Consider the following 72,089-nt stretch of genomic DNA (forward strand, 5'->3'; position numbering starts at 1 on the left):
TGTGGGTATGACAGCTGGAGGAGATGGTGCTGAGAACAGTTGCAGATCTTCTTTTAGATATACTTTGAATTGGTTGCGATGAACAACTTGTGGCTCATACCCAGGCTTTTGTACACGTCAGAGTCTGGATAGGGTATGGCTGTCACCGTGTATGGTTCCATCTCCCAGACAAACTTCTGAGCAGCTGTCTTGGCTGTGAGATCTTTAACAGGTACAACGACAACCCATTTGGAATAGTGATCCCCCATGGTGAGAGCATAAGTGTACCCGGACCGGGTAGGAGACAACTTGACATGGTCTAGCGTGACCAACTGGTTAGGCCTTTCACTCTGGATAGAATGGAGGGGTGCTCTAGTGTTCTTGGTGACGTTACAGATTGCACATTCACTGCACCATTTCTCAATGTCGCTCCGAATTCCGATCCAATAGAATCTACTCCTGACAGTAGATTTGGTCTTGTGGACTCCAAAGTGTCCCGACTGATCATGGCATGCATTGAGGACCATCGCCGCGTCTCTTCGGGGAACCAGAATTTGATGAAGTTGATCACCAGAGACCAGATCCAAAAGAATTTCGGTACAACAGTCCCTTGTGTACAAACAGTCACTTCCTCTGTTGCCACAGACGTTTCAGCTCATAATCACACTGGGCCCAACATTGTTCGATGGCACCCAACTTGGCAGTGTTCAGGTGGGCCAACGCGTTATTATCTGTGCAGACAGCAAATGGCGTGGCAGCCAAGTAGCCCTTGAACTTTTCAGTCAAGGCCCATACCAAAGCAAGAAATTCTAATTTGAATGAGCTGTAGTTTACCTCGTTCTTCTCGGCTCCTTGCAGGTTACAACTGGCAACTACCCGCCTTCTTGGACTTGGGACAGGATGGCTCCCAGACCTTCGAAACTAGCATCGGTATATTGCCGGAAAGGCTGACTGTAGTCTGGATATGCCAGGATGGGTGGTTCTGTCAGTAGACGTTTAAGAGCTCGGAACGCTGTCTCTTGCTCTTTGGCCCATTTAAAAGGTATTCTTCCATTGTAGTTCTTCGCTGTACCCCGTAAGACAGCTATGAGGGGGTTCTTCAATCTGGGTGAAGTGGGGGATGAAGCGGCGGTAGTAGCCGGCAAATCCCAGGAAGCTCCTGACATCTTTCACCGTGCGCGCTAGTTCTTGACAACTTCCACATTTTCAGGATTGGGCTGGACTCCCTCGATGCTGACAACATGACCCAGGTAGTGTACCTGAGGTTTAAGCAAGTGACACTTTGACAGCTTGATCTTTAGCCCATGCTTGATCAGGACGTGGAAGACAGATGACTGAGGTGCTCCTGGTAGGACTTGGAATACAAAATAACATTGTCTAGGTACAATAGGAAACTGAAAATTCAGATAGCCCAGGCACCTTTCCATCAGACGGTGGAACGTAGCAGGGTCATTGCACAGGACAAGTGGCACCGCCCAGGGGCTCTGACTTTCTTGGATGAGGTCTGCCTATTTCATGTCGGCCAACATCTTCTTGACAGTCTGATACATGCCTGCCGCGACTGGGTGGTGTCTTTCTTTGATAGGTGGGCTGTCGCCTGTGAGGATTCGGTGTTGGATCATGAAAGAATGCCCGAAGTCTGTGCGGTGTTTGCTGAAAGCTTCATGGTATCTTTTGGCGACATTGATGACTCCCTTGACCTGGTCCCTTGGGGTAGTGTCATCTCCAATTTGGAGTTGTGCCACCAGGGTTCGGGAGGACTCGTACTGGATCCTTCAGCCACTTTGGCTGCACGCTGTCGGGCCACCATACGTTCTGTTAAGATGTCCTTTGACTCTACGAGATACAACTGGGCAAATATTTGTATTTGCAGCTCGGAAAAGAAGGTGGTCTTCTAGTTGCAGAGGCTCCAGCAGGGCTTGATAGTCTCTATTCTTGACTCCGGGACATGCAAAACACCAGATGATAGTCTCTGTGTTGGGGTGCAAGGTAACTGACCTGATGTCTTGTACTCAAACTCTGCAGATTTCCCCTTGCTTGTTGCCAAACTTCCGCTCCGCTTGTAGAACCTTCAAGTGGTTCTGCGCATCTCGCTGGCCTGAAGGGGAAATAAGGGGAAGAGAGGCATGCAAAGCATCTACTATTTCAACAAAACAGTTTTTCATAATGTTCATCCCCAATATAAACTCAGCAGACCCCTTATCTGTCACATTAGTTAAAATCACTCCATGCTCTCCCAACTGAATGGTTAGCTCCCAGTAACCATGTCTTGTCCATTACCCGCAACTATTCTGAAGTTAACATCTTCCAGTTCACACAATAAACTAGCATTCCAATGCCGATAGAAAACACTTTTAGGTATAGTAGACACTTGTGACCCGGTATCTATCAACACCTCCAATGGTACACCTTGTACAATAATTTTTACATAGACGCAGGAGGCGACATAAAGTGAGAGTCCTGACTTTGGCTGTTCTGGGGTTGGACCTGATGACTGTTTTCCTGAGGGCTGGTCCACGACCTCAGGGGAAATCCGTTTAAATCCCAACACTGCGTTTTCCAATGTCTTTGTTTATTACAATGGGTACAAAAGGATCTTTGTGTCCCTGGGGGTCTACTAGGTGGAGGGTTGTGGGAGTTGAAATTGAGGGGAGCAGGAGAAAGGTTAGGTTTTCTATGCAGGGGTGGGAGGAGTGGACCGGGTGGCAAGCTTCTTTACAGCCTTGGTCAGTTGTTCAGTGTCCTGCCTAACACTGCGGAGGCTGCGGTGAGTGGCAAAGCAGGTGACACTGGGGCGGGGGCTGGTGGTGGTATAGGTCTGGCTACTGCCCCTTGTGGTTCTTGGACAGGTGGACAAGCTCCCTCTAACTCAGTCCCGAACTCAATCATTTTGATAGCCAGTCTCTTCAAAGCGGGGAATGACATGTTGGGGTTTTGGACTGCTAACATTCTCAGCTGGGCTTTGTCCAACTTATTGTGAGCCCCATCAACAAATCTGTCCAGTAACACCTTATTGCCTTGCTCGAGAGTTATACCATCTAGTTTTTGGACAGTCTCTAGGGCATTCTGTAGGGCTACGGCATATGCTCATAAGGTCTCACCTGGCATCTGTCACCTTTCCTACAGCCGGAGACATACCTCTGATGGAGAATGTGACTCAAATACCTGGTGCAGTCCTTCAAAGATCTGCTCTACAGTTGCCTTCTCGTAGGCTGGCCAGGTGCAGGCTTCCTCGAACGCTGGTCCTTGTAGTTGTCCTGTGAAAAATTGCCCCTGTTAATTGGGAGGGAAAGAGTAAAAGACAAAAACTCTGGATCCTTTCTTTGAAATCCCTCAGGGTGAAGGGGTCTCCACTGTAGGTAGGGAGGACAGGGTTCCCCATGAATACCGGTGCAGACGCAGGAACACCAGGGTTGTTGATGTGGACTGCAGGCAAAAGTGGCAACATTCCGGCCGCTGGGGCAGGTGATGATGCCGCTGCTGGAGGGGCACTGTCGCCCGGTTGATCTGGAGAGCTGGGTTCTGACATCTGGTTGGATTTTGAGTGCACTGTCATTTAAGAAAATTGCTGATGTGCTGTAGCGGCTTGGATTTGGCTGGTGAGGGTACTGTAATGGATGCTCCCCCTCTATTTTGCAGGCACCCGGTAATTTGTCTTGCGACCAGACTTATGAACACTAGTAGGTTAATGCTGAAAGCTACCAGCACCGGAGACTTGATGCTGATAATCGTTGGTGTTTTCAGAGTCTGCGCTGCAGCGGGTGCTTGATAAAAGACAGCGGAGCCGGGTGCAGCCCTGGAACCTCCAATATGGCTGCGCCCAGGGAACTTCCTGTTTTGGTCTGTTCGGCAAAGTCTTCCCCTGTGCAATACAGGGCGGCTCTTTGGTTCCTCCTCGTTGGGGACTAACAGGGTGGAGCTGTGACCGCTCGTGCGGGAAACACCAGCTCAAATTAACCCTTTCAGGTACCGACTCTTTATACTCCACAGTGACAAACAGTCTTGTCTTCACCTCCCCCTCTATTTCACAAGCGCCTCGGGTAACACACTTTCCACTGACAAAGTCCCGTACACTTTCTGGCCCAAACTTTACTTGCATCGACATGCGATTTTTTTCAGACAATACTGGACAAAGTTCAGACTAGGGGGGAAGGACTGTTCGTGATGCCAAAGGCGTGATATAGCCTTAACCACCAAAAGGTATACCGCTGGATCTTGGGCTAGGCACGGGGGCAATGAAGACACTGATGTCAAGTTACGGACAACGGTAGCTTTACTGAGGGTAGACAGTTGGGACAGTCTATTGTCACGCCGAGCACTCCGGGTCCCGCTCCTCCCCCGGAGCGCTCACGGCGTTCGGCTCCTGTTTGCAGCGCCCCGGTCATACTCGCTGACCAGGAGCGCTGCTCTGTGTCCCCCGGCGGGGATGCGATCCGCGCGGCGGGACGTGCCTGCCCGCGGGTCGCATCCCGTTCCGTTCACCTGCCACGTCCTCCTGCTCAGTCCCGGTGCGCGCGGTCCCGCTCTCTAGGGCGCGTGCGTGCCGGGTCTCTCAGATTTAAAGGGCCAGTGCACCATTAATTGGTGCCTGGTCCAATCAGTTCCCAATCACTCCCTACACATATAAACCCACTTCCCCTTCCTGTCCTTGCCGGATATTGTTGCCTTTGTGCCAGTGAAAGCGTTCCCGTGTGCCTTTTGCCTGTGTATCCAGACCCTTGCCGTTGCCCCTGACTACGAACCGTTGCCGCCTGCTCTGACCTTCTGCTACGTCCGACCTTGCCTGTGCCTTGTCCTTGTGTCCCGCGCCTGTCTCAGCTGTCAGTGAGTTTGAGTTGCTATCGGGTGGAACGACCTGGGGGTTACCTGCCGCAGCAAGTCCATCCCGCTTTGTGGCGGGCTCTGGTGAAAACCAGTAACCCCTTAGATTTCATTCCCCTGGTATGGCCCACGCCATCACCCCACTGACACAGAGGATCCACTATCCATGTCCTCCCCGCATACCAGTCCGGATCCTGACATCTATGCAGTACAGCCACGGCCCAAGGGGGTGACCAGTGATACAGAGGCCTCGCAGGCTTGCTGGGACCTGTAGTTGGACGGGAGAATTTAGTGCAGGCCACGCTGGGTAGACAGATGACTTGACTTGACTGACTTGTGACTGACAGGACGGTGACTTTATCTTACTTGCACTTGACTTGAGGCCTCCACTACTCTGGACATACACACTAGGCACAACTTTACTGGAAATAGTAAAGAGAGTCCAGCTCACCTCCCATGTCGTGCTATGCACGGACCGGTGCCCGGCCAGGCGCCCCGGATACTGAAGAAGAAAGGAGGTCCAACACTGCAGTGAAGGCAGCTTTATTCAGTGAGAAGCACACAATAAAACACACTGAATAAAGCTGCCTTCACTGCAGTGCTGGACCTCCTTTCTTCTTCATGACTTTACTGGACCTCAGCAGGAAGCAAGAGAGAAGCTATCTTCACCCAGGGTTTATATGTGGGAGACTAGCAGGAAGCCCATAGGTCACCTTTGGGGTCAGCTGGTCACTGGTACCTCCTGGGTAACAATCACATGGTACATTTTATTAAAGGCATAAACACCTTTTAATATACAACATATATACAAATGGGGAAACAACTACAGGGGGCCCTGGGACACTGCCTGAAAGGGCAGGAAAGGTACGGTGCAACACCATCCCGTACTGGGCCACCACAGAAGAAGAGAAGGAAAGAAAACCACTCAAAATATTGAAAAAGTATTTGGGTGAAAAACACACAGACTGTCAGCGGCAATAGGCCATAATGCAGCAGCCAGTCAGCAAACTATTGCACTGAAATAATACATACTTTTCTAGAAGCCACACCTTCCCTGATACAGGACATAAGCTTGCACCAATCTGGCCTTCTCCACTGAAAACTTACCTAATACTGAGCCATTCAGGGTTTACCATGTTTATGTTTAAGCCTAATTTTGCAACCCATGTTGCTGCTTGTTTGGTCAGGTTATTCTGGTCATTCTGTATGAATATAAATATTCTGTGCAGTATTTACAACACTAAAGAACTTCATGTCATTAGCATAAAGTCCAACTTCTGTATTATTGTGCAGTATATATCAAGTGAATAATTATATATATAATCTATAGACTATCAGGACTAGGTTGTCAGCTGCACAAAGATATGCTGGCAAATAAGATAGCCCCAAAGGGGGCATGTTGGCCCAAAGGAACCTGCTACCAGACCATGTACAAAAGGATTGGCAGAGCCCTGGGAAAGGCAGGGGCCCAGAGAGAGGCACACGGGTGCAGGGGCAGTAGACAGAGGCGAATGGCGGGAGGCAATCAACACGGGGAGTAAAGGAGCAGTAGGAAATATCAGGAGAAGACAAGTTTGCTAAATATGTTTTTGCAAAAACAACCTTTGTAATATATCTTATTGCTTCTTTTTCCTGTTATTGTGTTTACTGTTTCTGTTGTTATGTTCTCCAACTCCTTCAGGTATCAAATTACAATCAATAAAAAAAACTATAGAAGAGAGAACCGTATGGGAAGACGCACAAAATGCAGAGAGACAGCTCTGTAACTAAGAGATCTCACAGTTTACACAGCTTAGACTTCTCACTGCTGCTTTATCACGCCTTCCATGTTACTATTGCTGTTTAGGCTGTGCACATCTTGGGTCCCAGATCAGGTACACTTTACGCTACTTGAACTTTGTTTGGGAGGTTAATGTCCCTCAGGGTGCCTGTCTCTGATGTACCTGACAGGTCCCATAAAAAAAAAAATAATAATAATATAATAATAATATAATAATAATAATAAATGTTACTCAGTACCTAATCCTGACCAAGTACATCAAATATTTGCACCTATATTTATTATAAAAAATACCTCTTTTCATTAGCTCACAGTGTTAGAAATCCTCTCAGGGGGAATGGGGCATGGTGGTGGGAGGGGATTGGTGTGTCTGCTCATACAGCCTTGTCCATGAGTCATCTCTTGTCTATGACTCATGGACAAGCCTGATGCTGCTGCAGGACTGGTTAGTGTCCCAGTTGGGTTTTCAAGAGCTGTTTTATTTATTAAATATTCAAAAAATGTTAAACAACCACATGGCCATTCTAATGAAATTACAACAGGCAGATTTCTGATTACACATTTCCTTTAAAGCAAAAAAAAAAAAAGAAAGTCGCTACTTTATTCTATAGCGAGACCCTATACTTCTAAATAAAAGGGTTATTATACCTGTGAGGGGTCAAAGTCTCTGGATCAGAAGCTTATGGTATTACAGAAGATTACAAAATCAATCCATTATGTGAGTTAGGCTGTTTCCAAGCAGAAAATAGCAGGGAGCTACAGACCAGCGACAAATAAGACTCTCTCTGGCATCCTTCCGTTGGTCTTATGACAGGTCAGCTGTTAGTGACATCAACTCTGTAAGATCACATGTCAAAACCTTTGCTATATGACTTATGTCTTTGTTCCAGCCAAAGCTCTTCAGTGACAATCAACCCAGGCTTAAGCCTGCAAAGAGCTCACAGTGCAAAATGAATCCCATTTGGAATCCATGGGTAGCCATCACTTGTACTAATCAAAGTAACAAGTAAGACACTTATGCTCTTTCAGACCCTCTTTTTTTATAGCATCCTTCTGATAGAGACAGGCTGGCCAAACAGCAACAGCTGGAGAAGAAGGCTCTTGACAAAGGCTAAGTGGTGTATTTTTTTTTTCCCTTTTCAAACTTTTTTGGATGGAATAGGGGATAAGATAGTATGCACCGGAGTTCCCCTTTAACCTCAGCATTGATACACTTTTCTGTGATTTTCTGTTAAACTAATTATTAATGCACTTATTGTGCTTTTCAAATTAAAGGCTCATACACACACTGCCATATTATGACTCCATTTTGTACAGAGCCAAAATAAAGGCTAAGAAAAGTGAACTATTCTATACCTCTGATTTCATACAATGGGTAGTCATGCTTCATCACATGCCATACGTATGAAAGGCACTGGAAAGAACCTGAACTATAGCTGTATATTCCAAACATGGCAGGTTACAGAAATGCAGAAACAACCCCATTCATATCAATCAAACTCATTTTCTGTCAACAACATTTCTACAAACAAACCTTGTGCATATAAATATACTCTAAGGTTTTGTTTTATCCTTCACATCTCTGATAAATCTCCCCCTTGGGTTTTATATATAAAACATGTCTAGAGGAAGAGTGGTGCAGTTGCCCATAGCAACCAGATTGCTACTTTCATTTTTCACAGGCCTCTTTAAAAATGAAAGTCTCAATCTGATTGGTTGCTATGGGCAACTGCACCACTCTTCCTCTGCACAAGGAGATACATCTCCTTTAATGTTGCAGCATCACTTCCAAATGGCTGAAGATTTTTCAATAAAACTTGGTACACGTGTTACCAATATATCAACTACAAACATAGAATAGATAAATTAACCCTAACCCACCCCCATTTGCGAAGATCAGGGTTTTTTTTTTTGTTTAAAGTCCCATGCAAGTCTATGGGAAATGTATGTTCCAGCATAACTTACAAGTGGCTGGAGATATTTTGATGAAACTTAGTACACATGTTACTTTGATGTCAAATAAAAATATACTTGAAGGATAGGTTTTTTTTTTCTTAAAGGGGTACTCTGGTGAAAAACAACATTTTCTTTTTTTAAATCAACTGGTGCCAGAAAGTTAAAAACAGATTTGTCAATGACTTCTATTAACCCCTTAAGGACCAAGGACGTACCGGTACGTCCTTGGTCCTGCTCTTCTGATATAACGCGGGGTTACACAGTAACCCCGCGTCATATCACGGCGGGCCCGGCGTCATAGTGAAGCCGGGACCCACCTCTAATAGCGCGCAGCGCCGATCGCGGCGCTGCGCGCTATTAACCCTTTAGCCGCGCGCTCAGAGCTGAGCCGCGCGGCTAAAAGTGAAAGTGAAAGTTCCCGACTAGCTCAGTCGGGCTGTTCGGGATAGCCGCGGCTAATCGCGGCATCCCGAACAGCTGACAGGACAGCGGGAGGGCCCCTTCCTGCCTCCTCGCTGTCCGATCGCCGAATGACTGCTCAGTGCCTGAGATCCAGGCATGAGCAGTCATGCGGCAGAATCATTGATCACTGGTTTCTTATGAGAAACCAGTGATCAACATAGAAGATCAGTGTGTGCAGTGTTATAGGTCCCTATGGAACCTATAACACTGCAAAAAAAAGTGAAAAAAAAAAAGTGAATAAAGATCATTTAACTCCTCCCCTATTAAAAGTTTGAATCACCCCCCTTTTCCAATAAAAAAAAAAAAACAGTGTAAATAAAAATAAACATATGTGGTATCACCGCGTGCGGAAATATCCGAATTATAAAAATATATCATTAATTAAACCGCTCGGTCAATGGCGTGCGCGCAAAAAAATTCCAAAGTCCAAAATAGTGCATTTTTGGTCACTTTTTATATCATTTAAAAATGAATAAAAAGTGATCAATAAGTCCTATCAATGCAAAAATGGTACCGTTAAAAACTTCAGATCACGGCGCAAAAAATTAGCCCTCATACCGCCCCATACACGGAAAAATAAAAAAGTTATAGGGGTCAGAAGATGACAATATTAAACATATTAATTTTCCTGCATGTAGTTATGATTTTTTCCAGAAGTCCGACAAAATCAAACCTATATAAGTAGGGTATCATTTTAATCGTATGGACCTACAGAATACATATCAGGTGTCATTTTTACTGAAAAATGTACTACGTAGAAACGGAAGCCCCCAAAAGTTACAAAACAGCTTTTTTTTTTAAATTTTGTCGCACAATGATTTTTTTTCCCGCTTCACCATAGATTTTTGGGCAAAATGAATGACGTCATTACAAAGTAGAATTGGTGGCGCAAAAAATAAGCCATCATATGGATTTTTAGGTGTAAATTTGAAAGAGTTATGATTTTTTAAAGGCAAGGAGCAAAAAACGAAAATGCAAAAACGGAAAACCCCCCGGTCCTTAAGGGGTTAAAAAAAATATTTACCTTTCCAGTACTTTTTAGCAGCTGTATACTACAGAGAAAAGTCTTTTCTTTTTGAATTTCTTTTTTGTCTTGTCCACAGTGCTTTCTGCTGACACCTGATGCCTGTATCAGGAACTGTCCAGAGCAGGAGAAAGTTACTGACACAGACAGAGGTGTCAGCAGAGAGCACTGTGGACAAGACAAAAAAGAAATTCAAAAAGAAGAGAATTCCCTCTGTAGCATACAGCTGCTAAAAAGTACAGGAAGTGTAAAGTTTTTTTAATAGAAGTCATTTACAAATCTGTTTAACTTTCAGGCACCAGTTGATTTAAAATAAAATGTTTTCCACCGGAGTACCCCTTTAAGTCCCATGGAAGTATATAGAACTTCCAGTACCTTACTCCAAGCTCTGCACCTCCTGGTGAGTGCGTCAATCCGTCCACATCCCTCCCGCATGCCACACCCATAATTTACACAACGCCTTTTTATTTTCTACCCTTTTTGTGCATTGGTCTGGCTTGCAAGTCATGCCCACTTCCACAAAGTCACACGTCCCTCTATTTTCGGCCTACAATCTCTTCATCACAACTCAGCCCCACCTGAGGACGGGATGAGAGAATGAGATATAAGGGCGGAACATAAGGTCTGCATACGAGGACCAGATACGAGGTTGGGATGAGGACAAGTACTTCCTCCTTTGTTGCTTTTCCTCCCCCACAAGGATTAGATAGGAAAAACTGGGCAACGCTAGTAGGATATAACTATTAGATCAATGGGGGGGGGGGGGGGGGGGGGGGGTCCTACTGCTATCCTGTTTGAAGAGGCCACTTTAATGAGCACATAACAGTACATCATTGTTGTCCAATAAACAATGACATTTTTAATGCTTCGAGTTGAGCCATTCCATTGTAATTTCTAAACGGAGTAACAGCACAATACAGAGTTTACAAGAGAAGAGGATTAAAGGTTGTTTTATGGGCAATGAATGTATTTTTACTAAAACAGACATGTCAAGTGAGCTGATTGGTCGGACCACCATCAATGTACCGCATCGGGTGACACCGACTGGCCTGCCTGGCACTAAATAGCTGCACTCCAACTATCCCGCAACAACCCATCCACCTTCCTCAGAAATAAAAAAAACTAACATATTATGCCACACCATGAATAGCCGTACTCTGGAGGCTTTTTAGTTTAATTTTGAGCCAGCATTTTGTGATGTTGGTGGGCGGAGTCTTGCGCACTGCACTGAGGCCGGAGTTTACGTCAGAAGGGAAGACAGCGCAGCACCAAACAGGCACATAAGCAATAGTGAAGCCACACACAAAAAAAAAAAAAAAAAAAAAAAATTTATAAAAACACTCGGTACGTTACCCACCCCAAAATGTGCATGAAGTTGTACTACTATGGATTTTTTTTTTTTTTTTTTTTAAGGAAAAATTTTTGTGCCAAATATGGGTTATTTATGTAGTCTGTAAAAATTCTTAAACACAATTATTTTGTGCCTTATTCTATTTTAACACAACATTAATTTAAAAATGTTGTGGGTACACCAGCATGTACGTGTGCAGTGTGTATTTTAAACCTTAAAATTAATAGCGTTATTAGTTATATAATACATTTTTTCTATAATTAACATTAATGTAGTAGCTTTGTTTCATGGTGCAGAATGATAAATCTCCTTCAATATGTTTAATCACTAAGAGTTGATTAAATCAATAGGTCATTTTCTGACCTGTGCCTGCTACAAGACTTTAAAGCACACTTAGAAGCTGAGCACACTTCATACACAGTTGGTCCAGGCTGCTGGCCCGTAGAGGATGTTGAAAATCACCAATTAGGGTGGTGTCCGGCATTAACCCTTGATCAAAAGGTGATTGCGGTATCTAAAAAGGGCCAAAATTCATCGTTTGGATTGGCTGGGCAGGGTGTCCGGCCGCTGAGACCCCCCCCAATCTCTGAGCTGGCACCACAGTGTTCTGAACATTTATGTTCAGAATGCCAGCTTCTGGCAGCCGTGACATCACACTACGCCCCCTCCATTCATGTCTATGGGAGGGGGCGTGACTGCTGCGGTCGGACATCTTATCCCTTATCCAAAGGGATATGGAATAAGATGTCTAGGAGTGGAGTACCCCTTTCAGTTTTAATTTCTTCATATCAATATACATCAGAAAATGTTTCTTCAATAAATGAGTAGATTTAAAATGTTTATTATAACAACAGTCAACATTTTCAAGCGAGTTCTGTTACAAACATATTAAACTATATACAAATGAATCAATATAAAAAAAGTCTTTAAATCATGGCTCAGGATTCAAGTACCAAGACCCATGGACAAGAGCAGCTTGGTCTAAGGGCAAAGACATTGGGGGAGATTTATCAAAACCTGTCCAGAGAAAAAGTTGCTGAGTTGCCCATAGCAACCAATCAGATCGCTTCTTTCATTTTTGAAAAGGCCTGTGAAAAATGAATCTGATTGGTTGCTATGGGCAACTCAGCAACTTTTTCTCTGGACAGGTCTTGATAAACAATGGGGGGGGGGGGGGGGGGGGATTTATCAAGACCTGTCCAGAGAAAAAGTTGCTGAGTTGCCCATAGCAACCAGATTCATTTTTCACAGGCCTTTTCAAAAATGAAAGAAGCGATCTGATTGGTTGCTATGGGCAACTCAGCAACTTTTTCTCTGGACAAGTCTTGATAAATCCCCCCCCCCCCCATTGTTTATTACCAAGCTTAATTAAATACAAGAGCTACACATCATCGGTGCAAAATGGGAATGAAGTACAAAAGGACAGAGTGAATCTCAGCCATTGTCAAACATTTTGTACCCGTTTACCGCGGATCCACCTTACTAGATAAATCAGTCACAGAAACCACTGATGACTCCATACTTACTGTACGCTATCAAAGCAATTCTGGTTGTAAAGAATTCGCTAAGTGGTTACAAACATATATAAGAATGAACTATGAAAATAGTTGCACAAAAAAGAAATAATAGTTTATAATAACCTAACAACAAGGCAACAGATAACAATAGTTTAGCTAAATAACTATTTCTTCAAAATACTGGAAAATTAGAAATTTCTTTCTGCAAAATCTCCAAATCTAAGCCGTTCTTGAATGATTTTAATTGGCTACAAAGCCAGGAAAGTAAATGAAAGCCGCTTCACCAGTAAAGCTCTTAACTGCCCTATCCTGTCGTAATGACTTTCAGCCCTACTTAGCATGAATGTGCTCAAAAAGCCACTGATTACGGAATCAAAGCTGTCATTCTGGGACTTGGCAGATGTAAACCCGCTTTTATTAGCATAAATGAAAGATTGCTTTGAACAGCTCTCAATCATATGATTCATCAAATCAAGGTAATACGGCCAGAGTCGGCATGGTAAGCAGCAGCTTGGCTAATCCAGGGGCGCTGAAATTGGAGCACTGTGGATGTCAACAAAATAACTCCATCCTCTACAATGATCTTACTGCCTTGTCATAGAAGCACAAATAGAATGCTGTTACCACCTTTGCAGTATAGAATTGTACACGGGAATGATACACTAAGCCTCACAAGAGGAAACTGCCGACAAAAGGATCTTAACACTGATCATAGCTAAGTGGGCACTCTCAAGATTACCACCTTGTTTTCTCTTGGAAAAACAAGCAATTTAACAGGATAAACTACTATCTCCTACTGATCCTTGTCTCCTCTCATAGCACAATTCGGAAGACAGGCTGTAGCAATACAGGTAATGTTATTGGCATGTTCCAACAAAAATAGCTAGCACTAGGCGTTATTTCTCGTCATAGTCACATGTAATGTAACATTTACATCACATCAATCTGTATGTAAATTTGACTGAAAAATGAAATGTAACAACTATATCCAACTTCATTGTAATAAAAATAAAAAAAAATAAAACTTTATAAATAATTTGAAGGTTTGAAGAAAAAAAACTAATTCTAGAAGAGCCAAAGTCACTCTTTTTCATTCAGCAGTGAAAGGACCCTTTGTGTTTGGGACAGTTATGAAAAAAAGATCTTCATGTGGTCCAGCATAGAATGCATCAGCTTGCGAGAAAAACCAAACCAATCAAAAAACAGTGTAGGTATTGTCCAGTGCAAATACTTATTTTCTTCTTTGTAGGGCACTTCAGTTACGTTTGTCCTGTATGTTCGCTACGTTGGCACCGGACTTAAATCTTTTGGCTGAAACATAAAGACATTTTATTTTAGAATTTGCTAAAACATCAGAGCACACCTATATTTTAAGTTAGGTTAACATCACTTTTGTACCCTTTATGGCACGGATACATTAGCAAAATGACTCGTTTAGAGCCTCAGGTACAGTGCTGGAGGCTTGTGACGTCATGGCCACGCCCCCTCAAAGAAAGTCAATGGGAGGGGGCATGACTGCGATCATTTAGATAATTAATTCTTTGTGCTGTTCAGTATGTGTGTGTAATATACAATACTGTTATGACCATTAAAGCCCATAGTGAATGATACTAGTTACAGTGAGGCAAAAAAGTATTTAGTCAGCCACCAATTGTGCAAGTTCTCCTACTTAAAAAGATGAGAGGCCTGTAATTTTCATCATAGGTATACCTCAACTATGAGAGACATAATGAGAAAGAAAAAAAAAAAATCCATAAAAATCACATTGTCTGATTTTTAAAAGTATTTATTTGAAAATTATGATAGAATATAAGTATTTGGTCACCTACAAACAAGCAAGATTTCTGTCTCTCACAGACCTGTAACTTATTTAAGAGTCTCCTCTGTCCTCCACTCGTTACCTGTATTAATGGCCCCTGTTTGAACTTGTTATCAGTATAAATGACACCTGTCCACAACCTCAAACAGTCACACTCCAAACTCCACTATGACCAAGACCAAAGAACTGTTGAAGGACACCAGAAACAAAATTATAGACCTGCACCAGGCTGGGAAATCTGCAATAGGCAAGCAGCTTGAAGAAATCAACTGTGGGAGCAATTATTAGAAAATGAATTAGAAAAGACATACAAGACCACTGCTAATCTCCCTCGATCTGGGGCTCCACGCAAGATCTCACCCAGTGGTGTCAAAATGATCACAAAAATGGTGAGCAAAAATCCCAGAACCACACAGGGGGGGGGACGGGGGGGGGACGACCTAATGAATGACCTGCAGAGAGCTGAGACCAAAGTAACTAAGGCTACCATCAGTAACACACTGTGCCACTAGGGACTCAAATAATGCAGTGCCAGACGTGTCCCTCTGCTTAAGCCAGTACATGTCTTGACCCCTCTGAAGTTTGCTAGAGAGCATTTGGATGACCCAGAAGAGGATTGGAAGAATGTCATTTGGTCAGATAAAACCAAAGTAGAACTTTTTGGTAAAAACTCAACTTGTCGTGTTTGGAGATGAAAGAATGCTGAGTTGCATCCAAAGAACACCATATGTACTGTGAAGCATGGGGGTGGAAACATCATGCTTTGGGGCTGTTTTTCTGCCAAGGGACCAGGACGACTGATCCGTGTAAAGGAAAGAATGAATGGGGCCATGTATCGTGAGATTTTGAGTGAAAACCTCCTTCCATCAGCAAGGGCATTGAAGATGAAACGTGGCTGGGTCTTTCAGCATGACAATGATCCCAAACACACCGCCCGGGCAACAAAGGAGTGGCTTATTAAGAAGCATTTCAAGGTCCTGGAGTGACCTAGCCAGTCTCCAGATCAACCCCATTGAAAACCTTTGGAGGGAGTTGAAAGTCCGTGTTGCCCAGCGACAGCCCCAAAACATCACTGCTCTAGAGGAGATCTGCATGGAGGAATGGGTCAAAATACCAGCAACAGTGTGTGAAAACCTTGTGAAGACTTACAGAAAACGTTTGACCTCTGTCATTGCCAACAAAGGGTATATAACAAAGTATTGAGATGAACTTCTGTTATTGACCAAATACTTATTTTCCACCATAATTTGCAAATAAATTCTTTAACAAAAATAAAAAAACTCAGACAATGTGATTTTATGGATTTTTTTTCTCATTATGTCTTTCATAGTTGAGGTATACCTATGGGAGAACTTGCACAATTGGTGGCTGACTAAATACTTTTTTGCCCTACTGTATATTATCTGTAGGTCTGAAATGTTTGCCATAGGTCACACAGGGATTCTAATGGGATATAGAATAAGTATATTTAACTTTTATTTAAAGTACAGCTGTCATTTTAGAAAACTTCTAAAAATGTCAAATTTCCATAGGCTGAGACCCCCACCAATCTCTGAAATAAGAGGGTAGAATTGTTCAGCTGAGCACTTGGCTATGTTTGGCTCTGCTCGCTCGACTGTCCTTGGAGTGGTAAGCTGAGCCACAACTGATTCATAGTCTGAACACTACTAATCTCACCTCACCAGGGGAGAGCAGAACAGAGCTGGTCACAGCTGAAGGCTTAGCCAGTTGTTTTTTCAGCCATCATTTTAACTTTTTGGGCTATAGCAAACGGTTGTTCTTGTTTGGGACATATTTTGAGCTGTTTACAGCCCAAACCAATGGTCCAAAATTTGATTTCACTGCTGTAAAAATACTGCATAAGAACAACCAGCTATTTTACTATTGAATTCAACAAAACTCCAGAGCCATTTTTTAAACTGTAACAGCAAAAACAGATAGGGGCACTCCCTGGTGCAATATTGTAGGGCTCAAACAGCTCGATAGAGAAAACCAGCTAAGAATATGATAACCTCCTTTAGTTGTGCATGTGGATAGGTGCAACACTAGTGTAGGCATAGATAGATAAACCACCTTCGCTTCTCCTGGTGGTATCCATTGGCCCCCTTACTTGGGACAGGGAATCAGAAGAGTGCAGCAGAAAAGCAATCAGGACCAGATAGCAGGGGTCCTGGAAAGGCATAGGTTCCAGGACCTCAATTACCATCCCATCAGTCCCTGGCATCCTGAGAAAGGTCCATGCTGTAAGGAACAAAACATCAGGTGGTATTTACTAGATCTACTAGCTGATGCGACGGTGATTGGAGTCCTGGAACCTGCGAGCACCCATGTGATCCCAGATTCCCTTCAATCTGGTCCTGAATGCTTTTCTGCTGCACTTGTTCACAAATCATCCCATAACACTGAATGGGAACATGGCCCTACAGCGTTTAGCTGAACATTTCTGCCCCATGTGTTAAAGTTTTTTTTTTTTTTGTGATGGCAAGTACACTTTAGGCTTATTTCACACTGCCGTTGTGCCCTGTTAAGCTTTTTTTTTTTTTGCCTTTAACAGCCGTTATCTGGACAGGGCACAACGGGTCCCGATAGAGACCATTATAGCCAATGGGGTCCATCGGACGGCCATTGTTTTGAAGCAGGAGAAAAAGACGGCGCTTGCAGTATTCTTTCTCCCGCTATTCTCCCCGGGTTCCCTGATGGCTGTCACACTACCGTGTCATTCTGAAGTAGGTGAAGGTAGGCACTTCTGTGGTCGGTGGTGCACGAGGAGTGATCAATACATAGTAGAAAAGTCCCAGCACTCACCAAATATGAAGCAATGGTCGTTTTATTCCATAGCCAAAGTGAACAGGACAAGTTTCGGCCTCAAGCCTTCCTCTGCTGTTAACATGACCGCAGGCATCAAGATTTATGCATACTGTTATTCCATATGCCTCTTGTTTATAATTATGCTTCACATGCTTTAATGTACATAATATTTCTCATACAGCATATGCTTTTGCTTATGATCTGATACTGTTATTATGCTTCTATAACAAGCCTCCTGCTCAGCGCTGCATTGCGCTTTTCCATCCCCTTGTACTGCTCATTTTGTGTGCCTCCTTGCTGGACATAATGTCATGTATCAAGAGCACATCACTTTATTTTCTATGATTTCTTGGGATGCCTTGTATGTTATATCCCTGCGAGTGACCAGCTCTATTTAGCTGGACGCGCATCAATCCGGCATCAACATTCATATGTTGAACACTGTACTCGCTGCTGCTCTCCAGCAGACCCTGAAAAGCAAGAACCCTACATCTACTTACATAATGGAATATATATATATATATATATATATATATATATATATATATATATATATATATACACACACATATATATATATATACACACACACACACACACATATATACACACACACATATTTACATACACTACTACGGTCACAGCATGTGATCAGAGGCTCTGCAAAGCATGGGTCCAGACGTGCTGCGCTAACCCCCTTTGCTGGGGGAGCGCGATCAGCTCACCGTTTGTTTACAAATGTCACTTTGTGTTGCTCACATGATTAACATGTGACTTCTCCTGTATACTACACTTTGTTGTTATGTTTCTATGACTAGCTGATGTCACACCCGGTGTGCCGGCCAGAGTGTGACATCACTTATGGGCGCCTCCTCGTGCATTTAACCGACGGCTGCATGCGATCATTTTAACAGCAGGGGAAGGCTTGAGGCCGAAACGCGTCCTGTTCACTTTGGATATGGAATAAAACTACCATTGCTTGATATTTGGTGAGTGCTGGGACTTTTTTCTACACTACCGTGTCATAACGGCAGTGTGGAAGTAGTCTAACATCTTATTACTATCAAAGTATACAGAGGAGGTGAATAAAACATAACTTTTAATTAATTAATAGCATAAAAACACACATATATGGTGAATGTTCTATAGATAGTGCCAAGTGTAGGCACTTTCATCAAATTTGACGCAATCAAGTAGATTACACACTTAAATATATAGAAACACCTTAGTATAGTATATAGCGGAGATAGCGTCACTATCCCAAAATAAATATGGTCCCCAAAGAAATTTTTCGACGCGTTTCTGACACCAGTACAGGTGACCTCCTCAGGGGCAAGGTGGGAGACAGTAGCCTGAAAAGATATAATAATCTCCTTACATATGCTTAGTTTGCATTATGATAATGCAAGGGGTCGCTGATACAGTAGCGGCCAAATTAAAAGTTCCTGTGCTCATATAGTCATCAGGCACAGTTATATTGGACAAGAGTAGGCATTTGACCCGGTATATGTGGTTCTGTAAAATAAACAACATACGATATACAATCAGGCCGGGTTCTCTGCTGTTCATCAGTATGTCCTGTAAAGAGAAGAGGATTCCTACTCAGTTAAGGCGTTTGCGTCCTGTCTTATTTCTTTGCGAACCCCTGTGGCGGGGAGCCGTGCAGTCGTGCCGGCTGCTAAGTGCACATGGAAACTAGGACTGCGTCTGACCTCATATCCGCATGTCGAGCGGAGGGCGGGACTCAGTGACGTGTCTCCCAGCTGACACCGGAGTGGGAGGCAGGTCAGTCACTCAGTGTATCCACAGAGCAAACGACCTAGTTCACAAATTAACCCATCCACTGCCAGATTAGGACTTAGTAACTATTTACATATCTCAAAGTTTAAGTAACTGGTCTATTTAGCCTTAATATCCACCCTCTCGATCTCTTGCATGTATCATCTTTTACAGAACCGCATATGCCAGGACAAAGGCCTACTCTTGTCCAATATACCTGTGCCTGATGACTACAGGAACTTTTAATGGGGCTGCTACTGTATCAGCGCTCCTGTGCAGTATCATAATGCAAACTAAGCATATGTAAGGGGATTATTATTTCTTTTCAGGCTACTGTAGCCCACCTAGCCCCTGGGGAGGTCACTTGTACTGGTGTTCGAAACGAGTCGGCGAAACAAGTCGGGGACCATATTTATCTTGGGATAGTGACTACTATGCTAAGCTGTTTCTATATATCTGACAGTGTGTAAACTATTAATTATAAGGTACGTTTTATTCACCTCCCCTGTATACTCTGATAGCAATAAGATTGGGAGAAATGCTAATCCTTGTTTGGTAGATACTGTCGTGCTAATCCAATAACATCTTATTCTGCAATAAAAGACAGGGCTCAAAAGAGAAAATAAGAATGAGATACGGCATGTCAGCTCCGCTTTCGTAACACAGACTCTCGGTTGAAATTTTATTTTGGCTGTAGGAAATACTTACGCAATATAAGTTTGCGCTTCTTTTGCTCTGAGTGGAGGAAGCTGCTGAGATAAAAGACTACTGGTAAGAAAAGAATAAATGCTGACACTGCAATAACCGGGACAGTATCAGTACAGGGTAAGGTGCAGTTGAAAGTTTTGCTCCAAAGTTTGCGAGTGCCATTCATCTGAAATAAGAAATGTATGACTTACTTAGCAGTGTAGTAAAATGGCCCATATCTATATACTATAACTAAAATGCTTTAGGTATAAACACTTTGCAATGGTAAGAAACAGACATGGTGCCCAATCGTGCTTCACCATGGTTCTACATATAAAATAACTGTGATGCCCGGCTATAAGCACTGTGAAATTAATATTTCAATGCACAGGAAGTTTGAATGAACATATGATCATGTATACTCGAAAACGGCATATAAAAATGTACTTTTAATTCACCTTCATCCTACTGATCTCTTACTGCTGCAGTAATGAACACAATCATATGATTAAAGAGGTTTTCCAATATTGCAAAGTTATCTACTATCCACAGAATGGGGAATAATCATCTGATCGCACCCCCTGTGATTATAGTTATTCACAAGATATGGGATTACTTTGCAAGACAGCAAAACCTTTTTGGGATCTATTCACATGGCACCTCAATGCAAGTCTATGGGAGGGGCGTGACACCCCCTCCCATAGACTTGCATTGAGGGAGGGTGGCCGTGACGGCATGAGCGGGGCGTGGCTTCACAAGCCTCTGCCCTGCATCGCCAGTCATCCAGCACAGAGCAAAGTGCGCGCTGTGCAGCGGATGTCTGGGGCGCCGCAGCCAAGATCGCGGGGGTCCCTAGCGGCGGGACTCCTGCGATCAGACATCTTCTACCCTATCCTTTGGATAGGGGATAAGATGTCTAGGGGCGGAGTACCCCTTGTGGGGATGACCATTTCTATAGACTTCCTGTCACAGATTCAGCTTCACAGAAGATATGGACAGCATTACACATATATACTTACGGCATCCTCTATATCAATACACAGGGCATTGGTATGTTCCAAATTATTGTACAAGTTATTCAGATATTTATAGGTCCCGTTACAACTCTGGCACACTCTTGAATAATTGCCTTGTTGTGATGGGACTGGAGGTTCCTAAAAAGAAAACACCAAAATACTGTTTTTATACTGGTATTTAGAAGCTATAGGTAATAAAAGCCAAATCCTATAACATACAACACAAACAATCTTGTGTCATAAAAACATAAGCAACCCACTAAGACTGTGTAAAACAAGAGTTACCCTCATTGTATTGTTGAAGCACTGGATCAAGCTGTCAAATGAATCCATGAATTCAGATGTGCTGTTTAATATCCCTGTGCTGTTCTTCTGTAAGCAATCTGTGACACACAAAAAGGACATTTCTAGGTTTTACAACATAAGGCTATATGAGATTACAGCGTGCTCCTTTATATCATTGTCTAAGTTAGGTTCTACTATCTCCTGCTTCAAGGAGACCTCTAGTTTCCATAGCTCAGATCATGGTAGCATTCACTGAAATGACGGTCATATAATATACTAGGTTAAGCAATGCTGTTCAGAACGCTGGACGCTCGTGACATCATAGCCACGCCCCTCATGATGTCCCACTCCGCCCCCTCAATGTAAGTCTATGGGAGGGGGCGTGACAGCTGTCATGCCCCCTCCCATAGACTTGCATTGAGGGGGCAGGGCGTGACGTCATGAGGGGGCGGGGATATGATGTCACGAGCTCCCGGCTCCAGCATTCGGAATAGTTTATTCCAAACGCTGAGCAGCGGAGTACCCCTTTAATACTAGTTTACATAGAACAAGCAGTTTTTGCTGTCTCAAGTATCAGTTGAGATTACAGAGTTTACCACTCAATTTTACATAAAAGGGTTGGAGGTGTTTAATTTAAGGGATGGAGATGGTTTATAAAAGGGATGGAGATGGTTAATAACCAGTGACGCATACAGCCTTTCCAGGACCTTTCACACAGTGATGTTTACCACTTCCTCACTTTTTGCTTCTGAATTAGGAAGTATATGGAGACTAGTCAAATAGCTAAGTCTTAAAAGGGGTACTCCGCTGCCCCAGCATTCGCCATGCCCCATCCCATAGACTTAAATTGAGGTGGGTGTGGTGTGACATCACAAGGGGCGTTGCCGTGACTTCACAACTCTTCTAAAATGAACGCTGGATGCTGCACAGAGATCGTGGGGGTCCCAGTTTCGGGACCCCCGCAGTCAGACATCTTATCTCCCATCCTTTGGCTAGAGGATAAGATGTCTAGGGGCGGAGTACCCCTTTAAAAGGGGGAACTCCTTTGGAAACATCCAAAGGAAAGGGGATAAGAAGATAAATCGCGGGGTCCCCCCACGATCCAACATCTTATCCTTTGGATAGGGGATAAGATGTTTCCAATGGAGTACCCCTTTAAATAAAAAGTTCACTCATGACAATTTAAGATCACTGAAAAGTAGCCTGTACCAGTAAATTATTTTCCTTATAGATATAACTCTGGGGATGGTCACGAGTGATTCTAAGGTGCTGATATTACGGGAGACATCATAAGTAATGCATAGCAGATGTCCAAAGAAACCCATCAGGTCCTTATTTTGCAGACTCCACTCCCTTAGCCCACCAATAAACTTAAAGTGTCCCTGCCCCTTGAAAAAAATTTTCATAAATAGGCATAAAAAGTTTTGATTGGTTGGGGTGTGTGTGTTCATCAAAATGAGGAAGGAGAAGTGTTCAGGTAAGAGCTTCTTCCTTTCTTGTCACTGCTCAAGATGGGACTCTATAGTAAATCTAAGGATACATTCACACCACGTTTGCGAAATTCTAAAAACTGGGCGCTTCTGTATCCCAGCTGGACCAGCGCTGAACCTCGTTCATTTAAATGCGCCAACTGGAGTCAGATAGTGACCCCGGTCGGCTCATTTATGCTCGGCATCCAGTTTTCAGCATACCACGGTTTTCAGTCTGGCCACCAAACCAGATCCGGGGCAAAAATGAGTCGACTGGAGTCACTATCTGACTCCGGTCGGCACATTTAAAATGAATGAGATTGGGAACTGGTGTCACTGGGATAAGGAAGTGCCTGGTTTTGAAATTTCCCAGTCGAACCCGGCAGCCGGATCACGCAAACGTGGTGTGAATGCACCCTCAGGAGCTCATCTTATGCAGTGAGCAGTAAGATGAGTTAGAGAAACACTTCCATTCACCTCTGTCTAGTTATTGGTGGGGGATTAAAGGAAAACTGTCAGCTTTCTCCCCCCGCACTAACCAGCAGTACTGGCTGGTAGTGCGGGGGAAGCTGTCAGTTTGATGCTTACTGTGCCCGGATCCGCCACGCCGTTCAGCCCTAATCTTCTATTTTCGGGATATGCTAATGAGGGGCAAACTGGCACCAGCCAGGCTAACTGTCACTCTCACGTCAGCGCCGCCCAGCTCATCAATATTCCTCCCCTCTCTCTTCATTACAGAGCGGGGAGAAGAGGGAGAGGTGGAGGGAGGAGAGGAATATTGATGAGCTAGGCGGCAGTGCTAGGCGGCACTGAGTGCCAGTTAGTACCTCATTAGCATATCCCGAATATAGAAGATTAGGGGCGAACGGTGCGGCGGATGCGGGCACGGTAAGCATCAAACTGATCAGCGTCCCCAGCACTACCAGCCAGTACTGCTGGTTAGTGTGGGGGGGAGAAAGCTGACAGTTTTCCTTTAAGTAAAATGTTAAAAAAGTTTTTTTATTGATATGGACACTTTTCCAATTAAGCTTCTGCCTGCTTGAATTATGCTGGTTTGCTACAGCAAGTAGTATAATAAGATAATTAAATAAAAGTAAAAATTTAGCTGTAACAGTAGAACTACCTGTCTAATATTGTGTAGGTCTCCCTTCTACTCCCAATTCAGCTCTGGCCAGTTGAGGCATGAACCCCACAAGACCTCTAAAGGGGGCTATAAGCATTTTTTATTTTTATTTGTGCTACAGTAGCTCTCATGTTGGAATAGACCAGAGATGGGCTAGCCGTTGCTCCCCATCCACATAACTGACCGTATCTCTGGGTCCTAGTCTTTCCTTGAACCTCTTGCTACTAGCCACTACCCAGTCATGAAGCCATTAAAATTTGTTTTCCTTGCCCATTTTTCCTGCTTACACATACTTTTAAGAACTGACTGTTCCCATGCCGTCTAATATACCTAAGCCCTTGAACCATGGCATTGTGACAAAATAATCAATGTTAGTCACTGTCGGTGGTTTTAAGCTTCTAACAGGTCTTTGTACATAAATACATTTCATATCATACTTACTTTCACACTTGGAATCAGTCCATAAATCATCAAAGAAACCACTAAGCGAAACAATGACCTGGACCCTGTCAGATTGCAGTAGTATTGTCGAACAGCTGACTGTGCTATTCTGTAAAATTGACACATGACAAGAAGCAATGAGCAATGGGAACAAGATAATGTTATACAAGAAATTCTTATACGTAGCAGTTATTTAGCTGTATAAACTGTCTGACTAATATTTCATCCAGAGCCATCCATCAGTATTGGGTGGTAATGAGGAAGCGGGCGGTCACTGAACATACAGAGGGTCCCCTTAAATCCTGCGCAGTGCCACAAACCTCTGAAATGCCACATGGAGCCCTGACGCAACGGCACAAGGGCAGGGCCCAGACGCAACGGCACAAGGGCAGGGCCCCGACGCAACGGCACAAGGGCAGGGCCCCGACGCAACGGCACAAGGGCAGGGCCCCGACGCAACGGCACTGTAAACATCTCCTTCCCAAGCCTATAGTTTTTACAAAGAAAGGATGTACAGAGTGCCCGTCACATGGTATACAGGAAGAGAACGACGTTCCGTGTGATGTACTGGAATGTTGCCAAACAAAGGGCTACTTGTCTTACTCATCTTCCTCACTTCTGTTTACTCGTAGAAAATAAAAAAAAAATTAAACTTGGTTCCAAGAAAATAAACACAACTGCTTTATGCAACTTTTCATGGTTTCAGACACATTTCATACAGCTACAGTAACTCTAGCCCTGTACACAGTAGGGCAGGGTTTTTCCAAACAGTGCGTCTCCAGCTGTTGCAAAACTACAACTCCCAGCATGCCCAGACAGCCTTCGGCTTGGGACGCACTTTTCGGAAAACACTACAATAAAGCCTTATGCTTATCAATGGGATATTACAGTATATGGCGGCCATTCATGTAATGCACCCGAGAGAAAACGGTTCTTGTTCTTCACTGCACTGGCTCATAAAGGGGGACCCAAGCAGCTAATCCAGTACATCCCATCAGATCCAGTACCATCCTGAGAAGACGGGGGGAGATTTATCAACTGTGGAGAGGTTGCCCATATCAACCATTGAGATTCCTGCTTTCATTTTTAAAAAGGCCTCTAAAAAATAAAAGAAGAACTCTGATTGGTTGCTATGGGCAACTGCTCCACTCTTCTCCTCCGGTGTGAATAACCTCCCCTCAATATTTCCTGCTAAATGAGTGCGGAGGATGAGCCGCCATCTTCTTCATTACACAAACATCTTTCGAAACTGTGGCAGGAGTGTCTCCCCCCCGGTGAAGAGCTTGTGTGGTACAATCCAAACAATTTCCAGGAAGTTCTGGTGACACATAGATCCCCATACATTCAAATAGAAAAAGTTTGTCACTGAAGCCTAATCAGACCGTTGCTATGACATTAACCCAATGGGAGATTTGGAAATAAAAACAGGAATTAAGAAAAAAAAAGAAAATAAAACACAGGATAGGAAAAAGTGCCTTATTGCGGGTGGTCCGACCGCTGGGACCCCCCTGCAATATTCTAAACGGGCCCCTCTCGTGGTACACCCCATTTACCCAATCAGGCCCTTTGTCCATCTGTGAGCTTCACATTCATACAAAAGGAAAGACACACACACATATAGGGGGACATTTATCATTGCATTTAGAGCTGTTTTGTTGTCTATATTTGTGCCCTTTAGGCGCAGTGTTTTGTTTTTTTTTGTGACTTTTCAAATAGACATTCTTCACAATGTTGACTTGCAGTACACCATTCATACTTTTCCCTATGCAGTGGTCATGTATTTATCAACTGCAACTTGTGAAAAATGGCACAGACACTTCCCAAAAAAAAGTCACAAAAATTTACCAGCCCAGACCTGGCTCAGCAGTTTTGTGTATGTGTACAAAAGTCGCAAATTTTTGCGCGGCAGGATTAAAAAAAAAAATTAGCAAAATTTAGCGCAACGAATAAACCAGAGAAAATGCAGGAAATATGTATCTGCGCAAAATTTATCAAATGCCCTGCATCCATTTACCGTATATACTCGAGTATAAGCCGACCCGAATATAAGCAGAGGCCCCTAATTTCACCCCAAAAACCCAGGAAAAATTATTGACTCGACTATAAGCCTAGAGTGGGAAATACATCATCCCTCCCCATGTCATCAATCCTCCCTGTTATCATCCAGACCTCCGTCATCATCACCCCTGACATCATCATTCCCCCCCTTTATCATCACCGCCTGTCAATCTCTTCGTCAGTGGTCTTCAACCTGCGGACCTCCAGATGTTGCAAAACTACAACTCCCAGCATGCCCGGACAGCCATCGCGCTGTAGTTTTGAAACATCTGGAGGTCCGCAGGTTGAAGACCACTGCGGCCTTCGTCATCATCCAGACCCCCTTTAGTTTTATACTCACCTCCCCTCGGTGGGAAGGAAGGGAGAGCTGGTCCGGGCCATCTATGCTGCAGGGACCGTCCGGTAGGGAGGGTTAGTCGTTCCGGGCTGTCCATTTTCACCGGGAGGCCCTCTTCTCAGCTCCGGGCCCGGCCCCGGACTAGTGACGTTGTCTTGATGACGACGCACAGGTACGTTCATGCGAGGGGATGTCTGCTGCGCACGGACGTCCCTGTGAGTCGTCGTCAAGGCAAGGTCACTAGTCCGGGGCCGGGAGCAGAGAAGAGGGCCTCCCGGGGAAAATGGACAGCCCCGAACGACTAACCCTCCCTACCGGACGGTCCCTGCAGCATAGATGGCCTGGAGCAGCTCACTCTTACTTCCCACTGAGGGGAGGCGAGTAGAAAACTAAAGGGGGGTCTGGATGATGACGAAGGCCGCAGTGGTCTTCAACCTGCGGACCACCAGATGTTTCAAAACTACAACTCCCAGCATGCCCGGACAGCCGATGGCTGTCCGGGCATGCTGGGAGTTGTAGTTTTGCAACATCTGGAGGTCCGCAGTTTGAAGACTATTGAGAAGGGATTGACAGGCGGAGAGTTCACTCGAGTATAAGCCGAGGGGGGCGTTTTCAGCACGAAAAATCGTGCTGAAAAACTCGGCTTATACTCGAGTATATACGGTAATAGATTTGGTGCATCTACACATTACCAGCACACAAAAAAGGTAAAAAAAATAAAATAAAATGCTTTGTCTACAATGATAAATGTCCCCTATAGTGCATTCTACTATGGTGGCAGGTTAGCCCAGCACCAGCCATCGCTGTACCCCACTGCCCAGCACTGAACTGTACCAGCGCTTTCATTTATGTCCACAGTAAAATATTAACCAATGGGATGATGGTACAGTGACATGATGAATTTCCAGTTACAATATAGCTATGTAAACAGTTTAGACAAAGCCATCTAAGGACAGACAATATGGGGGAAATTTATCAAAACCTGTCCAGAGGAAAAGTTGCTGAGTTGCCCATAGCAACCAATCAGATTGCTTCTTTCATTATTCAGAGGCCTTTTCAAAAATGAAAGAAGCGATCTGATTGGTTGCTATGGACAACTCAGCAACTTTTCCTCTGGACAGGTTTTGATAAATCTCCCCCTTTATGTACAGCTAAAAACACTGCTTATAGCAGTGTTTACCAACCAGGGTGCCCCCAGCTGTTGCAAAACTACAACTCCCAGCCCCCGTGTGACGTCACGCCCCTCAAAGCAAGTCTATGGGAGGGGGCGGTTTGCGCGGCGTGCAGCTCAAAGAGGTGGGTGCCGAATGCCAGATTGCGGGGGTCCCCCGTGGGCAGACATCTTATCCCCTATCCTTTGGATAGGGGATAAGATGTCTTAGGGCCGGAGTACCCCTTTAAAATGCTGGTTTCTACCTTTGGTCTATACACAAAGATAAAACAAGGCCAGGTTCATACAGGGGTGGTCATCCATTATCCTATGGTGCAATAATATAGAAATGTCCAATAAGTCACGAGCAGTTCCCCACATGAAAAGGAACTGCATAACTGCCCTATGTGAACAGGAGGTCACACATCCATTATCCTGTAGTTTATTACAGTTCTTCAGAGTAGAATCCACATGGAAAATCTGCAACAAGTCCACGGCACAGCCTAAGGGCCACACAGCAAATTTAGGCTGTGGAAAAGTCTGCCTCAAAATCCAGGTTTGAAATTTGGGCAGTTTTTGACCATGTCCACACAACGGAATTTCAATAAATTCTGGAAAAATCCAGCTTGGAAATTCTGTTGCAGCAGAGTCCTATTGCTTTCAGTGGGATTTTCCTGCATCATGTATGCAGCGGCAATCCCCATTCTGGCCAATTCTTTCGGCAGAATCCACTCAGAAACACCCCATAGCTGAATGGTTCTAGCGCCAACATTTTTGCCAGCACCCACTATTTGAGGATTGTCCGCAAGTGTTTTCCGAGCAGATACTCCTCCGCATGAACATACCCAGTGGGAGGAACCTGCAGCTATTCCAAGTGGAAACCACTGATAAGGGACATGGTATCTTTTTTTATCCGGTCATGTGGATTATGCAGCACCGTGCGGACAATCAATGTTTTGATGCGTATTTGCTGTAACATATTTTTCTGCCCATTGAAATCAATGAAATGCACAGCCAAATACAGTACGTGACGTGTGATCCTACCCTTAAAAGAGGTACTCCGGTGGGAAAAACTTTGTTTATTTATTTTTTTTAAATCAACTGATGCCATAAAGTTAAACAGATTTGTAAATTACTTCTATTAAAAAAAAAAATCTAAATCCTCCCAGTACCTATTAGCAGCTGTATACTACAGAGGAAAATCTTTTTATTTTGGATTTCTTTTCTGTCACGACACAGTGCTCTCTGCTGACACCTCTGTCCATATCAGGAGAAAATCTCCATAGCAAACATATGCTGCTCTGGACAGTTCCTAAATGGACAGCAGAGTGAACTGTGGTCGTGACAGAAAAGAAATGCCAAAAAGAAAAGAATTTCCTCTGTAGTATACAGCCAGTAATAAGTACTGGAAGGAGTAAGAATTTTTTTTATAAAAGTTATTTACAAATCTGTTTAACTTTCTGGCACCAGTTGATATAAAACAAAAAAAAAAAAAAAAAGGTTTTCTACCGGAGTACCCCTTTAAACCATCACTGTCATTTGAAACCGAGATGGCACCAGGTCTCACTTCTGAGACCAGGTATGATTTCAAGTCAGAAGCCAGTAAAGTGCGCACAACGTGCTCCAGTCCCCAGCTGCCAAACTGACTATAGATAGTGCTGGGCGGTATGGCCTAAAATGAATATCACGGTATTTTTTTTTTTTATTATTATCGCGGTATCACAGTATTACCGCCTGTCCCCAGTCCCCACCCCGCGAGCGGGATCCATGTGCCCACTTGCGGTGTCAAATGTGCTCCCCGCGAGCGCGATCACTACCATCACCGCTAGCGAGGTCCCTGTGCCCACTAGCGGTGTCACAAGAATGCCGAGCGCGGCTCTGTTCCCCGTCCCTGTCAGCTCTCAGGGTACGGGAACAGATTTAAAAGCCTCGCGCGCATGCGCAGTACTACACAAATAGCATGGGGCTAACGCTAGGCTCCTAGCGCTGCCTATGTTAGCCCTACACTATTTGCGTAGTGCTGCTCCTGCGCAGAAGTAAGTTAGCCGAGCGCGAGGCTTTTAAATCTGTTCCCGTACCCTGAGAGCTGACAGGGACGGGGAACAGAGCCGCGCTCGGCATTCTTGTGACACCGCTAGCGATCACGCGAGGCATTCTTGTGACACCGCTAGTGGGCGCATGGATCCCGCTCGCGGGGACACTGGCTGACAGTCGCAGCGGGGGGGGGGGACATAGTAAATGGATTAGATTCTGTGGCCCGATTCCGCTCTCGGAATCGGGCCAGAGAAGCACACCGGGACAAGTGAGGGCGCCGCGCTGGGCTCTACAATTCATCCAGAGGGTGGGGGAGGGGCCCGACCGGTATAGCAGTATGGGCAAAAATCCATACCGTGGGAGAGAAAAAAAAAAAAAAAAAAAACGGTATCCGGTTCATACCGGCATACCGCCCAGCATTATCTATAGGTAATGATTTTGGGTTGGAGTGACAGCTGGGCAGCGAGGCGGGCACTTCAACAGCTTCTAACTCCCGGTCACAGTCTGTTTAGGACTGAGCCACATTTCTGGGCAATGGGTTGTTGCAAATGACACAAACGCTAAAATCAATAGCAAAGTGGACACAATCGGCGTGGCTTCATTTCCTGACCACGTTATATACCATGTACAGTGTATATCAGTGTTTCCCAACCAGGGTGCCTCCAGCTGTTGCAAAACTACAACTCCCAGCAGGCCCGGACAGCCTTCGGCTGTCCGGGCATGCTGGGAATTGTAGTTTTGCAACAGCTGGAGGCACCCTGGTTGGGAAACACTGGTGTATACACACAATGCACTATATACAATGCACCCAGCTTTTCCCACACACCTGTAGAGGATTTCCGATCTTGCTCATGGTGGCTTTGAGCTGGGTATACTCCATGTAGCAGCGTTGGCACAGCCGCACAGGCCTTGCCATGCTCACCAAGCAGTTGCTGAGGCTGGCACTGTTGTTAGCAAATTCATACAAAAGTGGGGCACACAGGAAAAAGTCCGGAGTGGGATCAGATGCCAAGGAGTAAGCTGGCAGCAGGGACAGAGAAAGCTGCTCTGCCCATAGAGCCCTGGAGGAGAGCTCAGAATCCTGGGTGTCATCCAGCAGCCATTCTGTGCCCATACATACGGCAGTCAGCAGCATACACTTCACCAGGAGCCCTGGAACATGCATCATGGAGCAGACAGCACAGCGCCCTCTACAGGGAGTGCAGAGATCCGGCCTACACAGCACACCAGCCTGTTTATACCGAGCGGCTCCCCGCACACAGCATACTCACGTCCCTCCGTACGGGCACAGCACTCAGCACTTCCGTGTTCACGGGGAGAGGGCGGGGCTCCGGCAGGTTAACCCATTCACTGCCGCCTCAGACTGCGCTGATTGAGACGATTCCAGCTTCTGTATGGGGCACAGTCTAGCCTAGCTAGATCACATGACACTCCACTGTTACCAGTATACAGAACTCCAGCTGTACTGTAAGTCAGTGTGTGGCAGCGCCATAAGGTGTATCAGTAGTATTATATACAGTGCATACAGGGGGAGATTTATCAAAACCTGTCTACAGGAAGAGTTGCTGAGTTTCCCATAGCAACCAATCATAGTTACATAGTTACATAGTTAGTATGGTTGAAAAAAGACATACGTCCATCAAGTCCAACCAGGGAATTGAAGGGAAGGGTGTAAGGGGATAAGGGAAAGGGATGTAGTTTTATAATTCTGCATAAGCATTAATGTTATTTTGTTCCAGGAATGTATCTAACCCTGCTTTAAAGCTGTTAATTGTTCCTGCTGTGACCAGTTCCTGAGGTAGACCGTTCCATAAGTTCACAGTTCTCATGGTAAAGAAGGCGTGCCGCCCCTTTAGACTAAACCTTTTCTTCTCCAGACGGAGGGAGTGCCCCCTCGTCCTTTGGGGGGGTTTAACCTGGAACAGTTTTTCTCCATATTTTTTGTATGGGCCATTTATATACTTATATACGTTTATCATATCCCCCCTTAAACGTCTCTTCTCAAGACTAAACAATTGTAACTCCTTTAATCGCTCCTCATAGCTAAGATGTTCCATGCCCCATATTAGTTTAGTCGCGAAATCAGATCGCTTCTTTTATTTTTCAGAGGCCTTTTCCAAAATATAAGAAGTGATCTGATTGGTTGCTATGGGCAACTCAGCAACTCTTCCTGTGGACATGTTTTATGAAATCTCCCCCATGGTGCTTAGGGTGCGTTCACACCACGTTATGATTTTACCTTTCAGTGTTTCTGTTACAGTACGTTTAATTTTGCCGTATACAAAAACGTAGTCAGCTACACTATGGAGTACGCTAAAAAAAAACATATAGCTTCCAATCCTTTTTACTTTAGAATGTAAGTCAATGCAGCGTCCAGTATCAGTGTATCCAAGTGTCATATAAAATATATATGTTAAATGGACAACAATAACAGGGTGTGTACACACGACCTACCGCATATACAAATATGAAACCACATACATGCTTTTGGGTCTCCAAATGTTGGAAGTATAGAACCGAATTGTCCTAAAAACATGGTCCCAATTTTTACTTATCAATTGAATGAAATAAAAGAGAAGAAAAACATTTACAGCAAATCTCTAAAGGTTTGCATTACTGGTATATAATTTCATAGAATAGAATTACCTCAAAGTATACCTGTCACTTAAAAAACATTTAACATGTCTTAACAACATGTCACGTGATTGAGGCACGTACTCAGGGCCGGCGTTGGGGGGGGGCAACCTGGGCATTTGCCCAGGGCCCCCATTCCTTAAAAGGGCCCGTGTCAGGATAGGAGTGGACTCCATCCTCAAAGGGGCCCCTGTTACGGCGCACCACGCTAGGCCAGCCTCTGCAGCAAGGGAACGGCTGCGGGCACAGGTTAAACAGCATCAGTTATAGGAGGCAGAGGCTCTCTCCCCTCCTCATTCCCTTCTTACAGCGGAATTTTATGCAGTCTTCCACAGCGAGTGAGCAGGGGAGTGAGGTCCCTCCTCCAGATAAATACAATGTACAGATAGGCGGTGATGACGTTCCCTGAGCTGTGTGCGCCGCTGTCACTACGTCACGACGCAAGCACAGCCTCATGGGACGTCAGAGCAAGTGAAGGCTGGTGGCAATCCAGCCATAGTAACTAGCGGCAGGCAGTTTATCAGGCAGGGACAGGACAAGGTAAGTGGTACTGTGTAAAAAAGTAAAATAATACATACAATACACTAATTCATACTGATACACCTCAATCTATATAACCTAGGTGTTCAACCTGCAGCTTTCCAGATGTGGAAATACTACAACTCCCAGCCTTTCCAAATAGTTGTTTGCTATCTGGGCATGCTGGGAGTTGTAGTTTTGCAATAGCTGGAAGGCTACAGGCTGGACATCTTGGGGGAGATTTACCAAAACCTGTCCAGAGGAAAGGTTTCTGAGTTGCCCATAGCTATCAATCCGATTGCTTCTTTAATTTTTAACAAGGCCTTTGAAAAATGAAAGAAGCGATCTGATTGGTTGCTATGGGCAACTGGGCAACCTTTACTCTGCACAGGTATTGATAAATCTCCCATCTTGGCTATATAATAATGGTATACAGTATTCACCCTCCCGTAACTAGCAGTGGGTTTCCTGTTTTATGAAATCTGCTGCTAGTTAGGCTAACATTGATTTCAATGGGTCCACTAGCAATCTGCTACTATTGCGGACTGTTCGCAGACCCATTGAATTGAATGGCAGCGTAACTTGCAGCAGATTTCTCGCAGCGGGAAACCCCCTGCTAGTTACGAGCATGTGAAAGCACCCTCATACATGTAAGAAAATGTCTACATTACCCCTGATCGTAGTTCCAATTCCACCTATTGATAGCCTATCCTCAGGATGGGCCATCAATATCTGATTGGTGGGGTACTGAAACCGATCAGATGTTTTACAGGGCTGCTACAGCTGGATCATTGCTGGATCAGAAGCAGATGGCATTCCACAATTGCATTGGTTTATTTTTTACTTCATTGTAGATTTTGTGGTAAAATTAGTGATGTCACTACAAAGCACAATTGTTTTCGCATACAACATGCCTCATATGGGTCTCTAGGTATAAATGGAAAATTATGGAAAAGTTATTGCTATTAAAAGGCAAGGAGGAAAAAAAATAAAACACAAAAACTGTGTTGTTAAGGGGTTAATGCCACCACAAAGTGTTTTTAGGCCATAGTGGCATTAAAGGGGTAGTCCAGTGGTGAAAAACATATCCCCTATCCTAAGAATAGGGGATAGGTTTCAGATCGCGGGGGTCCGACCGCTGGGGCCCTCCGCGATCTCCTGTATGGGGCCCTGACAGCCTGCGGGAAGGAGGCGTATTGACCACCACACAAAGCTGCGGCTGACACGCCCCCTAAATACAACTCTATGGCAGAGCCGGAGCGCCGCCTTTGGCAATCTCCGGCTCTGCCATAACGATGTATTGAGGGGGCACGTCGGCCGCTGCTTTGTGCGGTGGTCAATACGCCTCCTTCCCGCAGGCTGTCGGGGCCCTGTACAGGAGATAGCGGGGGGGCCCCAGCGGTCGGACCCCCCGCGATCTGAAACTTTTCCCCTATCCTTAGGATAAGTTTTTCACCACTGGACTACCCCTTTAAGAGACTATGAGGCGGGCTCATACACAGGTGCTAGCTGTTATCTGGCACCCACTATCAGTGGCAGAAATTGGAGGTACTATAACTCCTATTCCACCTTATTAACTCCCTAAATGCCACTGTTAATAGAAACCGCATCATCTAGAAGGTTCTCCTGCACATTGAATGTGATAAACATTTTTAAAAAATGCAGAAATTATATATTTTTTCACCTCATATCCAGAAAACATGGATTAAAGGTGATCAAAAACTTCTGTCTATGCCAAAACAGGGGGAAGGCTGGGAGATGTGAGATATGAGCTGGATAGGTACCCTGGGATAAGAGTTGGATAAGTGCATCTGTTTTTTTTTTAACCTCATATATGAAAGTGTTGTGATGAAGAGGAGGGATATTTAAAGGTCCTGGGTACAGTATGACACTTAAGGTAGGGATAGGGCCAGGGTCGCTGTATGACAAGAATTATTAACATGGAACTACTGAGATGTGAAGTGACACATTAACTTGTTAGTGCAATATTTCGACTTTTGGGGCCCCACTTTTAATTTTGCCACATTAAGTCTAAAACCAGCCTTAGGCATGGTCCATTGACGTACATTAAAGGAGAAGTCTTGTGGTGAAAAAAACTTACCCCCTATCCTCAGTATAAGGGATAAGTTTTAGATTATGGGGAGGTCCAACCGCTGGAGCCCCCGCAATCTCCTGTATGGAGCCCCAGCTCTCTACCAGAGCAGCGCGTCACGACCTCTGCCCGAAGTGGGGGCCGCCATGCAACCTACTTATTATAGCTCTATGGGAGAGCCGAAGCTAGCCAAACAGCTCTGCAATAGAGCTATATGGAGGGGGCGTGGTGGTCCCTGCATTGGGCAAGGGTCGTGACGCACTGCTCTGTGGGGGAGAGTCGGGGCTTCATACAAAAGATTTCTGGAGGGCTCAGAAGTTGGACCCCCCATGATCTAAAACTTATCACCTACCCTGTGGATAGGGGATATACATTTTTTTACCATGCAATATCTCCTTTAAAGGGGCACTCCGGTGAAAAACAATTTTTATTTTTATTTTTTTATCAACTGGTTCCAGAAAGTTATACAGATTTGTAAATTATTTCTATTTAAAAACCAGGAAAATCTTTTCTTATTGGATTTCTTTTTTATCTGACCACAGTGCTCTCTGCTGACACCTCTGTCCATGTCAGGAATTGTCCAGAGCAGGATAGGTTTGCTATGGGGAATTGTTCCTGCTCTGGACAGAGGTGTCAGCAGAGAGCACTATGGTCAGACAGAAAATAAATTCCTGTGGAGCATACAGCAGGTGATGAGTACTGAAAGGATTAAGATTTTTAAATATAAGAAATTTACAAATCTGTATAACTTTCTGGAACCAGTTGATAAAAAAAAATAAAAAAATTTTGTTTTTCACCGGAGTGTTTCAGGATCATGTGACATAGAGCAGGGAGAGAACATGCTGAGCACGGTCTTCTTCCAGCTCTTGATCAGTGAAGATCTGTACACCAAGACTACCAAAGATCAAAACTTTTGACACTAGAACATGGCAAAAGTTTTTTCAAGCATTACTCAGCAGACTTTGTCAGCAGATTGGAGCAGGGACCCGCAGGGAGCAGGTGAAGGGCCCTCCGGAGGGCAAACAAACCAATCGGACCCCCGCAAGTGCCATGATCGATATTGATCATGGCACTTAAGGGGTTTCGCAAGAAAAGTGCTTTGTGGTACCAGAAAGTTAAACAGATTTGTAAATTACTTCTATTAAAAAATCTTAATCCTTCCAGTACTTTTTAGGGAATATATACTACAGAGGAAATGCTTTACTTTTTAGATTTCTCTGATGTCATGACCACAGTGCTCTCTGCTGACCTCTGCTGTCCATTTTAGGAACTGTCCAGAGCAACAGAAATCCCAATAGCAAACATATGCTGCTCTAGACAGTTCCTAAAATAGACAGCAGAGGTCAGCAAAGAGCACTGTGGTCATGACATCAGAGAAATCTAAAAAGTAAAGCATTTCCTCTGTAGTGTATTGCCCCTAAAAAGTACTGGAAGGATTAAGATATTTTAATAGAAGTAATTTACAAATCTGTTTAACTTTCTGGCACCAGTTGATTTAAAAAAAAAAAAAAAAAAGTTTTCCATGGGAGTACCCCTTTAAGGGGGGGGGGGGGGGGTAACTCTTAAAAGTTCCTGTACATCCATGCACAAGTGACAGGTTTGTAAACAGATCTTTAGAAGCAGCTAGGCCTGGATGGGTAGCAGGTCCCCCCTGTTGGTCAAGGAGCACGGGATGATGTCATCAGAGCAGAGGAATGGGGGCTATAACAGTGTAAAAAAAAAAAGTTAATAAATGGGATTTAACCCCTTCCCTAATAAAAGTTTGAATCATCCCTCTTTTCCCATAAAAAAAAACTATGTGAATAAAAATAAATATAAACATATGTGGTATTGCCGTGTGCGTAAATGTCCAAATTATAAAAATATATAATTAATTAAACCGCACGCTCAATGGAGTACAAGTAATAAAGTTGCAAAGTCCAAAATAGCGTATTTTTGGTCACTTTTTATACCATAAGTTTTTTTTTATAAAAGGCGATAAAAAAAAAGACCTATCAAAACAAAAATTGTACCAATAAAAACTTCAGATCACAACGCAAAAAATTAGCCCTCATACATCCGTGTTGTGCGGAAAAATAAAAAAGTTATAGGGGTCAGAAGATGAAATTTTTAAACGTATTCATTTTCCTGCAGTAATGCGCCCGTACATCAGAGTATTCACGCTTGCGCAGTGTGATAGCTGTCAAACTTGCTAGGGATGCAGTTAAGAGACGAGTGCGCGGTAGACGGAATACTATGCAATCCATCACAGCGCATCCCGCTCTCCTGCATGCTTAACACGTACTGCGTACTCAATGATAAACAAAATCATGCGGATGAAAAAGTCTAGATAAACATAACCGTGTTAATGATACAGTTAAGATAATAATAGATAAAATTAACTGGAGATGGAAATCAAGGTATGGTAGCATATGATGGATATTACTCCCACTACTTACATTAGCGAACATCTGGGCGTCTGAGTGAGTGGTCCTAAATGAGAACTCTGGTGGAAACAAGTAGAAAATAAATGTTTTCAAATCAACTGGTGCCTGAAAGTTAAACAGATTTGTAAATGACTTCTATTAAAAAAAATCTTAATCATTCCAGTACTCATTAGCTGCTGTATAAAACAAAGACATTTGTGAATTTATTTTCTGTCTGACAACAGTGCTCTCTGCTGACACCGCTGTCCGTGTCAGGAACTGTCCAAATTAGAATCATATCCCCATAGAAAACCTTTGCTGCTCTAGACAGTTCCTGACACGGACAGAGGTGTCAGTAGAGAGCACTGTTGTCAGACAGAAAAGAACTTCACAAATTTCTCTGTAGTATATCTGTAGTATACAGCAGCTGATAAGTACTAGAAGGGTTAAGATTTTTTAATAGAAGTGATTTACAAATCTGTTTAACTTTCTTGCACCAGTTGATTTGAAAAAAATTTTTCCACCGGAATTCCCCTTTAAAGGAAATCTGTCACCAGTGTCACCTGCACTAACCTATTGGTACTGACAGGTAGTGCAGGTGACACTGATGACAACGGTACTCACCTTGTTCCAGTCCATGGCGGGGATCTCCTGTAATCTTCGCCGGTATCTTTGCTCCAGCATCGGCTTGGGGCACGGGCGGAGCTTAATGATGTAACCGCTGCTGTTCCCAGGACCCGAGCAGAGGGCGGTGACGTCATTAAGCTCCGCCCATGCTCCAAGCTGCTGCCCGGAGCGAAGATACCGGAGAAGATTACAGGAGATCCCTTCCACGGACCAGGACAAGGTGAGTATTGTTGTCATCAGTGTAACTTGCACTATCTGTCAGTACCGACAGGTTAGTACAGGTGACACTGGTGACAGATTTCCTTTAACGGACCGATCTATCACAATTTGGGCATATACTGATATCAAGTTTATGCTCTACCGTGTCTCTAGCCTGCATTGTTTTAATTCTCTTTCCGCTGATTAACCCCTTCCATTTTTCTGTGTATTGAAATAGGGGGGGGGGGGGGGAAACACGTTGAGATTTATTGTATACTAGCTTAATACCCGGCGTTGCCCGGTTTTTCCTTTCTAATATTTGTTGGGGAGGAAAATAAACAAAGGAGGAAGCTTTTGACTTCATATCCCGTCCTCATATATTGTTGTCATATCCCAACCCCATATCCCGTCCTCATATCCCGACCTCCTATCTCGACCTCCTATCCCGTCCTCCTATCCCATCCTCATATCCGGTCCTCCTATCTCGACCTCCTATCCCGACCTCCTATCCCGACCTCCTATCCCGTCCTCCTATCCAGACCTCCTATCCCGACCTCCTATCCCGTCCTCCTATCTCGACCTCCTATCTCGACCTCCTATCCCGACCTCCTATCCCATCCTCCTATCTCGACCTCCTATCACGACCTCCTATCCCGTCCTCCTATCCCGTCCTCCTATCTCGAACTCCTATCCCGTCCTCCTATCCCGTCCTTTTATCACGATCTCCTATCCCGTCCTCCTATCTCGACCTCCTATCCGGTCCTCCTATCTCAACCTCCTATCTCGACCTACTATCACGGCCTCCTATCCCGACCTATCCCGTCCTCCTATCTCGACCTCCTATCACGACCTCCTATCCTGTCCTCCTATCCCGTCCTCCTATCCCGACCTCTTATCTCGACCTCCTATCTCGACCTCCTATCCCGACCTCCTATCCCGACCTCCTATCCCGTCCTCCTATCCCGTCCTCCTATCCCGTCCTCCTATCCCGTCCTCCTATCCCGGTCCTCCTATCCTGTCCTCCTATCGAAATATCTCCAGCCGTTTGGAAGTTATGCAGTAACATATATTTCCCATTGACTTGTATGGGACTTTAAACATAAACCCCGCCCCTGGCAAATGGGGGTGAGTAAGGGTTAAATCATCTATCCTATGTTTGTTGTTGACATATAAGTAACATGTGTGCCAAGTTTCATGTTAATATCTTTAGCCGTTTGGAAGTTTTTATGGAACATACATACACACACACGTTGAGTTTTATATATATATATATATATATATATATATATATATATATATATATATACAGTGGTCCCTCAACATATGATATTAATTGGTTCCAGGAGAACCATCATATGTTGAAACCATCATATGTCGAGTACATATGTCTATGGAAAAATGGTAATTGGTTCTGGGGCCTTGGAACCATTGTATGTTGAATACATATCTCTATGGGAAACTGCTAATTGGTTCTGGGATGACCATTGTATGTGGAGTGTATGGGGAGTGTTTAACAAACCAGGGTGCCTCCAGCTGTTGCACAACTACAACTCCCAGCATGCATGTACAGCCATTGACTGTCTGAGCATGCTGGGAGTTATAGTTTTGCAACAGCTGGAGGCACACTGATAGGGAAACATTGATGTATGGGGTGTATTGTGTGTATATGTATTGTATGTGATGTGTGACATCGCATACAGTACTGTACAGTTCTTTAAATACCTTCAGGGGGGACAGAATGTCCTCCATTACGATCCTGCCGACTACAGCTCTATAGGAAAGGAAGGGGAGGGCAGCCAGCAGCTCATTGGATGCCTGCAGCAAGATGCTGCAGGCTATTGGCTATAGCTGCACTGGGGGGGGGGGCTTACACGGAGCTCACAGTGGAAGCCTGCGTGAGTTAGCAGGACAGCATGTGAGTAACAGGAGGCAGAACAGGGCACACGGGGCACATTAAACAACTATCTGTCAGTTGCTGAAGTTGTCAGCACTGTCAGATAGCTGTTTGTACGATGGCCCCGACACACAGCAGCATCATATGTCGATGCTGCCTTCAACATACGATGGGCTCTGAGAGGCCATCATATGTTGAAATGATCATATGTCGGGGCCATCATAAGTCGGGGGGTTACTGTATATATATATATATATATATATATATATATATATATATATATATAGATGGGGAATTTCCACACAATGACATGGTTATAATATTTGTTAAAGTAAAGAAATTTTGGCAGGCATTATTGTTACTAACACCTAGGGGCTTGGTCCCCTTAGTCACTGAGCTGCGAATCTGGAGGCCTGTGTTTGCCTTTTTTCTTTAGCTATTTTGGAGGACGTTAATTTTATTGATAACCAAATAAATGTTACGTTTTAATTGAGCATATATTACCTACTGGAGTGTCCTAATTATCTGATGGGGGGAGGCTACCTACTCTTTCCCAACCCACTTATCTACCCATTCTGTTGTGTGGGACACTAAGGGTGTTATTTTTACTGTTTGGATTGCCATAGATGCTGGGTCTAAAATGTTTGGCAGGTTCTTTGGAGAGTTGTGGCTGGAAAAAATCGCCATGACGGTCTGGACTGGATAGAGAAGAAAGAGGAAAGTGAACGACGCCCAATTAGAGCCTGTGCAGAGCCTGTGAAGTGCTGGTATTTACCACTATATGGTCACTCGATGGGGGATATTTCCTCCTTGTATACTGGTATTATTGGTAATATTGGTCTCAGTATACAGGATTTGGTCAGTAACAGTATGATGGTAAAATGTATGGTGATAATATTCTTTTTTGTATTCAGGTATTATTAGTAATATTGATTTCGATATAGAGGATATGGTGATTAACAGTATAATGGTACTATGTATGGTGATACTTGGTGATATTCCTCCCTATATACTGGCATTATTTGGTAGCTATAAGATTTATTTAGAGGTACATGTGTTTATCATGAAATTGTCTTACCCATGTTTGTATGTATATATACATTTTTTCTCTCCATTATTTACCCTATTATACTCAACTATGATGGACATTTGGCCTCTCCCCTTTGTTGCTCCGCCTTTACATAGCCACACCCATGAATGAAATGGTCTGCTTAATCTAAAATTCCGGGGCCTATTTTACAAACAGGAAGTGCAGGTGATACTGAGGACAAGCATACTCACGTGTCTGTGATCCGTGCTCCTATTGTCCAGGTATCTCTATCTGTCTCAACTGTTCACCCCGCAGGCTTGGGGCACGGGCAGAGCTTTGTCACCTCACTGCTGCTATTTCCCTAGGCCTGCTCGCAGCAGGGCCCAGCAGAGAAACAGCAGCGGTAACGTCACAAAACCCCGTCCATGCCTCAAGCCTGCGGTGTGAACAGTGGAGACAGATAGAGATACCGGGACAAAGGTTGTCATCATCATTGTCACCTGCACTCCCTGTCTGTAGCAGCAGGTTAGTGCGTTGACACTGATGACAGTTTTCCTTTAAAGGGTTACTCAGATGTTAAAAAAATGTTCTCAAATCAACTGGTGCCAAAAAATGTAACCGATTTGCTGTGCTTATTAGCTGCAGTATTCTCCAGGGGAAATTTATGGTAAATTATATAACAAATTAAACAAATTAATAACTCACATTTACAGTTTTAAGAAAAAGCAAGTAATCCCTTTTAATTATGGTCTTATTGTTATGTAAACTTAAATCTTCCAGTCTTGTCTCCTCAATTCAAAAGCCTTTTGCCAATTAGATCTTGGAAAAATTATAACCACAGAGGCTCACTTCCTTTTTCCTGCAGTGTGGATGTTTACTCATTGCCCTCAATAAAAGACACTAACATTTCTACTTTACATTCACACTGAGTAATGTAAACGGAATCTCCGCTCGTAGAATTCTGCAACCAGAGATTCTATCTGGTGGCTGCCACCGAAACACTTCGGCGGTAGGACCATTGACAGCAATGCAGGGCTCGCAGACTTCGGCACAAAGAATGAACATGTTTTTTTATTGGCGCCGATCAATTCCTCACTGATGTGAAAGGGGTTATCCACCATAAGATGATTTTAGTACGTACCTGGCAGACAGTAATGGACATGCTTATGAAGGATTAGCGCTTGTCTTGGGGCTAAATGGCTATGTCATGAGATTACATTACCATTTTTGTGAACTCTTTTTTTGATTACAAATCCTACAATTCCATTTTCCTCCCTCCCACACATCAGCCACCCCACCCATTGAAACATAAATCAACTGCATCCATTCAAAAGACCTGTGGTTTTCAAACAGGGTGCCTACAGCTGTTGCATTAGTTGCAGTTGATCTCTCTCCCACCAAGCGATCTCTCCACCCATTGAAGCAGACAGGCTCCCTGTCATCAGCTGACTAGTGAGTCAGGTCTCGGCCGCATTGCAAGCTGGGAAAAATCCGAGACAACTGTCATTTTGTATGCTGATAAAAATAAATAGTGGGGTTAAAATCACAGAAGAATTGTGAGAAAACCGTCACACACAGGTACAGACACTATATCATGAACTACACTAACTTTACAGCCCCTGTAGCATAGTCAAATAGAAAAAAAATCCTGGAATACCCCTTTAATGTTCACTGTGGGGAATTCCAAGGGAATTATGCAGCGTGAACATAGCCTTACTTGTTCAGTTAGCTTTTGTTTGTCTATAATTGTGACTTAGAAATCAAATAGAAAACATTTTATTTGTAATCAATACAGAAATCTTGGCAATTCCAAAGGGCCCACCTACTTTGTAGCAACTGTAAGTACACATAGATCCTGCAATGAGGTGATCCTGCAATGAGCTGTTGTATACAGCAACATGTAACAGCATTGGCAAATAACTCGAAGCTAAGTTAAAGGGCTTATCCCCAGATTAAAACGTATTTCCTTTCCTATCCCCTGATCAGTGGGGGTCTGACTGCTGGGACCATGAAAAAGGGGTCACTTGTCTGAGTGAATGGAGCGGCACTTAGGGAACAAGGGAGCCCCATTCTCATTATTAATGGGGTCCCTGCAGTTGGACCCCCACTGATTAGATACTTATCCCCAATCCTGTGGCTAGGGATAGGTTTTTATCTTGGGATAAACCCTGTAAGTGTTTTAACTACATACACCATCAACTATTTAAGTCATTTAGCTTATGCCAAATTGAATCTTTTTTTATAGGTTGTTGCATATATCTAAAACTAGGATAAAAAGGAGACTCATAAGGCTTTCAAGTATATGCATTTATTATAGACTCTAGGGGGGACATGTATCATTATTTGTGTATGGTAGAAGCATTTTACCCCTTTTCCCAAATTCTAAATTATGTGCAGAAGCGCTAAATTTATCAATCAAGTGCAATGAGCTTCATAAATTGCGGGTAAATATAGTAATCTCCTCAATCCACTCTTTGGAAAATAGAATTGATGATTTAGAGCATCTTGCTACGTTAAGTCCAAGATGGCTTATATTTGCACAAAAAAAAAACAGCTCTTGCGGCAACATTTTTGGTGTAAAGGAAAAGTACACAGTTAATAAATCCATGTGTACTATAGATGTCACTCCAAGGTACCCTGATTCGGCCACATCTGGAGGACATGCTCTACCAAAACGTGCGCAAAAAAATGCGGGAAAAAAAAGGGCTTGCGCAAAATTGTGCACAAAAAAATACACACAAAACAGGGGTAAAATCTTTGATACATGTCCCCCTAGGAGTCTACGGCATCCAGGAAAAAATGCAAAAACTGCCCCAACACTGCAGAAAAGCGTGACGACAAGTTTGATGACTTAAAGCTCGGATTTTGATTTAGAATTTAACATTACCTCTTTCTCTCACTAGAGGGCAGCATACTCTTTTCAATTGACATGTGAGTAGAATTATCAATGTAGAGCCAGGCCCTATAAAGCGGCATCACATACACATGCCGCTCACCTGTTCCTTCCATGCATATTGTCTAATGGAATGTCTCTTTGTCTTCTTAGCTCATTTTACTGCACCCTTCACAAAGCTTCAGTCAATCTCTCTGTGACCTGACTTCATTGTATTAACAGGTGGATGTGATGTGTAAAACAGAAAATACCTCTGGAATACAAGAAACCAAGCACATAATAATATATTCTCAACCACAGACAACTAAAATCATGTCAGTGAGTGCATTTACTTGTTGTTAAATCCTTTCATTGTATATTGTGCAGAACAAATGAATTACATACTCTTCTTTGGGCCAGAAATAAAAAAACAAAAAGAAGATTTTGAAAGGTAAATACCATATCCGTGCTGTTTCCGTTTCAGTTTTAAGTCATATACGATTATATACATGAAGTCTCTCTTCATGTTTTAAAAACCAAAAAAGCATTTGTTTACTTATATTCTAATTAAGAAAACAGTAGACACCAGAATCTTTTTTCTAGTTAGTTTAACTTTAATCATTTTAGAATAAAATGTAAATATAATATAATATTTAGATTATAATTTAAATGTTTATATTATAATTTTTATATCAAATAATTATAATATAATTATATTTAAGATATTTATTAACAAGGAAATTGTTTAGTGCATTTGTACAAATAAATATAAATGTAATACATGTACTATATTTTGATAAAGTATATGTCGAATAGCTGACATATATACATATTCCCTTTATTATGGACTTTGCTTATTTCAGTCTGCAATCACTCCGGGACAGATATCAACTACATGGAGCTATTATTGAGTTATTATTATACATGTCAGTGTTTGATTAGGAGTTTCTATACATGAGTGTATATATAGGCTGACTCTCGATATATGTAACATTTTATCAAATAAATCAGTATGCTGAATATTCTGTACTTTCAAACGCCTGGACTGATACCATGTCCCTGGTCTATGTGTTATTTTCACAGTAAAATATATTAATTAAAAGACATACATGATTAAAAAGTAATGAGTTGAATAAAAAATTATCTCGACTCATTTTCTGATTATGTTAATTGTTAAAAACCCTTCAATCACGCAGTTGCAGTCAATGGGTTTTAATGTGAAATTAGTGGGCTCTTGATAGCTTACAGACCAGAATAATTCTCCTTGCTGTAGCCATCAATCCTAATAACAAGTGTCGTAGAGAGGCCAAATTGGATGTGATTCTACTGAGAACTCGTTCAGTACAAATACTCGTAGCGTATCTAGATTTATATGGAATGACGAGAGCCCTTCAGCGGACCTCTAGCCCGTTCCCCTCGTCACTGTTTAGTACCTTACACATTTTATTTGTATTTATTTAATAAAATATAAAATATATCGTCAAGCTCTTTATGCTCCACACATCCCTCATTATGCCCCCTATGTGGAAACCTAACCACAAAGGCAAATAAGAGGTGGCTTTCATTTATTGTTTAAAGGCTTCTTTTCTTGGCCCATAAAATGGCTTGCAGGTGCAAGAGACGAAATGAAATCCCATTGTGAAATGAGCTGGATTGTCTTTCTTTTTTTTTTTTTTTTGACTTGCTATGGTGTAAACGAAAGTAGGTGCAACCTCTGTAATCCTCTTTTGACACTCACCCACAATGCAAGTGAACTGATTTCCTAGTAAGAGGTGGTGTCACTTGACTAAACTCCTTCACTGAGACATCTTGCTTTCATTCTCTCTGGTCTCTGACTAATCTGAAAGGAAATATTTAATGGCAGGAATGTTATGCAAACATTTTAGTCACAAGTATATATAATCCCTATCATTTCTAAATATGACATTAGTAGGGATTTGTGTTGGCGATTAAGGTTTCCTTGGGAACTTTAAGGTTATGTTCACATGTGGATGATTTGTTGCAAAAAAACATTGAGACTTTTCTATGAATCTGAATGAGGTTTGTAAAAATCCAGGCACATGCTTCTGACAGTCCATTCAGATGTATGCAAAATATAATTTTTTTAAAGTTTCTGCAACAAATCTGCTATTTTTAAACATACCCTAAATGTTACCTGTTTGCTATGCTATTTAAGCTAATAAGAAGTTACATTTCTCCATTATATTTTAATAGAGTAGCAAACATCATCTTACATTAATTTCTTCTTTTTTTATTCAGTTTTTTTTTTTTTATTAGTCTCTTAATTCGATAATATATAGAACAATCTGGTCAACAATAAAGTAAAGCTAGCTGTTATTATCTTTTAGATATCCATACTATTACCTATTTATTAAACCCAACATGATTTCACTGACTCCAGTATTAGAGAACACGGATAAAAATAAATGATCTCACTTAATGTTTGTTAGAACTGATAATAAAAAAAGAAAATACAGATGTGTTATTGTACAAACACAACAAAAAAAAAACTTGTTCAGAGACACATAAACCTGCAGGTAGCCTATGAACAAATACTAAGATATATGGAAACAGATTAGGTTTAGTTGTTTTAGTGCACATTATTGAGTAGTAAATCAGACCCACAGGAGTAAGATTTAGTAGATCGAGCATATTGTGGCAGACAAGTGGTTAAGGAGGCATTCAGGTAAGCCTCTCGTCTGTATGGGAGAATAAAACATTGCATCTCCTATTTGCATGCACCAGCGGCTGAAGATCATCTCAATAAATAACAGTGACAGGCATTTAGTAGGGTTGTCGCCAGCATTTAAAAGCCAATAGAGTTTATAATTCTACTCTATCATTTCTTATTGATTAGAGTAATCAAGATAAAAAGCTAGCTGGGCTGAGAGAAGCTCGGCATATGATTATACATAAGAGTCAGTTAATTCTGGAGCAGGAGGATTGGTGGCTGCCCTCGAGAGTTCATTTGCATGAAATGTTGAGCCTTGTAACAAGAGGACAAAAATCACTAATTAGGACGCAAAGTGTCTCCCTCCATCTCTTCTAGCCGCTTCAAGAACAAGATCAAGTAATAGCAATAAAAAAACTCCCACATGTAAATCGGGTGCAGGGCACTGCATTGGTAATATGCTGCCTGCCTGGCACTCAGCTATATGCTACCATGACCAAGATCAGTGACTACTATGACCAAGATCAGTGACTATTACTCAATAACCTATTACGATTCCCTTGTATCATTGTCTTTTATATGTTATAATATTAATCCAAGACAAATTCTAATGAACCTTTGAATAATTCATTGGTTAAACCAAAACAAAAAAAGATAGGTTTCCAAACTTTCATTGAGCGTTGACCAATGTGGAAATTTGTTGTCGATGAAACTTTCCCATGAATTACACTGAATGTGCTGGGGTTACTTTCTCAGTAGATGGTCAAGTATGGACAAAATTGTTTCTGTCATTACAATGCTCACATGCACTGATCAAACAATATTCCATTATTTACTATTTTGAATGAAAACTTTTAAAACAAAGGGAAATAAAGTTTAAAAATATATATTTAAGGCGAATTTGCTCACTTTTTTTCTAATATGATTTATACTTGGCATCAGTGTTAAATATCATGTTTGAGTTGTGAAGTCAAGTAGTTCACATTATGAAAGTTTCCCATAATAGATGATATAGTGGTCAGTGAAGGAAATGCTAATTTGGATGTATGGATCCAGTCGCTTTGTTTCAATGTACGAATGTAGAATTCTGCATATGTTGTTTCATGGTGTTTGCTTAAGGAAACAAGGAGCTCTGCTAAAATTCTAAAATAAAAAATGTACTCAGATAATATTCTCAATTTAGTCAAAATGTTAGGATCCTAGGGCACCTAGGTATAACATTGTGGTGTATATGTCATAATTCCATACTAAAACTTACATTTGTATCTAGGTCTAGGTAAAAAAAAAAAAAGCAGACATTGTAAGTATTATGTTAGGAAATAGAATCAATAGTCATAGGTGGTCTTGTGCCTGACATATGTTCTCATGTAATGTAACACAGCCGATACAAAAAAATGATATCTATTAAACATTCTTTATATGTATGGGTAAGTTGTAGCAGAGGTATAGGCCACTCATGATATGTATTCTACTATATCAAGCAATAAAAGACAACACACTTCTAAAGAACAAGTGGATAAAAAAAACTTTACTTTCACCCCCCCCCCCCAATATGGCTGTATGCAAGTTATTCTGTTTATAGAATAAATAAAAAATGCCATTAAATACTGATTTCATATAGTTACCTGCTGTGCACTTTACCTGTACTGTTTCAGAATTAGATTTTGTGTTGTGTATTCTGCAACAAACATTCTTATCACAAGATTTTTAATGCAAGTTGTTACATTATGCTGCTTTATTTATCCAAAACTAAAACCCACTGAGCTCCTAATAATGATATCCAGGGGATATTCTGTTAAATAAGGTCTTACAGCAATTTAGTGTTTCTGGGGTTTCTTAGAAATATAAATCACGTTAGTAAAATATTTAATAATAACAATAATGCTTAAGTGTGATACATTCTATTGGCCTATGCTAATGTTATGAGATATCAAAGTAGTAACACTGTAATGCACTGGCAAATTATGGGCTGACTAAATTGTAATATAGTGCCATGCAATGAAATAAAGTCCAACTACATTTTTTCCATTACCTCACTATAGCATTCCATTACAGCATTCCTTTTGGCCATAGATTTACGAACACTGAACATGACGTCTAGAATACAGATAAACTGTGGCTATATATATGTTCTCAAGTCTTCAATCCTTCAGTTCCAGCTTCCTGTACCATTATCCAATAGCCTTAGGTTTACCCACTCCTTGAGTTCAGTACATGTTACTGGACATTTACTTGGTCTCTAGTCAGCAGCTTACTTTATGGCAAGTTCTAATATAAATAATTCCATTTTATTTCAGTTTTTCTACTTTACGTTGATTCTCTTGGGCTAAGTAAGAACAATATTATACTTAACAAAAATTTGTAGTGGCACTATCCATGAGGATTGTACAAGTAGCCGCAGTCTCCAAGAGGAAAAAACTAAAATGGCAGAAGTGTCACAATAATGTTTGAACACAGTAGAATATCATTTCTATAGGTAGTGTTTCCCCAGTGGTTCTTCCATCTTGGCCAATGCCATTAAAACAAACTAAAGAAGCAATTATAAAATGACAGAAAACGTTATGATATTAATAATAGTAGAAACATAATGAATATTCAAATATTGTATCCAAATCTAAATAGTTTTATCATATTCTTCAATCAAGTGAATGTTTCCACTTCGTAACTAACTTTCCTCTATATATTTGCTGTTTTTAAAGCAAGTGGCAAGAGAGAAATGTAAAAAAATAAAATAAAAAATTAACCAGCTGTTACAAAAGAGTTGCGGAGGAATATAGATGTACGATGCAGATTAGATAACATGTATGAAGGGTGAAGAGGTTAAGTAGAATTCCCCTCTGTGATGTGCAGAGTATAGCAGTGTTCTGCTTCAACCTCACATCTTGCAACCCCCTACCTTTTTAACTATGCCAAGATGAGGGTAAGCTGCCCTTGCCCTTTATACGGGTCACAAAGCACCAACTTATGGGAAGCCACAGAGGGAACCAACAGTGGTTTATGACCACTGGATGTATCACCCTTTTATTCCCATACTGGAATAGGTAAATAAAAAATGCAACACAATATCTAACAAGCAGAATACACCGCTAGCAAATGTTCCTAAGTAATGAGACAGATGAAAGCCGAGATGGGCAGCAATAGTGTTTATACTAGCACATCCAAGGAGTCATTGTGTAATAAGCCTAACTGCACAATAAATAAGACTTGAATGATCTATTCACATTTTGAAGTCTTTTATATTATATGCATTTGACCTAGCAGAATCCCTTTCAGTCTTTTCTTTGAAAATATCAATGACAAAACCAAGTAAGGTTTTATATAAAATGCTATACAAACGGCAGGCCCAGAGGAGGCAGCTCGGGTTTCTTACTTTAATAAAGGTGTCATTTCTATGCACCCATCTGTTTATTTTATTCCATGTGCTTGATATAATTTTCCCTCTTTACAATACTTTATCTATATGGCCTGTTAAGGGATGGTTTGTGTTTTTAGCTTTCTCTTTTAGAATTAAATAAAATAAAAACATATTTTGCTATGAATGAAGTTGTTTCGGTTCCTTAAACTAATCAGTCCAAAGAACACTTGACATGCCCATTGTCTGCTGGGAATCCTTCCTCACATTGCGCTGCCTTGGCTCACAAGTGCAGGGATCAGAGCCTTATTTTGGATAATTGTAGGTGTCAGCGTGTAAATGCTTGCAGACTCTTAAAAAGTCTTGCTGTTTCTTCTTTTTATATCCTGCAGCTATTAAATCGGCTGATCCTTGCACATATAAACAGGAAGGTTTTCTGGGAAATCCTTGCTCTTAGATAATGTGCATGTGTAAAATTAAGTAATGTAATGGGGCGGAATAAGAAGTTTATTTTCAGGACCTGAGCTCACGGCCAGCAGAGCGATGCATTGAACCTTCTATAACATGAAATATTTTATCTGTATAACCCCTTTCATACGATAATAGTATGTGATTGCAAAACATAAATGTGATAGTATTGCTTGTACTGTTCAGAGTTCTAAGTCTTTTACTAGGGTTTTAGACCTATGGTAAACTATGAACAAGATGTTTATAATACATACACAAACATATATATATATATATATATATATATATATATATATATTGATAATAATACATGCATCAGTAAATAAATGTAATGTATGGAACACATGACATCACAATTATATCAACTACTGTAAATTAGTCTTTATTGTATACTTTTTTATACTTCATGTAGACCCATACACAGGACCAAGGAAACAAATTCTCAACCTGTTTCTGCCATTACAGCTCTCTTTCTTTCGCCATATATATATGGATTATTATTTTTTCCCTATTATTTGTGTTAAGCTGAGAATGCCACATGAAAGGTATACAGATATATATGTATATAAAATACACTTCACAGCAGGCCCAATTCTTTAGCTCAGCAGTGTTCCTCTAATTCCTTGGCACATCTTTTTAAAGCTCAGTGAGTGATCTCTTTCTCCCCATCATCACTCCATACAGAATAAAGTCAGTCTGTATTTAATGGTTATGGCAAGGGAGGATTTGGTAAATGAAGAGGCCTTTTGCTCTATGATATTGCTCCTTACATCGTGTGAGTCTACCAACCCAGCACGACCTCGGATTCCTCTCTGGGAGTCTGACTCGAATCATCAACTAGCTGATTTTCTCAGTACATCGCTGGGAAATGTAGTGAGTGATAATAGAGACTTCTCTTTCATTTTTTACGCTTGACTTGGTTATTGTTGCCTTTCTTTTCCCGTGGTTCCTCCAAAGGATTAGCTCTGACTTCCCCACTATTTGCGGTCAAAGTGGCCCAAGCTCTGGGTGACAATTGATGGGGATCAAGGGATTGCCCATTCTGTGCCTAGAAGGACTGATTTGTGCCAGAGAAACCCATGAAGCCCAAGTAAAGAATAAAAAGCATCTGGGGCCAAATGTATTCACTGTGGAGGATTCTCCCAAATTGCTTCTAAGTTTTCCTTTAATGAAAAATAACCCTTGCAGCAAGTAATGCTTTTTAGGAGGATTATAGTGTACAATTAATGTCTTCCTGGGTCTACAGGCATCATTTTTACAGCATGAGATTATCAATATTGCATACGTGTCTGGTATGAAAAATACATTATTACATTTTCAGTAGTTGGTACTAAAAAAGAAAAAAGAAAGATACAGTAAAAACATTGCACGTTTACTCCAGTTAGTTCACTGCGTTAATGTACATTAACTACACTACACATATACATTAAAGGGAAACCAATATAGGGACATGCAACAATGTATATGAAATATTGAAAATGGAATATTTAATAATGTCCAGATGCATACCAGGCCAGGCCATTTTGTGCAATAGAAAATACCAATGGGCTGTGGTTGGTACAGCAACTTAGCACCATTGAGTTTCTGCCCACCTGTGTCTGGTGTCCAACGTTCCCACCTTCGCTGCCCTCCTGTAACATATATCTCCCCCATTACCCTTAGGTATGATTACCAGCATCTTAAAAAGCCAGCAGTGCCACATTATCTGTGTTAGTTTCCAATACCCTTCTGCCCTTGTTTTAAGGGTCCCTTCCTCACTGCTTTGGGCCTGAGCATTAAGGTTCTTTTTGTTCCTGATCTTTGCAAAGGTGTTTGTCTGTTTGCTATCTATTAGTATTGACATGATTAGCTTACTTTCCATGGCTTTCTGTCTATTGCCCACTCATATGTTCTGTTTTAATTTATACTAAAATAACTTCACCAAACTCAATCTATGCCAGTCCACCTATGATTTCTATCTTCTGTCTTGGTACCAGAAATTGGTGTCTTCTATCAAACCACATGTCAGTGTTTGTTATTGGGGTAGCTACCTGGGGATTCACTACAGAAAGTCCCTTTGCAGAGGTTAACATGAAGAACTCACAATCTCTTAGACTCTGCTCCCTGGTTTAGCCCAAAGTCAAATCCATAGCAACCCATGGTTCCTCTTCTTTGATAAGCCTTTTGACAGTTTGGTGAGGCCATGGACCCTGCTTGCTGACATTCCTCAAGGAGCAAATTAGCCATAAAGACCACCTCAATTGGATGCATTAACACCTTCTTTAGCCTCTGAATGGACCTAAAAAGGTCTACCGAGTTATATAAAAGAAGAATTGGTTGGTTGTAATTTGTCTGCACATCTGGATGACCTTACCTCGCCAGACTGCCAAACTGACAATAGATTGTATGACAGATCAAGTTTTACAGGTACCTGGGCCAGCACCCACTTAACAAAGACCTTTACAAACTCATTTGCCTGTTCCCCATGAAGACCCAATGCAGGTTGAAAGACTTAAGCTTTCTGATACAGAAAATGAACACAGACATATTAATAACCTCTGCATATATAGGGGAGGCTTCTTGAGAGACTGTCTAGTGGAGATGAGAAGCTCCAGTACCTAAAGAATGTAGGGGAGGCTACCCTAAACAAGTTGACTTCAGAAGATCATCATACCTGTCATTCTGACATCTTCTGGATCTGTTGGTAACTTCATTCATCAAGCCCTGATCTTACGTCATTAGGTCCCTATAAAGCAGCTGGAGAAACTGCCTTCTATTATTTCTGTCCTGCCAGAAATAATTTACTAAGCCACAGTTTCTTTAAGCCCACAGCAAAGGGATCTCTCCACCAGGATATCTACTTCTATTCTGTGTCTTATGGAAATCCATTAGCTCTTTTCTTCTGGGCCTATGTTTAAAAGCACATATTCTCCATTGCCTGAATGTCTAGCTGTGGACACTATACATCCACCATCGTAAAATTTTCGCAGATCACAGTTTTTGATCACAGTCTGTCAGAGCCATATGCTGGCTCTGCTGGTGTTTTAGTAAACAGCGGGTTGAGATTCTTCTTCCCTACAGATCTTATGATTGAGCAGTATCTGGTGCAACCCCTCCTTCTGGCAGGGTCTACTCCTTGTCTTTTACTGAAACCCAAGCCAAGCCCAAGCATAGCAAAGAGAATCTGGAAAGGGGTTTTATACACAAGTCTGCATCCCTTGTTTCGTGGAAAAACAGTGTAACTTAAAAAAATATACAGGGTGGGCCATTTATAGGAATAAACCTTAATAAAATGGGAATGGTTGGTGATATTAACTTCCTGTTTGTGGCACATTAGTATATGTGAGGGGGGAAACTTTTCAAGATGGGTGGTGACCATGGTGGCCATTTTTAAGTCGGCCATTTTGAATCCAACTTTTGTTTTTTCAATAGGAAGAGGGTCATGCCATTGGGAATTTCACAAGAAAAACAATGATGTGCTTGGTTTTAACGTAACTTCATTCTTTCATGAGTTATTTACAAGTTTCTGACCACTTATAAAATGTGTTCAATGTGCTGCCCATTGTGTTGGATTGTCAATGCAACCCTCTTCTCCCACTCTTCACACACTGAGAGCAACACCGCAGGAGAAACGCTAGCACAGGCTTCCAGTATCCGTAGTTTCAGGTGCTGCACATTTCGTATCTTCACAGCATTGACAATTGTCTTCAGATGACGCCAAAGATAAAAGTCTAAGGGGGTCAGATCGGGAGACCTTGGGGGCCATTCAACTGGCCCACGATGACCAACCCACTTTCCAGGAAACTGTTCATCTAGGAATGCTCGGACCTGACACCCATAATGTGGGGGTGCACCATCTTGCTGGAAAAACTCAGGGAACATGCCAGCTTCAGTGCATAAAAAGGGAAACAAATCAAGTGGATTGGTCATCGTGGACCAGTTGATTGGCCCCCAAGGTCTCCCGATCTGACCCCCTTAGACTTTTATCTTTGGGGTCATCTGAAGGCAATTGTCTGTGCTGTGAAGATACGAGATGTGCAGCACCTGAAAATACGGATACTGGGAGCCTATGCTAGCATTTCTCCTGTGGTGTTGCTATCAGTGTGTGAAGAGTGGGAGAAGAGGGTTGCATTGACAATCCAACACAATGGGCAGCACATTGAACACATTTTATAAGTGGTCAGAAACTTGTAAAAAACTCATGAAAGAATAAAGTTACGTTAAAACCAAGCACATCATTGTTTTTCTTGTGAAATTCCCAATAAGTTTGATGTGTCACATGACCCTCTTCCTACTGAAAAAACTAAAGTTGGATTCAAAATGGCCGACTTCAAAATGGCCACCATGGTCACCACCCATCTTGAAAAGTTTGCCCCCTCACATATACTAATGTGCCACAAACAGGAAGTTAATATCACCAACCATTCCCATTTTATTAAGGTGTATCCATATAAATGGCCCACCCTGTGTGTATGTATATATATATATATATATATATGTATATATATATATATATATATATATATATATATATATATATATATAAATGGTTTGCTGCTGATTTCTGAAGTTTTTGACAGAATACAGGTGTAAAAATATTCACAAAGCTGAACCTTTGGGGATGTATGATTTAATTCACATCCACAGTGGTGACAAATGGTAAATGGCTTTTGCTACGTGTGACAGACACTTGTTATGCCCTTCAGGCTGAGTAATGCCCATGCCATCTTCTAGGAGTTTGTGAATTATATTTTGATGGATAGTTTGTGGTGTATGTGGATGACATCCTGATTCCTTTTAAACAGGCATATGAAATAAAAAGTTGTTGGATCTTTGATAATAATTCTCCTGCGTTCTCTACTGCAGCATCCCCGTCCCTCAGTTGCACGGAGCAAAAATCACTCCGTGGCTGATGACGGGCGATACAGGGACGAGTGTGCAGAGCCGTGACGTCACGATACTCTGTCCCCTGTATCGCCCGTCATCAGCCACGGAGCTAAGCTATGCCCAGTGGGGGGATGCAAGATGTCTGTTGAGAAGGATGTGAAGGAGGAGGAAGGTAGGCGTCAGGTGTTAGAAGTTGAACTGGATCGGTGCAACCGTGTGACTACTATTTTCCGGCCTCTTTGCAGTGGAGCCTAGTTCTGCAGGATGCTGACCCAGTGGGCCATAAAAGACATGTATTGTCCCTGGCCATAGCTACTACTTCAAGAATCTACCATGACATGCACTGTGCTGCGCACCAACAACTGCATGGAGTGGCCCATCCTCTCTGCCACCTGAGCAGTATGAGCCATTAGTTGCCTAAAGGCCACAAAGTTAACATTATATTACGGGAGCACCTGCACCACCAACATCTTGGCCAGGTGGGAATTAAGGCGCACTAGAACATGGTGACTGCACGAATACTGTTGTCTGTATGTTACAGATTCCCCAATAGATAACTGAGGGGACGAGGAGGAGGAATAGACAGAGAATGCACTGCCTGTGAACAAAGTCTGGCTGCTAGACACCTGAGAAAGATCTGAAGGAGCTAGGTGCAAGATTTTATCCACATTGTGGTGCTTCTCTACTGTCCCACGCAGCCTTGTGATGCTGCTCCATGAGCCAACGTAGAGACGGGGAATTTATCATTAGTGGTGGAAGCTTTTTCTTTTCTATCATGTGCGTTTTTTTTTTTTTTGTGTAGACGCATTTTTTTGTGCAAAGATGTTTTTTTTATGCAAAAATACACCATTAAAAAGGACACGTAGGAAAGTGTTTTACCAAGACAGCCAGGGGATGCAGGAGCCATCCCTCAACACTGCTAAACTACAACTACTCCCATCATGGGACAGAGTCTGTCCCATAATGGGAGTAGTTGTAGTACCGCAGCGCTGAGGGACGGCACTTGCACATCCCCCGGCTGCGGGACTATTTTGGGACAGTTAGGACTACTACTCCCATCATGGATACACAAGGAAAGAAGAAGAATCAAACAAATATAGTCACTAAAGCAGCAAAAATAATGGTATATATAACAAGTGTGACGTACCGACGAAGGTGAAGTACCGAAACGTACGTTGGAATGGTTCTATCCCAGCTCCTGCCATTCAGCCATATACCCCAAGCACTGTTCTATTGGTCTGTATCCTATGTGTTGTGTTTACATAATCGTGTTTACATGCATGTATCACTTTCTTCTAGCTAAGCACTTTAGCCTCACTTGAGGTACTATGACATGACTGCTATATCATTTTTTGGAGTGCAATAAACAGGCTGTAGCTACTATCCTATATTTTACTATTTATGTTTACATGCTGCATTCTTGTATGTTTGCCTTGGGATGCGACTTGTTTATGCATATTACCATTAACTGCTAATGTGCAGGGCTGGTGATCCCACCTTTTTTGATGCTGCATTCCTCTCGCTATTATATGTTTTTACTATATGCATTGTCTTTTTTATGTAATTAATGTCATTGGTGTCAATGGGACACAACATTTGTTCATAAAGTGACTCTGCTTTTCTTTGTTCTCTTTGGTGTTGTTTCTCCCATCGTGGACAGACTCTGACTATGATAGGAGTTCTAATGCAGGGGCTGAGGGGAAGATCGCACCAAGTCAGTCACCAGAGACCCGCTGCGATCTGCATATATTAAGTTAACATTCCAGCTGGGAATACTATATATGCTGTCACAATTCATGATCCCAGCCGCCGAGAGACGGGCGCTCTGATTGGTGAAAAGCTATTAACCAATCAGAGCTCGGGTTTCCTGGCGGCGGGGATTAGGAAATGTGACAGCTGTATACAGGAGCCAGCGGGGAGCTCAGTGGAGATGCATGTGCCGCCAGCTTGTACAGTTAATAAATGCGGATCGCAGCTGGTCTCTGGAGAAGGACCTGCTGCAATCTGCCCTGCAGCCCCTGGTCTATAACTCCCATCATGGACAGAGTCTGTCCATGATGGGAGTAGTAGTCCTAATTCTCCCAAAAGAATCCCGCAGCCGGGGTATGTGCAAGTACCGTCCCTCAGCGTTGCGGTACTACAACTACTCCCATCATGGGACAGACAGATGTACTAATCCATTTTTCACGTTTTTCTTTTCTCATTTCAGATACGTGATTGCGGAGGACTATGTCAGATTTGGTGGAGTGCGACAATGACCAGCATTTTTTTAATTTCAATAAAATGGTTAACGAGGGCTGTGGGGTAGTGTTTTTTTTAAACCAGCAGGCCCGAAGCATCAATTATGGCACTCCTGGGCCTAGGCCGTAACAGGCCGTCATTATTTAGTCTGGGCAGGGCCAGTAACAATGGTCCTCGCTCACCCTGGTGATGTCAGGCTGTTGCTGCTTTGTTGGTATCTGGCTGATACTGAAAATAGGGGGAACCCTATGTTTTTCTTTTTTTTTTTTTTATAAATAAAAGACGTGTGTGGTTCCCCCTATTTTCAGTATCAGCCAGATACCAACCAAGCAGCAACAGGCCGACGTTACCCGGGTGGACGAGGACCATTGTTACTGGCCCTCCCCAGCCTAACTAACGCCAGCCTGTTACCGCCTAGGCCTTTTTTTCTGCTCCCCATGGCTCAGTATCTTGCCTGCACAGTGCATTCTTGTGAGAGCTATTAAATTCATTGGGGGCAAAACTTCGAATTGTTTACACTGTTTTTTCAGTGACTTTTACCCCATTGCACAGAAATTTTGTGCATTTTTAAAAATGCTCTCCGAAGGCAGTTTTGTAAGCCAGGTTTGGGCTGGTGTAGATTTGCAATGTTTTTGAGATTTTTGCTACTTTTCGTGCGAAAGTCGCATTTGATGAATGTGCTACCACTCCACGTAGAGCATTTACACAAAACTGCTAAACCTCTAGACCTCATGAATTGTTGCACAAATCTATGTTCAGGCACACCTGCAAAATTAATGTGCCCAAACTAAACAAAAGTTTTTATAAAAGGATAACGACGTAAAATAAAATAATGAATCTGACCCACGGAACAAATAACATGTCAATTTTACCATAAAATGCAACCCCTAAAAGAAGCAAAATTGTGTTGTTTTTTAATTTTTAATTTTAACCCTGCAAAATTTGTCATTCCGAAGTACTATTGGTCCTGCAGAAAATAAACCCTCAAATGGCTCTGTAGAAGGAAAAAAAATTATGACTCTTAGGCCTGGTTCACATGGCCAAAAATGTACAGAATATCCACGTGCAAAACACGGGTGGACATTCCACACATTTAAATGATCCAGCGGGCAATAGGATTACTCCGAAATGCGCCATCTCACAGATGGCACTGCATTTCTGTGCGTAACCTGCAGAAAGAATAGACAAGTCTATTCTTCCTGCGAATGGCGGATTCAGGGTTTCTTTAACCCCTTAAGGACTCAGCCCATTTTGGCCTTAAGGACTCAGACAATTTAATTTTTACGTTTTCATTTTTTCCTCCTCGCCTTCTAAAAATCATAACTCTTTTATATTTTCATCCACAGACTAGTATGAGGGCTTGTTTTTTGCGCGACCAGTTGTCCTTTGTAATGACATCACTCATTATATCATAAAATGTATGGCGCAACCAAAAAACACTATTTTTGTGGGGAAATTAAAACGAAAAACGCAATTTTGCTAATTTTGGAAGGTTTTGTTTTCACGCCGTACAATTTATGGTAAAAATGACATGTGTTCTTTATTCTGAGCGTCAATACGATTAAAATGATACCCATTATTATATACTTTTATATTATTGTTGCGCTTAAAAAAAATCACGAACTTTTTAACCAAATTAGTACGTTTATAATCCCTTTATTTTGATGACCTCTAACTTTTTTATTTTTCCGTATAAGCGGCGGTATGGGGGCTCATTTTTTGCGCCATGATCTGTACTTTTTTTTTTATACCACATTTGCATATACATTTTCGTTCACGCCGTTCACCGTACGGGATCATTAACATTTTATTTTAATAGTTCGGACATTTACACATGCGGCGATACCAAATATGCCTATAAAAAATGTTTTTTACGCTTTTTGGGGGTAAAATAGGAAAAAACGGACGTTTTACTTTTTTATTGGGGGAGGGGATTTTTCACTTTTTTTTTACTTTTACATTTTTTTACATTTTTTTTTACACTTGAATAGTCCCCATAGGGGACTATTCATAGCAATACCATGATTGCTAATACTGATCTGTTCTATGTATAGGACATAGAACAGATCAGTATTATCGGTCATCTCCTGCTCTGGTCTGCTCGATCACAGACCAGAGCAGGAGACGCCGGGAGCCGCACGGAGGAAGGAGAGGGGACCTCCGTGCGGCGTTATGAATGATCGGATCCCCGCAGCAGCGCTGCGGGCGATCCGATCGTTCATTTAAATCGCGAACTGCCGCAGATGCCGGGATCTGTATTGATCCCGGCACCTGAGGGGTTAATGGCGGACGCCCGCGAGATCGCGGGCGTCGGCCATTGCCAGCCATTGCCGGCGGGTCCCTGGCTGCGATCAGCAGCCGGGATCAGCCGCGCATGACACGGGCATCGCTCCGATGCCCGCGGTTATGCTTAGGACGTAAATGTACGTCCTGGTGCGTTAAGTACCACCTCACCAGGACGTATATTTACGTCCTGCGTCCTTAAGGGGTTAACATTCTGCAGTATGCATAGTGCAGCAGAATGCTGTGTGGAATATTCCTGCGGAATTCTGCATGGTCATTCCGTCCTGTTAATATAGCTTTAGAAGGTGAGGAGGAAAAGTAATAATGCAAAAATAAACATTGGCTGGAAGACCAAAACCTGTTCTTAAGGGGTTATCTTTGGGCAGGAGACCCAACATTCCTCATAACTGAAGCTTCATAACTGGGGATCAAGTTATTAAACACAAAAGAAAAATAGAAACTTATGGCTCTGAGAATGCAGGGAAGAAACATGTTGCAGTGTCCTAAAGGTCAAACTAAGGAGTTAAAAACTTTTAACATTTCCACAAAGGCCTTACACACTTACAGTAGCAATGCTATGTGAGATGATGAAGAGGTAGCTTTGGATAGACTGGAAGAAGTATATGAGCGGCCCATTAATAGCTTAGCCTTTGGGACCCAGAGTCTTTAAGATATGCCTCTGGGCAACTAGTAATCCAAAAAAGCTATAATGTCGATTCTCTGTTTTGGTGGGAAACCTTTGAGGGTATAAAAATGGGACTTTTATTTTCAAAAGAACTTCAGGAAAATGGAAAAAAAATCTTAGTTATTATGGGCAACTTCTCCACCCCTACACAGTAATAGTTTTGATAAATGTCTCGATCTCTACAGTCAGTGGAGTCCAAGATGATCGACATAGCTTAGGTGAATGCTAGGTAGTTGCCAACAAGTCACAAGCAACCCTGCCTTGGACACGATATTTACAAAGGATTGGTGATGCCAAGAATCAAGCATTAACGGGGTACTCCCGTGGAAAACTTTTTTTTTTTAAATCAACTGGTGCCAGAAAGTTAAACAGATTTGTAAATTACTTCTATTAAAAAATCTTAATCCTTCAAGTAATTATTAGCTGCTGAATACTACAGGGGAATGGTTTTCCTTTTGGAACACAGAGCTCTCTGCTGACATCATGACCACAGTGCTCTCTCCATTTTAAGAACTGTCCAGAGCAGCATATGTTTGCTATGGGGATTTTCTCCTACTCTGGACAGTTCTTAAAATGGACAGAGATGTTAGTAGAGAGCACTGTGGTCATGATGTCAGCAGAGAGCTCTGTGTTCCAAAAAGAAAACCATTTCCTCTGTAGTATTAAGCAGCAGCAAGTACTTGAAGGATTAAGATTTTTTAATAGAAGTAATTTACAAATCTGTTTAACTTTCTGGCACCAGTTGATAAAAAAAAAAAAGTTTTCCACGGGAGTATCCCTTTTGTGCTTTCAAAATTTAGATTATTTAATAAATGCATAAAATAATAACATGGATACATAAACAGTGATGTACATGTAAAACAAAAAGATTTTAAAACGTATTGATTTCGAATGTGTTTTTCATTACTTTTATTTAAATAAATAAAAAAAATGTATGTGCAGAATTAGGAAAACTGCAGCATCCTATGAGGAATAGCGAAGCAGAATGCTGGAATCTGACTTCTTCAGCTCTAGTGAATTAAAGGCTGAATAAAAGCCTATGTGACAGAGGCTAACCCAAACTGACCGGCTAAGTGTGTGGTTCACAGAAAAAAAGCAGGTCACTCCCTGGAACTTTGTGACACTAGATTTCTTTTTAATTATTCCATGCAGATCACACTAATCAATCCTGTCAGGGCAAAGGCTCCACCGCTCCTCCTACTGAGTCTGCAGCTTCAAATCACAGTACTTTACCTTTTCAACCATCAAACCCTCTTTCTGTTCACAGTGTCTGATGGGCTCCGCACAGCTATTCTGCCAGATGGTCCCTGGAATTTTCTACTATAGGGGGAAATTATCATATGTTTGTACATCATAAATATGTTTTTGGGTATCGCATACTGAGAAAAATTTACATATGTTATACATTTAAAGTTACATTCACCTATTTCTAGAATTTCTGAAGAGCTTTTGATAGATAGCAAAAAGTCAATGACGTAATGAAGTTTTTCGTTTTCTCCTAATAAAAATCTGTTTCTGCAAGGACAGGATACCATGATGATGGCGTAGGTATAGACGAAGGTTTACCTTCCATGCAGATGAATATTTTGGAGGCTGCCAATGCTATCATTGCTTTGCACAGAAGGTCTTCAAGGTAGCACATTGCTGAACTTAACCCCTTTTCATTCTAACTCTATACATCCTTGTTAGTGTCCAGCTCTGAACTTCTGAAGAGTATTTTTGTGTGAGTCAGGGTTCATTCACTTGGGCTCTTTTGTGGGACTTTCTTCTTTTCAACTCCCAGTGTGTTACACCAATTAAAGAACGACGTGCTGCAAATGTAATGGGCCGAGCACTGATTGTTTTTGACAAGCAACAAAACACATAGATCCTCCCCTTTGATTAGGCCGTTGAAGGGGAGACTCAGGCCGGTCAGTTTACTGAATAGTTCATGAACTGTAATTCTGAGGGGCTCGTGTGAAAGAAAATGTCTCTTTTCTGTCTCTCCCTTTTTACACTCTCTTCCTGAAAAGGAGAAACAAGCACCGTCCATGCGGATGGAGGGCACTGATTGATTGACTTACAGTTACTTACAGAGCAGACAGAAGCCGCCTTACTACACAGCATAAAATATACCCCATCACTGCTTTACAAAATGTCAAGGTAAAAGTATATATACCTATACCAAATATAACATTTGAATAAAACATTTCAGACCCTACATGACTTATTCAAGGAAATGCATATCTTTTTCTGTACTATTTTGTTTCAGTGGTGTATGGAGTGGAAAGCTGGTGGAAAAATTTAAAATTAAAGTAACATCTTTTTATTTCAAATACAAACTAAGACCGATTTTGTGGGATGCCAGTTGTATTAGCAGGTTCAGCCAGAGTACCTGGACGAAACCCATGCATAGAGATCCAGATGTTCTCCTTGATTTGATTTGAAGGGGTTATCCACTGTTTTTTTTTTTTTTTTTTTTGCTAGGGCAGGGTGGGGGAGGGGGAATAGAAAAAAAAACATACTTACCTAGTAATGTTCACCTGCTGGTCCCCTGCAGCTCCCGTTTGTCTCCATCCAGTACCATGGTCTTTTCAATTCTTACTGCTTTAGAGACAAGTAGCTTGCTAAGCCAATTACTTGGACAGCGTTGGGATGGGACACTGCTATTGACAGTGATTGGCTAAGTGGGCAGGTCCTGCAGCGAGCTGCTCCTCTCAGAAGCAGGAAAATGAAAGAAGACTGGGGGACTGTTACATTGAAGTAAATGTAATACCTCACACAACCTGAGGACAGGTATATTTGTGTTTTTAGAAGAAATGGCTAGAAATTTTTACAAATGGCTATAAATATTTTGGTGGAACTTGGTATACATGCTATTTATATGTCAAATAAGAATATAGAATAATTAAAGTAACCCTAACTCTAACTCTTACAATGGTTTTTGTTTGAAGTCCTAGGCAAGTCTACAGAACTTAAGTTACAGATCCAAATGGATAAGTAATAAATAAGATGTTTCTGTTGCACCAAATCGGACACCGGTTCCCAGGGAGTTTTAAAAGTCTGATTCCTGATGATAGTTTACAGCATTATGGGAGCCTGTCCCTGTTTCATGCTGCTTGTTGTTTGGACAGCATGAATTTCCTTTAGTAAATGTGGATACGCATCCATACAGAGTTCAGATTAATGCCAGACTTTTATATGGCTGTGAGCTTGAGGCAATAAACATGATTAAGTATTTCTAAGAAGTTCTGATTCTGATTTTGACATACTAACAATATGCAGGATTAAATAAAAGCACAGATGTCAGACATTATCATTAGAGATGAGCGAATTTTTGAAAAACTTGATTGGTCCGAATTTATTCACGGCAAACCGCTAATAAAAATGGCTACTTTTGCCCTACAGACAGCCTCAATAGGGGCATAGAACACTTTGCCTTGCTGTAACACGCATAGGGTGTGTGCTGGGTTAGTGATATAATACTGTTATTCAGCATGACATGCAAATCAGAGGCGTCGCTATTAGAATCACTGTCGCAGAGTGGCACAATGACAGAGCCTGGAGGTGACATCAGTATGAGGAGACCATATAGTGTCTGAATGACATAGCATGGAGGTGCGGCAGCATGAGGAGACCATATAGTGGCTGAATGACACAGCCTGGAGTTGGCGGCAGCATGAGGAGACCATAGTGGCTGAATGACACAGCCTGGAGTTAGCGGCAACATTTAGTGGCTGAACGACACAGCCTGGAGTTTGTGGCAGCATGAGGAGAATATACAACCTGGAGTTAGCGGCAACATGTAGTGGCTGAACGACACAGCCTGGAGGTGGCGGAAGCATAAGGAGACCATATAATGGCTAAATGACACATGACTAAGAGCAATAGCTCGAAGCGCATCGGCGTTTCACCCCCTTTTTAAGTGACATGTCACTTGCCACCACGTGGCAATTTTGTCCATGTTTTTAATGTTCACGAATTAAAGGTCACGTTTTATTGGATTCTGTTATACCTGGGAGCTGGACCCTTGTTATCTTTCCTTTCTCTGCACCACGGGGAGTGGCGGCTCCCTGCATCTGTGCTCCTGGACTTCGACCAGATGCTTGTTTCATATGGACTTTGGTGAGCTGATCTATACCTTTTTCTTGTTTCTTTTGCTAAATGACACAGCGTGAGGTGGCGGCAGCATGAGGAGACCATATAGTGCCTTAATGACAGCGTGGAGGTGGCGGCAGCATGAGGAGACCATATAGTGGCTGAATGACACAGCCTGGAGGTGGCAGCAGCATGAGGAGACCATATAGTGGCTGAATGACACAGCCTGGAGGTGGCGGAAGCTTGAGGAGACCATATAGAGGCTGAGTAACACAGCTTGGAGTTGGCGGCAGTATGAAGAGACCACACAGTGGCTGAATGACACAACCTGGAGTTGGCGGCAGCATATAGTGGCGGAATGACACAGCCTGGAGTTTGTGGCAACATGAGGAGAGCATATAGTGGCTGAATGACACAGGCTGGAGGAGGCAGCAGCATGAGGAGAACATATGGTGGCAGTATGAAACAGCTTGGAGCCGGCATCAGCATGAGGAGAACATATGGGGGCAGTATGAGACAGCTTGGAGCTGGAATGAGCATGAAGAGAACATATGGTGGCAGAATGAGACAGCCTGGAACAGGCATCAACATGAGTTTAACATATGATGGCAGAATGAGATAGCCTGGAGGTGGCATCAGCACGAGGAGAACATATGGTGGCAGATTGAGACAGCCTGGAGGTGGCAGCAGCATCAGGAGTCCTGAAAGGGACCCGGTGACAGAGTGGTGTGGTGGGTGGCAATACCAGTACCGGATGACGAAGGTGGGTGAAAAAAGGAGAACTTGACCTCAGATGTATGGCATCAGGCAGGTGGCAGGATCAGAATAGTAGCTGAGGCAGGTAGGCAGAAGAAAACGGTCTCTTTTGTGAAAGTGTTAGTGTGCACAAGTAAGTATTGAGGATATGCATTACGTAAAACTTAACTTTTAATAATATGCTTAGGATAAAATATATGGACCCAAATTATTTTTTTTATCAAACAAAAGGAAAGGTGTGCAAAAAAAACACCTACACCAAGATGTGCCACCTACACCACCAAGTACTGATGTGATGCAAAGACCTCTAAAAGGTGGAAGGGAACAACGTATGGTCCATTGTAACTGGTGGGGGTAAAAACTTCCCCTGTAATGCTCTACCCTTGCATTATTATTTCCTTCTTGGCAAGTGTTACTTGCCCTAAAAAGGGCAGCCACACAGGAACCTCTCTCTATTTCCACCTACAAACATTGCCATTTCCCAGGGTTTTTAGGTAGAAATAGGAATTGGTTCCTGTGTGGGGCCGCCCTTTTTAAGACGAGTAACACTTTCCTCGAAAACGTGAATGGGAACAACATATTGTGCATTGTGGCAGGTGGGGGTACTAAAAACTTCTCCTGTAAGGCCGTACTCTTGCCATATTAATTCCCTTCTTGGCAAGTGTTACTCGCCCTAAAAAAGGTGGTCCCACACAGGAAACTCTATTTCCACCTAAAAACCCTGGGAATAGCAGTGTTTTGTAGGGGGAAATAGGGAGATGTTCCTGTATGGGGTTGCCTTTTTTAGGGCGAGTAACACTTGCCAAGAAGGGAATTAATTATGCGAGAGTGTTACGAGTAGCACTGCATCCAGACTCTGCCCCAACCTCCCGTGCTGGCTCTGCTGCGGGACGCGCCCTCATGCGAACGCCTGGCCACCACTCACCTCCCCGCGTCTCTGCCCCCTCCGCTGTCGCTGGCCACGGCACATGCATCCCCGCCTCCTAGGGCGCGTGCGCGCCGGCTTCCTGTGATTTAAGGGGCCAGGGCACAGTGGATTAGTGCTTGAGTGGTCCTGACCTTATTTAACCCCGCACTTCCTTTTGACCCCTGCCGGATCTTTGTGCCATTACAGCCTAAGAACTTTCAGAAAAAAGAGGAAAAAGGACAGGAGGACAGCGCTAAGCGTAATTCTGTGTGGATATGTACCAAGAATCCCCAATAAAGGTGTTTTGCTCACCTGGCAGGATACTTGGGTTCATGCACTTAACCCCTCCGTATGGGATACAGACGTATAGATCTCGAGATGCAGCCTTTAATCTGTAGGACCGATCACCTTCCAAGGGTGGGGGTCAGTAAATGTAGACAACTGTATATGGCGAAAAATCTTTTGTTGCCCTGGCGCTGCTTTCATGTGATCCATTTAAGACTCCGTATCACAGGATAAAGTAAAAAAGTTTTTATTGTTACATAAAAACAATTAAAGCATATGACATATTGCAAAATGCATTTCGGGAATATAATTTCCCTTTTTCAGTTGCTTAAAAGTGGTCTGACAGCCCACTTTTAAGCAATTGACAAAGGGAAATTATATTTCCGAAACGCGTTTTGCAATGTCATATGCTTTAATTGTTTTTATGGAACAATGAAAACTTTTTTACTTTATCCTGTGATACAGAGTCTGAAGCGGATTGCATGAAAGCAGCGCCAGGGCAATGAAAGTTTTTTCGCCATATACAGTTGATTACAGCCTAAGAGAAAGCGTTTTTTGTGTCTTGCCTTGCCTTGTATCTGACCCCATTGCTACATATCCTGACCTTGCTCCTGTGCCACCTGCCCTCTGACCACTTGCTATGTGACCTGACTTTGCTACAGTGCTGCCAGTCCTTACCTCCTGCCAGTCCCTTACTACGACTTTGTCTCATTCCTTCTGTGCCACGCATCTCCTCAGCAGCCTTTGTGGACGAGTCATGCCAGGGGTAGCAACCTTGGAGCCGCCTGCCGCAGCAAGTCATATCCCACTTTGCTGCGGGCTCTGGTGAAAACCAGCGGCTCCTTAGACTTCGCTCCCTTGGTACGGCTTACTCCATCATCCACAACAGGTATAGTGGATCCACACCACCTGTCGTTACAGTAAGATCCGGCCATGGATCCCACTGAGGTGCCTTTGCCTAATGTTGCTTATCTCACCACCATCTTGGCTCATCAGTTGCAGCAGCTAGCTCATCAAGCGCAACAGTTAAATCAATTATCCGCAATGTTACAGCAGCTTCTCTACGTTCAACAGCCTCAACCTGTTCCTGTGGCTACATTGGTGTCTGCAGCTTCTGTGGCATCTGTCGGCTCCAAGCTGCCGACAAAGTACGAAGGTGATCCAAAATTGTGCAGAGGGTTTGAAACTCAGTGTTCAATGCATCTAGAATTAATGGCTGACCAGTTCTCGACAGAGCAAGCAAAGGTGGCTTTTGTGAGAGATAAATGAATAGCGGCACTAGCAACATGAATCTTCACACTCTTATTAGGACCCTAGGAACAGCTGAGAGAGTCTCTGTTCTGAGCCACGGTGGTGCTAGGACAGAGAATCAGGCATCAGTATAAAATGTAATGACAAGAAGAAAACATAGCCTGCACTCACCGCACAGTACGGGTCTTGCGGCCTCGGACTCCGGACCTTCTCGGTAACGTGGGACTACCAGCCAATGCTGACAGCGCTCAGAAAACAGGCAACTGCCGGCGGTTTCGCGTTACAATCAACGCTTCTTTAGGCTGGAAGAAGTGTTGATTGTAATGCGAAATCGCTGGCAGTTGCCTGTTTTTTGAGCGCTGTCAGCATTGGCTGATAGTCCCAAGTAATAAGGTGGCTGGCTTTTGTGGTCAGTCTACTCTCTGGGAAAGCCCTGGCCTGGGCTACTCCTCTCTGGCACCGAAATGATCCTGTATCTACCAACTTGCAAGCCTTCCTCTCAGCTTTCTGCAATGTTTTTGAAGAGTCTGCATGGGCCTCCTCGGCTGAAATCGCACTACTGAACGTCCGCCAAGGAGACTCTACTGTTGGTGACTACGTGGTCCAGTTCCACACCCTAGCCTCCAAATTGTCCTGGAATGATGTGGCCCTGTGTACTACCTTTAAAAAAGGACTTTCCAGTAAAGTGAAGGATGCTCTCGCTGCACGAGATTCTCAATCTTCCCTGAGTGACCTCATTCAGTTATCCACTAGAATTGATGTGCGTTTTACCGAGAGGCAGGAGGAAGTTTGTCAAGAACATGAACCAGTTCGGACACATCGTCTCATCTTCTCCGCTTGGCGCCTGTGTTTCAGCGGCCACCTCAACCACCCTCCTTGCCCTCAGCCGAAGAAGCAATGCGGGTGGATTGTTCCCGCCTAACCCAGCAGGAGAGCCATTTGGTCTCTGTAACGCCCCGCCATTTTCCAAGAATTCGTCAATGACATCTTCCATGATCTTCTCCCCACATGTGTTGTGGTCTGACTGGATGATATCCTGATCTTCTCACCAAACATGGAGCTTTATCGCACACATGTGTGACAGGTCCTACGACGCATACAGGACAATCGTCTCTGCTCAAAACTCGAAAAAATCCTCTTCAAGAAGACATGTCTTCCCTTTCTTGGATACATAGTCTCCAATCAAGGCCTCCAGATGGACACTGATAAGTTGTCTTCAGTTCTTAACTGGCCTCGACCTACTGGCCTGCTGGCTATACAATGCTTTCTGGGGTTTGCCAATTATTATAGACAGTTTATTCCACATTTTTCCTTCTTGGTTGCTCCAATAGTGGCTCTTACTAAGAAGAACAGTATCCCCAAATCCTGGCCTCCTGAGGCTGAAGAAGCCTTCTCTCGATTGAAATCAGCATTTGCCTCTGCTCCAGTTTTATCGAGACCTGACCCAGAAAATCCCTTCTTCCTCAAAGTAGATGCCTCTTCGGTAGGAGCTGGAGCTATTCTGACCCAAAAGACCTCCAGGGGTAAAACCGTGACATGTTTTTTTCTCCAAGACTTTTTCACCTGCCGAGAGGAATTATTCCATTGGAGATCGTGAACTATTGGCCATTAAGCAAGCCTTGGAACAAAGGTGTCACCTACTCGAAGGCTCTCCTCATCCAGTTAGTATCTACACAGACCATAAGAACTTTTTGTACCTTCAGTCCGCTCAGTGTCTGAATCCCCGGCAGGCCAGGCAGGTGGTCTCTTTTCTTCTCCAGATTCAATTTCCTAATCCATTTTTGGCCCACGGATAAGAATATCAAAGCCGATGGTCTCCCCAGGGCTTCTGATGTGGTGGGTCTGGACTCCTCCCCTAGGCACATAGTGCCTCCTGAACATTTGGTCTCTGTGGCACCTCTTGACCTACAACAAGTTCCACCTGGGAAGTCTTTTGTACCATCCCGTCTTAGAATTAAGGTATTGAATTGTGGACATTCTTCTCTATTGGCCAGGCACCCCGGAATTCAAAAGTCTACTCAGCTCATCTCTCGTCATTATTGGTGGCCGAACTTGGAACGTGATGTTTCTGATTTTGGCCTTTCCTGCACTACTTGTGCCCGAGACAAGGCTCCATGTCTTTGCCCATTCCAGAGTGCCCTTGGACACACATCGCCATGGACTTCATCACTAACCTACCATCTTCCTCTAACAACACAGTCATCTGGGTTGTTACAGATCGTTTCTCCAAAATGTCTCATTTTTATTCCTTTGCCTGGACTTCCCTCTGCTTCTCAGCTGGTGGATCACTTCTTCAGGCATATTTTTCCTCTAAATGGTTTGCCATTTCAGATTGTCTCTGACCGAGGGGTACAATTTGTCTCCAAATTCTGGCGGGCGATCTGTTCACGCCTCAAAGTCAAGTTGGACTTTTCATCTGCTTATGACCCGCAGACCAAAGGCCAGGTAGAGAGAGTGAATCAAATTCTGGGTGACTACCTCCGTCACTAGGTCTCCGCACGTCAGGACAATTGGGCCAATTGGTTGCAGTGGGCTGAGTTTTCTTATAATCACCGGGACTCTGAGGCTACTAAAAGATCTCCATTCTTCATTGCCTATGGCCGCCATCCTCGTCCTACTCTTCCTCTACCTGCTTCTTCTGGGGTACCTGCTGTGGATGGCTGACTAGATCCAGGATTTCATGACTATTTGGCAGGAGACTCGTCGGTCCTTGGTTCACGCCTCTACCCTTATGAAGTCTCATGCAGTCAAGAGAAGAAGACCACCTCCAATCTTCTCTCCTAGAGATAAAGTTTGGCTGTCTGCCAAATACGTTCGACTGAAGATCCCCAGCTAAACACTTGGTCCTCGGTTTCTCTGTCCTTTTAGGATCTTATGTCAAATCAATCTGGTCTCCTATAAGCTCTGCCGGCCTCCTTCCTTACATATTCCAAATACCTTCCACGTCTCTCTCCTCAAGCCTGGTCACTGGTCCTCAACCGTTTCTCCCTGGGGGAAGTCTCTCCTACTCCCATGTCCGACGATGCCAATGTTTTTGAGGTTAAGGAGATTCTTGCCACCAAGACCATCCAAGGGGAAACGGTATTTCTTGGTGGATTGGAAGGGTTTTGGTCCCAAAGAGAGGTCCTGGGAACCTGCTGAGAACATCTTAGAGCAGGATCTGGTGCTGAGGTTCCTGTAGCCCAAAAAGAGGGGGAGAACTAAGGGGGGTACTGTTACGAGTAGCACTGCAGCCAGACACGCTACCCATGAGCGCACTCCTGCCCTGTCCTCCCATGCTAGCTCTGCTGCAGTTCGCATCGCTGGACGCGCCTGCATGCGAACGCCTCGCCGTCACTCACCTCCCCATGTCTCTGTCCCCTCCGCTGTCCATGTCCGCTGGCGCATGCTTCCCTGCCTCCTAGGGCGTGCGCGCGCCGGCTTCCTGTAATTTAAAGGGCCAGCGCACCATTGAATGGTCTGGTCTTGTCCTAACCTTATTTAACCCTGCACTTCCTTTTGACCCCTGCCAGATCTTTGTGCCATTACAGCCTAAGAGAAAGCATTCTTTTTGTGTCTGGCCTTGCCATGTATCTGACCCCATTGCTATATATCCTGACCTTGCTCCTGCCCTCTGACCGCTTGCTATGTGACCTACTTGCTACAGTGCCGCCAGTCCTTACCTCCTGTCAGTCCTTCATTACACTATGACTCTGTCTCATTCCTTCTGTGCCACGCATCTCCTCAGCAGCCTTTGTGGATGAGTCGTGCCAGGGGTAGCAACCTGGGAGTGGCCTGACGCAGCAAGTCCATCCCGCTTTGCGGCGGGCTCTGGTGAAAACCAGCGGCTCCTTAGACTCTGCTCCCTGGTACGGCTCACGCCATCCTCCACAACAGGTATAGTGGATCCACACCACCTGTCATTAGAAAGTAGGGCCTTACAGGGGAAGTTTTTACCCCCACCAGTTACAATGGACCATACATTGTTCCCTTCCACCTTTTAGAGGTCTTTGCATTACATCAATACTTGGTGGTGAAGGTGGCACATCTTGGTGTAGGGTTTTTTTTTGCACAAAACTTTGGGTACATATATTTTATGCT

General features: G+C 43.0%; 1 protein-coding gene and 1 long non-coding RNA gene across 3 annotated transcripts; one reads left to right on the forward strand and one right to left on the reverse strand.

The window, feature by feature from the left end:
• Positions 1-12,714: 12,714 nt before the first annotated feature.
• On the reverse strand, positions 12,715-31,207 carry OSTM1 (osteoclastogenesis associated transmembrane protein 1). Its single transcript, XM_056566256.1, has 6 exons — positions 30,723-31,207; positions 24,318-24,426; positions 21,285-21,382; positions 21,003-21,137; positions 20,005-20,170; positions 12,715-14,201 (listed from the first exon to the last, which is right to left on the reverse strand). The coding sequence occupies exons 1-6, from the start codon at positions 31,062-31,064 to the stop codon at positions 14,146-14,148; spliced, it is 906 nt and encodes a 301-aa protein (XP_056422231.1). The 5' UTR covers positions 31,065-31,207; the 3' UTR covers positions 12,715-14,145.
• Positions 31,208-31,241: 34 nt separating this feature from the next.
• LOC130362176 (uncharacterized) lies at positions 31,242-57,821 on the forward strand. 2 transcript variants are annotated; one of them, XR_008891302.1, is made up of 3 exons: positions 31,242-31,363; positions 44,411-44,506; positions 57,734-57,821. It is a non-coding gene; the product is annotated as an uncharacterized LOC130362176 (long non-coding RNA). The 2 variants fall into 2 exon arrangements; XR_008891301.1 differs by having other exon boundaries at positions 44,411-44,618; positions 57,734-57,820.
• Positions 57,822-72,089: the final 14,268 nt, after the last annotated feature.

The sequence above is a fragment of the Hyla sarda genome, chromosome 3, assembly GCF_029499605.1.
Source record: "Hyla sarda isolate aHylSar1 chromosome 3, aHylSar1.hap1, whole genome shotgun sequence".
NCBI lineage: Eukaryota > Metazoa > Chordata > Amphibia > Anura > Hylidae > Hyla > Hyla sarda.

Excerpts from the sequence above, each read along its gene's own strand:
- OSTM1 (XM_056566256.1), bottom strand. The coding sequence starts at position 31,064 with ATGATGCATGTTCCAGGGCTCCTGGTGAAGTGTATGCTGCTGACTGCC. Across the intron at positions 20,171-21,002 it reads GTATTGATATAGAGGATGCC|ATGAATGGCACTCGCAAACT; the intron begins GTAAGTATATAT and ends TTCTTATTTCAG. Across the intron at positions 14,202-20,004 it reads GAAGCGCAAACTTATATTGC|CCAAAAGATTTAAGTCCGGT; the intron begins GTAAGTATTTCC and ends TTTATGTTTCAG.